Here is a 72,089-nt window from a genome sequence, read left to right as displayed (position 1 = left end):
TAACTGGTTTTGAGGCTGACATGGCTCCAGCAATTCTAACCATGTGTGTTCTGCCCTTGAGCCACTGTGCAATATATGTAGTGACATAGGGGTTAATATGTACACCGGTGAGCTTCCCTAGAATGCACAAGTGGGGTATTGTATCAAAGGCTTATGCAAGGTCCAGGTAGGCTGTGTAGACCACCTTCCCCTTGACAGTGGCCTTGGTGACTGTTTCAAAGAAATCAAACAGGTTTGAGAGGCAGGATCTGCCATTAACAAAGCCAAACTGTGTATGATGCAGTGTCTGTAGGTCCCCAATATATATATTTATGAGGTTCATGATGATCCTTGCCATAGCTTTGCAGACCAAGCTATTCAGACTTATGGGGCGATAGTGTCCAGGATCCGTTAAGGCTCCACCTAAATGTAGAGGGACCACTGTTGCTGTACGCCACTCTTTGGCCACATATCGTGTAGTAAGGTTGGGATTGAACAGTAGTGTTATGTCTGGGTGTAGCTCTTCTTGGAGTTCATGTAGGACATAGCCTGGGACACTGTCTGGTCCCATTGATGCAGTGTTTATTGCTTTGGAGAGGGCAGCTCTTACCTGAGCATCTGAGATGTCAGTGGGGGCAGCACTCTGCTGGGAGAAATATTTGTCCTTTTGGTGTGGAGGGGGGGAGAAGTTAGCAGTGAACCTGTCCACTAGGATGTTGGCAATGTCTGTGTGTTTGGTATTTCTTTTGACATTTTGGACTACCTCTGAGCATATCTGGGAATTACCACCCAGGTTCCTAACATAACTAAAGAAAGCCTTGTGATTATCCTCAGTGTCTTGTGGAATTTTCTCTCAAAGATGGCCTTAGACAATCTTATGAGTGCCTGTAGTTTTCGTCTAATACTCATCAGTGATGCCTTCACATTTTGGGAGTTTGTTGTATCATTTAGTAGCTTCATCCTTCTATTGTATAGTTTGTTTATGGCTGGTGTCCACCACACAGGACGTCTGCCTTTGGATGATTGGGTCTTGCTTTTATTTGGGATTGCATGATCCATGCATTCCTGAAGGTGTCCATAGAATGCCTTTATACAGGTATCTGCAGTCTGGTCCATATTTTCAAAAGGCCTGGGGGCTTTGAAGGTTTCCACATCATTTATGAGGAGTGTGAACTTGCTTTACATGAGTTGTTGACTGTATTCTTCTGTGCAGGGGGTGGCCTTGGGATGTGAATATCCAGTGAAATTAGTTTATGGTCTGATCTTACCAGTGAGGGATACACTTCTGGTCTAGAGCATAGAGTCCCCATGTTGGTGATGATCAGGTTCAGTATGTTTTCCCCTCTTGTGTGAGTGGTAACAAGTTGTTCCACAGCATTTTGGTATATAAATTCTAGTAATCTTTGGGCTAGGGTGTTGGAGCTACAGTCATGCTCCCAGTCTATATTTGGGTAGTTTAACTCAACCAATATAATGGTGTATGGACAGACCTACAAATTTCCAACTGTTTTCAGGAAGGCCAAGTGCGGTTCTTGTGTTTGTGAGGGTGGTTTGTAGCAGGCTATAACCTGGAAAGCAGTTTTACCCATTGTTACCTGCATATGGATAGTCTCTGATGTTTGGTGCTTTGCCACCATCCTGGAGGTGTGGGTATCTTGGATGAATATCAATACACCCCCTCCTTTTGTGGTTTTGTGCAAGTTTTGGGCCTGAAAAGCATGGTATGAGGTATAACTTGGTAGTGCTGGGGTGCTGTTGGTAGCCCTGAATCCGGTATCTGTTACTGCACAGATAGCAATGTTCTCCATGCTGAGGAATGTTTCGAGTGTGTGCATCATCAGGTTTAGAGTCCTGCAGTGGCATATATGACTGCTCACGTGGACAGATGCCAGGTAAGTCATATGCAAAGTGTCACAGGCAACGTACATGTGAACAGGAGAAACAGTGACATTCTGTCAAGTGAGACATGAACATACATATAGTAAGCTATGCAGATGTCACTAGGAGTCCACAGAAGCTGTGTAACTCTGCATGGCAGGTCTGATCAGTATTCCAGGGTAACTCAAGGAAACATGCATGCAAACATAGCTACTGTAAGCAGGGCTGCATGTAGTCCATTATACAACAAACAAGCTGTACCACTTTCAGTAGGTAACACTGCAAATGCTCACCAGCTGACATATGAATACCTATGTCACCAAAGGTGATACTTACCAGACCACAGACAGAAATGACATGGCCAGACACACTGCATCCCACATGAACACATATCACAAGCAACACAGACCTCACAAAGTCAGTGTTCTTAACAGGCACAGCCCATAAGGCCAAACACAATGTGTGACACACCTATAATAGGTGATGCCATAGTCAGACACACTGACGTCCCACTCTCCAGACTGAACAAGGTGAGGGTCACATTTAGCTACCTGTCGGGTGATAGAATGTGCCACATAACACAAGCACTTAGGTCACTCCACAGCAAGTACAAGTATGAGGCAGTCATTGTCCATGCTGGTGTGAACAACCTGAGACGTACCTCCCTGGACCACATGAAAAGAGACACAGAGGAGCTCTTACATCACCCTCTCAAACTCAGGAATCCCACACAGCCTTCATGAAGACACAGGAGAGTATAGATTTCTCTGCAAACACCATCATACTGGGTGACTTCAACTACCCAAACATAGACTGTGAACATTACTCAAGCCACAATACCCAAGCTCTAGGGTTCCCATAGTTCAGAAACTCTTTAGCTATGGAACAAGTAGTCAACATTCCCACAAGAGGGGAAAATATACTAGACCTGATCATCACAAACATGAGTACAAAATGCTCACCACTTGAAGTATATCCCTCATTGTTGCAATCAAACCATATACTAATCACACTGGAGTACTGGATCCCCCACATATGCAAACCTCAAACACATATATGTGTGTGCGGGAAATGCCCCTATTAGCAACTGTGAAAGTACACTACAGGATGCAGATTCCCCTTTTGAAACCCTGATGATGTCAGCACTCTATAACTATATTACCTGAATTAAAGCTCCCCAGTAATTTGTATAGTGTGCTCTGCTAATGCGTCTGTCTCTAGTGTCATAACATAGGTAGGTAGGAGTATGAATCCTGCAAAGAGAATGTATGTGAGTTAGTGTGAGTGGGGTTTGTGTGTGTGCGTAATGCTGTGAGGGAAAAGTGCCTTTTGCCAACTGGGAGAACACACTACAGGGTGCACATCCCTCTTCCTAAACACATATGATGTCAGCACCCTCTAAGTACAGCATTAGAAAGGCTTTTTCCCACTAATGTAAATAGCGCACTCTGCTAATGTGTCTGTCTCTAGTGTCATAACACAGTTAGGTAGGAGCTTGAATCTTGCAAATGGAAAGTATGTGTTTTAGTGTGAGTGGGGTTAGTGTGTGCACAATGCTGGGGGTGGGATGTGGCTTTTGCCAAATGGGGCTAAGCACTGCAGGGTGCACATTTCCCTTAACAAACAGTGATGTTGACAGCACCCTATACAAACAACATGACAACAGACAACTGCCAGTACTCAGTATAATGCTACATGCTACTGTAACACGCACATGTACCAGAACATACCTAGATAGTGTTTTGAAACCTGAATGTGGCAAGTGTGTGGATGTGGGATGTTTTTGTGTGTGCATTTCCGTATGGAAAACATGTTGGATGTGGCAATCAGGGAACCACAGTACCTGATGCACATTACACTTTTAAACTGATGAGGTTGCCTGCACCCTGTGAGTACAGGTAGAGAAGAGGAAATCAGTAGTAATCCAAATAGTGCACTTTTCAAATGTGTACCTGTCATGTCGACAGCTACTCATGTAGGGTAATAAATAATGGAAATGGCAGGTGAGCATGTGCATGTGTGGGGGTAGCAGGGTGTGTGTAAATGCATGTGTGACAGAACAGATACATATAGCTGAATCTACAATACAGCACATGATGCACATTCCCATAGTCAATGGTAGCATGTGATGGTGTGCAGCTGGTACACTTTGGTAAGTAGTATGGGTGCAGATAACAATTCAGGACATTCATACAGTTACTGCAGCAGGAATGCTGGGATATACACACAATCATAGTGGAACAGTGAACAGTTACCAACATGTTACTACTTATACACATCTATGTAGTCAGTGCATCAGCAATGTGTTTACCTTTTCCTGCACTGATGTTGTAGTATGCAGGAGGTGGCACAGTGTCATCATATGCACAGGGTGTGGGTTAGGTATGCCCAAGCCAGCCACTGGTACCACCAATTGACATGTGTGTGTATGTGTGTTTGTGAGGGGCAGCAGTACAGGGTGGACCAGTGTTGGTGCAGTGTGTGTGTGTATGTGTTTGCCCTAGGTGTTAAATTTCTGCATGTGTGTAAGCACGCACACAGTCCCACATAATGGCTGCCATGTACAGGGTTTTGTGGACAGCCACAGACTGCACCTGTCAGGTCATCCCGATCAGTGTCTGTGGGCACGGACATGGTACCTGTTCCTGGCAGGGGTGCTACGGACCGTATCCAGTACTAACCCAGACTGGGTACTGTCATCGGAAGTGGGTGTGTGTTGACTGGACACAGTTCCCTGTTGGGACTGTCCAGAGCCACGTGCACGTGGTCTCCTGGGGCGTCCTGATGACAGCACTAACCCAGCATTGCTGGGGCTGCTGCTGGCACTTGAGGTGCGTGAGTGGGCCTGTTGTCGTCCACGGCGACTGCCAGCTGGTGCTGTTGCTGGCATACGGCCATGTCGATGCCACAAACGCACACCATCGCCCTGGCCCATGGACATCTGGTTGTGGAGCAGCTGTTGTATGTCCCCACAATGTCTGTCAACGACATCTGTGAAATTACGAATAGCATTCGCAATGTCACGCATGCCATCTGTCATGGCTGTGCGACATGCTGTCAGCTCCCTCAGACCCTGTCTGGTGTACCTTTCCATACGCGCCTGTGCCTGCATAACAGTCCGAATCATAGTGGAGGTTGACATACCTCCTTGGGCACATCGGCCAGAGGCAGTACGGCCACGGATGCCCCCACGAGAACCCATGGGCGACTGTCTGCATGGTACCATTGGAGGACCCTGCTCATGGCTGCTTTGTGGGGATGCATGTACCACAGGTACCACATTACCCTGATCTATGCCCAATGCATACTGTCCATCACCTAGGGACAATGGTGATTTCACGGCAGGATGACTGTGCGCATTGAATTGGTTGACAGCTGTGTACTGTCAATTGGCTGACCAATGGCGGAACCAGACACACCTTCCTGCACCATTATAGACATTTTCTCATCATCAGTACCTGGGGCACAAGATTCAGGTTCCCTGCTGCAGGTCACCAGAGCAGCACCAGAACCTACGGGAGGAAAACAGGGAACACAGATTACAGTCTCAAGACATATTTTACGGTGATGCACTTCAATACAAATGCACACATTCAGAAATGGACACATGCACTCATGGACACACACACACATGAACACATGGGCACAGGCACATTTGCACACATGCACACCCCACAGTACACACACACATCAGTACTGAGTTACACTACTCTTACTAGTATTAACTTGAGTATTGCAGGTATTATTAAACACACTCACCAGCATGTATACTACTGAGTTACACTACTCTTAATAGTATTATAAATAGTTTTTCAGGTAAAGATAAACACACTCACCAGCATGTATGGCCTGACTCGTTGCTAGATGGGAGGGACCTGGAAATATGAAGAAAGTAATATCACTGGGCACAAGTGTGCCATTGTTTTTGCATATGATACAGTACAGTAGTACATCAGTTCCCTTATACACATCAGCTGCTCATAATGCCAGTATCACACATGCACAATTACATATCATGATGACAGATGCATACCACGTGCACACCTTATGCATGCATGAAGTAACAGTGTACAGAACAGTCATATGTACATATGGCATCTTACCTGCACGCTCAGTGTCTTGCTGCTGTGTGGATCCAACCTCCATCATGATACAAGTCTGATTCTGTTGTTGTTCTGGGGCTGGATCCATGACACTTAGCAGTAGCCCCTCCTGTCTGGTGAGGGGGGGATGTGTGGCCACCCCCCCCACCTGTGGCAACCTGTTGCCTGCGGATATCTGCAGCACGCTGGCGGACATTTCTAATCAAATCACTGCAGTGATGTCTCACCTGCTCATATGTCCTATCATGCATGCCAACATCATTTATCCTGCTGACAAGGTTTTGCCACAGTGCAGACCTCTCCTGCTGATTCTGGGTGGTGCGTGAAAACAGGATGTCATAGTCACGCACCAGGCTCTGGTGGATCACTTCGTCCTCTGCAGCAGAGTATGCAGGGTTCCTTTTTGGAGCCATATCTCCCTGGAAAAGTACACAAACAGGATATCAGCAGAGTATGTCAGCAATATATGGTACACATTCTATACATAAAGTATTAAATTGTAGTTATTACTGCTTGGTTGTAACTTGATTAAAGTGTAGCTATCATTCTAATTCTTTTGGATTAAGCACTTGGCCTTCAGACCAGTTGTTTTACATTAGGAGGGTTTGTGGCAAGCACTGTGGTGGCAGGACAGGTAGCTTTCATCCTTCTAAGTTGGGAACTGCTGATTGAGAGCCCAGTGTCCAAGTGTATTAGTTCTGGTATAAGCAGTTGGGCTTCAGACCAGTTATTTAACATTAACAAGGTTTGTGGTCTGCACTCTTGTGTGAGAATAGGCTGTACTCTGCCATTCATAGCTGGGAACTTCTGGTTTAAGGTTTATAGTGCCTGCATATTTGAACTGTATCTTACTGACATTGGTACACCTTGTTTGCTGTAGCATACACTACATCCAAGCCTCCTGGATCTAGCTTTGTTTATATGCTTGTTATTTGTTAGCTTATTATTTCACTGGTACGCTAATTCCACATAATACACAGCTTCTCAGCACTTCTGTGAATCACTACTGATAACTGGCCTTGTGTTCTAAGCTATGGAAGTTTTAAGTATGGAAGACATGTACAGCAATATTACATATGTATATATATCAGGACTATGTACACACAACCTATCTCATGGACATACCTATAGATAGTGAACTATGATACCTTTGGAGGTTTCACAGTAAACACAGTATTAACCTTCTACTTTGCATTACCTGTGTTTGTGTCAGCTGTTGCTGTGTCACTGGTGCTAATTGCTGTTTGCTGCTGCTGCTGCTGCTGGTTTTGTTGCTGTGATGATGCAGTTTTTTTTTTTATCACTGCCTTTAATTCTTTCTTTCTTTCTTTCTTTCTTTTTCTCTCTCTCTCTTTCTCTCTCGCTCTCTCTCTCTCTCTCTGTCTCTCTCTTTCTCCATCGGTTTGGTGCAATGAATGTATTGCATGTGTGGAGTGTTAGTACTGGATGCTTTTGTAGGTATCTGCATAGGTCCATGTGATGGCCTCTGCACCAATTGTAAGGCAGCATTTGCTAATTGCATGCAGCCAGTTGTGTACTGATTGCATGTCTCACTGTGATTTCAGGACAGTGTTATAAAAGGGTATGTGAGATAGGCGTTGCCCTTTCAGATTGTAAGGGCATGGACCATGCTGGTATGCTATCGACAGTGTTCTGTGAGTGTGAAGGTTAGTAAGTCTCTCATGATTCATGCTGTGTTGTAAATTCAGGTTGCTGCATTTCTCTCACCTGTTCCCTGTAGTGAGTGTGTATGCATACTGACACCTACAACTATATTTCCATATGTATTAATATATATATATATATATATATATATATATATATATATATATATATATGTGTGTGTGTGTGTGTGTACATATACATACTTTCATGTATGTACATTAGCTTACATTATTAAGTACAAGCTAACAATTAGCAGGGCTGTTTCTGTTAACACTAAACTAGTATGGGAATCCAGTAATTAGGACAGTAAAAGTCTGCCTGACATGCTTTGGGTAGTACACATCCTATATTGCCTTTATCTTCATTCCTACTATTACATGTTATACTTATTTTAGCACTATATTCCTGTATGAGAGTCATGGCTTAGTGGTAGGTCATACAGACTAGTGTTACAATGGTCTTGTGGTAGGGCCTAATAGTATGCTTTTATTTTGCTTTCAAATTGAGTACAGGGCCTGTCAATCAAAGTGCTGAAGGCACCTTTAAGCAGTTAAAATGGTTAGTAAGTCTCACAGGAGTCAGGCTGTGTTGTAGATTCTGGTTGCTGCATTTATCTTCACTGTTTCCTGTAGTGAGTATGTATGAATACTGACACCTACAACTATATTTCATATGTATTAATATATATATATATATATATATATATATATATATATATATATATATATATATGTGTGTATATATGTGTACATATACATACTTTCATATATGTACATTACCTTACATTATTATGTACAAGCTAACAATTAGCAGGGCTGTTTCTGTTAACACTAAACTAGTATGGGAATCCAGTAATTCGGACATTAAAAATCTACCTGACATGCTTTGGGTAGTACACATCCTATATTGCCTTTATATTCATTCCTACTATTACATGTTATATTTATTTTAGCACTATGTTATTGTATGAGAGTCATGGCTTAGTGGTAGGTCATACAGACTAGTGTTATCAAGGTCCTAGGTTCAAGACTGACAGTGGGAATTCATTTTTCTTTCGAAATGAGTACAGGACCTGTCAATCAAACGTGCCAAAGGCACTTTTAAGCACTTAAAACCAGGTCTGCACTCGTTTGCGCGGAGCTGATGCATGCGCACTGGCCTTGAGCTCCGCTAACACACGCGCCACAATGCTAACCCCTACACAATTGCTTTCTACAGACATCTCCGAGAATGCATGGATCATGCAATCCCATATATGACCAAGACACTCTCCACAAAGGGACAGCATCCTGTCTGGTGGACCCCAGCCATAGACAGATTGTATTACAGAAGATGGAAGCTACTGCAAGACAGAGCATAATTCCATAAAGGGAGGGCATGTCTGAGCAGCACTAGTAAGGATCTATTTTCCATCATACAAAATCCATGGGCAACTTTGAGAGGGAAATCAAGAGGGACACTACAGATAACCAGAAGGCCTTCTTCAGTTATGTTAGCAACCTGGTCAGGATCCATCCTCTATGCCCATAGTTAGTACACAACAACAAATATTTCACTGACACCACAGATATCGACAACATTGTGGCAGACAGGTTCAGTGCAGGTGTCACCCGCCCTCTCCCCCAAAATAAGACATAGTTATCCCAGCTGACTGTAACCTCCCTGTCATCACAGATGTCCAGGTGAGAGCCACCCTCAGGACAGCAGAATATACAACATGAATGGGACCTGATGGTATCCCCAGTTGCATGCTACATAAACTCTGACAGGAGCTAAACACACATATAGAAGTGCTATGTAACACTAGCCTGACTACAGGATATGTACCTGTACACTGGCGCACAGCAGCAGTGGTTCCACTCCATGAAAGAGGCACCTCAACATACCAATACAATACAACACAATACATTACATTACAATACAATACTATACAACATGCTATTGCCCCTGGGACTACAGCAGCGTACTGTTCTGCTACCCTGACCATTGTGACACATGTGGTGTGATGGTACCTGCTGCTGTCTCACAGTTACACAGGGTGACTCATATGGCATATTACCTATCTGACTAACATTCAGCAGGGGTATGTGTGACATGTACTCATGGGGAGTCTTGCTTCTTAACACTGTGTGGTTTATTGCAGGGTATGTCTTATCTGTGGGTAGGAACTGTTACCTCCACATGTGCACCCTATTGCAGTGACATGGATGACACAGCAGACATGTAGGTTGTGGATGGTGTGAGGTGTTACTATGGTTGTTGGACATCTGTCATGGGTGTGACTTACATATGTAAATCCGGGAGTGGTAACCTCTATGTGGGTAGCATATGTGTACTCTGTGGTGTTGTCAGTCACTGTGCATTGGTAATGTGTTTGAGTGCATTGTGACAGTGTTGTACATGTCACTGTGTCCTTCTCCATATCTGTAGCTGTCATGTGAGGTCCATACCATGGCATCCATTATGTGGTGTGGAGGGGTACACCGACCTACATGTCCATAGCTGACACACCATGTCCGCTGACACATACCATGTGCAGGTATTCCAGGGTTATTGTGCCACTGTGAATATCATTGGGGCCACTATTGTACACATTTATGACCCTGTTCACCCCTGACACATGCAGTGGTGGGCAGCCAATCACATATATGGTGGTTACTGGTGTAGGTGATCTGGAATGTGGTATGGTACTCCGGTTTTGACACTGGTGTTCACTCCATGCCTTTGTCACCAGGCACCTGTTGCAATACATCTGTACACATGTGCCTCACTCAGAATTTATATACATCTCTCTCTCTCTCTTTATATATATATATATATATATATATATATATATATATATATATATATATATGTATATAGATATATCTATATGTATATATATGTCCGTATACATATACACATATATATATTGATGTACATATATTGCTATAGATGTGGAGGGGGGGCACAGAGGGGGTGTGAGTGACAGAGGGGGTGGGACAGGCTGTGTTGCAGGTCGTCATATACAGTGATACCTGTAGATAGTCAGATCAGTCTGTCTATGTATATGTATCTACATATATCTATATCTGTATGTGGACATTACATTGATATGTTTGTACAATATTCTATCTACATCTGTCTATGTATTCCTACATCTCTCTCTCTATGTATGTATACATATATGCATATCATATATATATATATATATATATATATATATATATATATATATATACGCATACATATGTTCACATACGTATCCATATGTTAGACAGGTATATCAACATATTTGTCTACCATACTGTATACACACTAACATACTGCTAAACATACATAACTGTGAAACCTACTTTGTACATGGCACTACAACCTACAATCAGCCAACATTGATATGTGCACATAGATGCTTTCACATACAAATGTATGTACAGCCTTCACTGATAGTTGCTGTATGTCCCCTGCCCTTTACACATCTTCATATACATATGGATACAGACCAATGACACATATGGAGGGTTCACAGTATGTAGACCTTTATAGTATTACTTTACATTACCTGTGTTTGTTACAGCTGCTTGTGTTGCTGTCTGGTTCTCTGTCCTGCTGCTCCACTTCCCAGTTGTCAGCTTTCAGGTAGCTGTTGCTGAACAATTTGTTTGTGTCTGCTTAATTGCAGTTTTCTCTGTCTCTGTCTCTCTCTGTCTCTCTCTCTCTCTGTCTGTCTGTCTCTCACGTCCTTCTCAGGGTGCAATGAAAGTATTGCATGTGTGGACTGGGAGTACAGCATACTTTTGTAGGTATCTGCATATGCCCATGTGATGGCCGCTGCACCAATTGTTAGCCAGCATTTGCTAATTGCATGTAGCCAGTTGTGTACTGATTGCAGTTCTCACTGTGATTTCAGAACAGTGCTATAAAAAGGTATGTGAGATAGGCATAGCCCTTTCAGATTTTAAGGGCAGGGACCATGCTGTTATGCTGTGGACGATGTTCTGTGAGTGTAAAGGTTGGTATCTCTCTCATATTTCCAGGTGTGTTGTAGATTAACATTCCTCCATTCATTTCTCCAGTTTCCTGTACTAACTGTGTATGTACACTGACACCTACAACTACTACTACTGTTAATGTGTGTGTGTGTGTGTGTGTGTGTGTGTGTGTGTGTGTGTGTGTGTGTGTGTGTGTGTGTGTGTGTGTGTGCTTTCCTTTCACTTTTGCTTGCACTTTGTTGCTAAGGCTTCAATAGTTGCCCTTTACAGTCACTACTTGTATGCCTGCTAGGTGTCTTGACTGTAGTGTGCTGCTGTTGATTTCCTATTTTCCATGTACATTCACACCTTGGAATGCTTGCTATATCTGCTAGAGTGTTACAGCATGCAGTGTGGTCTGGCCATGGTGTGGGCCTTGACATCTATTAGGGTATTTGAGTATGCTGCTGAGCAGGCCCCAGAGAGTTTCAGGTTCATCTGTTATGTGCCTCATGGAATGGTACATATCAGTGGGGTACACCCATTAAAATGTCTGGTATGCTGCAGTTGTGACTGTGGGTTAGCATGAGCATATGTATTACTACACTTTTTCTGCCATGCAAGTGAAGAATACTTTCAGGACTCCATAGTAACCATTGCATGTGTTACACCTTTCTGCCTACTGTTTGTACATTTCACATGGGGTCTGTGGGGCATCCCTGTAAGTCATTCACTGTTGCTATGTCTAGGCTCTTAACTATTCAAATATGGTGGTGTCAGACCCGTCATGTGTACAGATATTTGCAGGTTGTCCACATTTCTGCCTCATATTTTGGTCAATATCTCATGCACACCTTTTTCTGGAAAGTCACTCTGGGCTCAGGTCAGAATATGGTGACAAACATTCAAGTTTCAGACTGCATACCCTTCCAAACATCCCACAAAGTGCAGACCCTGTTACTCTCTGAGCTGTCTGCGTTTGTTGTAACATTATTTGTAATGTGTCCCTGGTTTTGGGCCTTTGCTCCACATATTTTATTACTTGGTCCAGCTGTGTTCCTGTAAGAGGTTGTGGGGTATGGGCAGTGCTTATCCTGCTGGGAGTATGTGTGTGGCTTGCAAGGTGCTATAGTGACATCATTACCTACTAGCTTCCAACTAGCATGGCTGTTTCTGTTCACACACTACTATTATGGAAATCAACTAGTTTTGATAGTAATTCTAAATGGCATGCTTTGTGTACTACACATCTATATTCCCTTTACATTCATTCCTACTATTACATGATATATTTATTTTAGCACAATGTTCTTGTACAAGAGTCATGGCTTAGTGGTAAGTCATGCAGATTACTGTTTCCAAAGTCCTGGGTTCAGGGCTCCCCGTGGGATTTTATTTTCATTTTGAATGGAGTACAGGACCTGTCAATCAAAGTGACTAAGGCACTTTTAAGCAGTTGTAACCGGGTTAGCGCTGGTTTGCGCGGAGCTCACGCATGCGCACTGGCAGTCAGCTCCGCACACAAAAGCGCACACCCGCTTACAACCGCTTAAGCGTGCTTACTCTTCTTGACACCAGCTATTTTCTTTGAAAGAAAAGAAAATGGGGAGACAGGAAAGTGGTGAAAAAGGGGTCACAAAGAGGGCAAGACAGTAGGGAAACAAGCTTGGGATTTGCAGGAGGGATGTAGGTGAGGCCCATAGCTGCCCATGTCTTTCTCAGCAACAGCTGTGCATTTGTATGTAATTTGGTGTGCCATTTGAAACCTTCCACCCCTGAGAGAGGTGTCAGGACAACATTAATACCTGTTGTACAGCCAATTGTAATTATTAACAGTTTCAATGTCCAGCGGACATGTGTGCAACATGGACAGCTATGTATGGGGCGTAATTTTTTTGTGGGTACAGAGTGCCCTTTTTTTTTTTTTCAGGTGAGAGTGGTATGTCAGGTGAAGGTAGTCGGTATAGCTAGGGAGGTAGGTTGGGTAGGTTAACAGACAAGACAGACAAGACGCATACAGGGGCGGTGTATGACACATGTGGGGGGGTTACACAATTGACGGGGACGGAGGTTGGGATATCCAGGGCACATGAGCCCACAGATGGCAACAGCGGAACTGATATCCCCACCCATAGGCAGTTGCCACTGTTCCTTCACAGCCCAGTATGGGGCTGTGCTGGGGGCTGTGCAGGCGGGACAACGGGCATGCCCGTAAGCTGTGCCACCCAGGCCTCAAGCTGGCGTAGGGGCCCAAGAACAGAGTCTTGAATCTCCCTTCGCACCACAGACTGGACACCTTGGAGGGTGAGTGGATGGGCTCCTCCGGCCACGCTTGCAGAGGGGGGACAGGCCCCATCCCCTGCAGCGCATCCACCTGAAGGTGGCACAGGGCCACCGGAGGAGGGTCCGGCCTGGGCACTAATGCCAGGTGCAATCGCCAGATGAGGTGGGAGAGGTGGGTCCGCTGGGACCCGCCTTCCCAAGCGTTCTAGGTTTGTGAGTATGTTATGTTAGTTTGGGTTAGTAGCATATTATTCCATTCAAATTAGTTGTAACACCATGCATTGGTATTCCCATTAAACAAACACCCAGATATTAACACCATTGAACAACAGGCATTTCAATATCACATGCATTATTTGAACAGACATACACAATCAAACAACATGCAGGGTTGATTAATGGCAACAGGCCATCAGGTTTGCAGGTATGAACAGGGCACATGCAACAACGGACATGCATATATTTTTGAAACAACAGGACAAATGTCCATGGTTAATGAAATTTTCACATACCAATATTTAGTGAGTTTTTTAATTTGCAAATATAGGGTGGGGTGGAGAATGAAAATGTTGACACATTCATAAATTATACATTGATATACATTTGTAATAGAAACACAATTAACTTGTGGGTGATAGTTTTCAAATGATTTTTAATTGACTGTCATGCTAGACCTGTTACAGATACATCACTATCCTAGTTATTTTGAATTTGATCAGATACATCATCCTGCTACATTTTGATGACAGGGCAGGGGACAACTATGGATGTTTAGTATGTCAGACAATCATTCATTCTATCTGAAAATTGTTGACTGTGATCACCATATACAGATTTTGGCTTAAACATTCAAGATTCAGACACACTGAAATCAGTTTGGGATGTTAATTTTTAATTCCCACATGCATTTAGTTCTGTAGAACCACACTGAGGCTTATATATTCAGGAGTTATTACTACTTTATTTATTGATACATGACCCTTTCTGTCACTCTCATACATCCTGCTATTTCACAGTTCCGGTTGGTACTTCTAGGCTTTGTTCACATATTAGACCTGTGGTGATTCAAACACTTTCCAGCTACCTCACTTCTGTCATGATTCAGCATTTCAACAGGGGATATATCTCACATGTAATTAACTCAGCTTCTGAAGCTGTACTCTTGAGACTACTGCAGGTTATACTACATTTAATTAATGGTGGGACATCGGTTTTACAGAACTATTTATTTCTATCAATTATATTTCCAGTTTCACTTACATACTGATGAACTTGATGCAGCCATACCTGCACACTTTCACTTGTTGCTTGCACATTCAATTACTTTTAATGAATACACTGCAGTGTTCTGCTAAGTGCTACACTATAATATTTATTTACAAGTACTAGGTGGGGTTACTAACCTGCATGGTGGCGCAGCCGCACCAGCCTGCTGTCATGTGCCCTGCCATTCGCAGAGCGGACACCTGCAGCTATAATACAAGACAAGTAATATTGGAATACACATCTCCATGGTATCAGCTAGTTGAATTCCTTACATACATAAGTAAAATGTAACTTACTCAGTAGTGGGGCGTTGGGCATATCCCGGGCCTCCTGGATCCATTGGGTCAACTGGCCTTGTTTGTGTCGCTTCGGGTCCGCATGGTGGTGACGGACCTGCTCACCGGTACGTAGAATCCCAGTAGCACTGGTGAGATCATGAGCCAACTGGTCCCGTGCCTCCGCCCTGTATGCTCCCCATGAGACCTGGCCCTGCATGAATTGGGCCTCATGATGATGAACTAGGAGCCAGACCATGTATCTGGACTCCTCAATGCCCCACCACTGTGCTCGAAAGCAATGTCCCTCCCCTACTCCACTCATTCTGCCTGCAGGTCTATTCTACAATCGTTTATGCTGTGTATTCCCACCTATGGGGCTTATATATGCCGATTTTCCTGCACATTTCTATGATTGGCCATTTTGGAATTGTATCAACTTCACAGAAATTGCTTTATCATGCTCCATTTTGGATTACATCCTATATATATGCTATTTCTGCATTTCTAAGTACTGCTGTCCTGGGTTAGTGGTTTAGTACCTTGACTCTAGTGCATGGTATCCTGGGTTTGAATCTGACCACTGATTTTTAATTTTTATGACTGTCTAGACAGGCTGAGGGGTGTGTCTGTGTAAAGGCACTTTTGATACAGCTTGCTTAATGTTGCCCAGCGGTTAGCTTGTGGGCACGGGGCGCACCTCCGCGCAAATGGTGTGCGCTGGGTTAAACCTTAATTGGCTATTAACACGCATGTTAAGCTAAGCACAGCTAGTTGCACACAGTTTGAGCCTGTTAAACCAGTGCTTAGCTACGGGCAAGCAATTTGCAGCCTTTAAAACACTACTCAGCTACGGGCACTCTGTCTCACCTTGTTTGACAGCAGCTTAGCTATCAGTACATTTCTAAATATTTTTATTATTGTATTACTTGAAAATATATGATCCATTTCATTCCATTTTACAAAAGGAAATACTTTTACATTTGTACAATGCTGTCAGGGGCCTTTTTAGTGCTTATTTACAAAAATAAAAAGGATGTTGTGTGGGCTCGAACCTTGCCTGCTCTTAAGCCGAAAACTCTACCGCTATGCTATTACTTCTTGGCTTACTTTGCATATTTAGTTCTTATATCCTTTTCCACTGATTGCTAACTGCAGTTGCGCTAGTAGCACACCTGCGCACACGAGCGCACGCATTAGCAAACATTTACGGGGTTTAAAAAATAAATAAAAAAGTTTTCATTTTACATTTTATAACATCTGTTCACTTTTTACATTTTACATTGCTGGTCTGTGGGGGCATGTGTTGTGTAGTGTGTTTATTCACATTTCCATGGCCTCTCTCATGGGTGTTTACTTTCTGCCATTCTAGACTTCCGGGGGCGTGTCAGCTTGCAGGGCTTAGCCTACGGACACGCCCCCTACTGTCTTACACGGACCGTGTAAGACTTACAGTGTGATTCAGCATGCCTCATGCACCTCATGCATATGCATGACATGCTGACATTACACCGTTTAACTGCAGCCTCCGTGTAAGAGTTATAACTCTTACACGGAGGCTTCCTGAATCCTGCCCTTAATGTTGATAAATTCATTAAAACATGGATATTTTTTGGCTTTTAACTTGTCTGCTACATGGCATTCAAGTAGTACATTATAGTTATCAAGGACATGAAACACAAAATTTTTGAAGTTGCAACAACTTAAGAAGTGTTTGGCCAAAGCATTGTTCTGGTCTTTTTTCTTTCTAGCTAATGAATCTTCATTGATTCTCCATGAGAATATTCTAACAGTCTTGCCCAAGTAAAAACAGGGACGTAATACATGGGTTACTAAGTATACCACCCCTTGTGAGTTGCAGTTATATCTGTCTGAAGACCAGAGTACTAAATTAAGGGACTTGGCATGTGCAATGGAACTGTTACTGATGAAACAGCATTACTTACACTTTCTACATGTATACATCCCAGGTGTGCCATGTTTAATGTTTTCTATGGAACAGCAACTTTCTAATAAAGATTAAATATCGTGCATTCTTTTGTAAGTGAAGAGTGGATGATTACCTAAAACCTTCATTAAATCACAGTTACCCAAAATGATTTTCCAATTGTCTTTCAGTATGTTTATAATGAGGGACATAACAACTGAGATAGGAAGACCCCCCCCCGAAATGAATCATAGTGGGTCATTGGAGAGTAGGTGTGTTTCCACCTACGAATGAACTTTCAGCCATGATCTTACACAGGATTGGTTTAGTCTTGTTGGTTCTGAGCAATAAAAGTTCTACTTCGATGTTGGTCAAGCAATCAAAGTCACATCCTTGGAACAGAAAAGATTTCAAGGTGACATGTTCATATTTCAAAATGGTGTCATCACTAGTCAACCTGCTAAGTCTGATAAACTGTTCTCTGACAATGCCCTTTTTCATGTGGTGAGGGTGTTGCCTTTTTCTGTGTAAGTGATGACTGATGAAGGTGTCCTTCCTGAAACTTTTACTCCCAACAGTCTGGTAAATGTCATCAAAGGTTAGAATAATGTCCAAAAAGTTGATCACCTTACCAATGGTGCTGAGTGTGAACTTGAGAAAAGAGGTGCTATCATTAATGGAAGAGCGAAGCTGGTCAAACTCTTCTGAGGTGCCCTTCCATAAAATGATCAAATCATTAATGTATCTTCGATAAAAATCAATCTTGATGAACAAATGGTGGGATTTTAGATACTTCTGCTCCCAACGCTACATCACAAGGTTAGCAAAGACAGGGTTTACTCTCACTCTCATGGTGACCCCTGTCTTTTGTCTAAAGTATTTCCCTGAAAAAGTAAAAAAAAATGTTGTTTAGAACAATTTCAAGCAGGCTACAAATGGTGTTTACGAGGCCATTGCTGAAATCTAAAAATGTTGCAAGATATTTCTTTACACATTATATACTATCTTGTTCTATACAAGTATATAATGACACTGCATCCAATGATGCAAACACACACACAACTTCTAAGCCTTTAATGTCTCTCAAAAGTTCCAACAAATGCCAGGAGTCCCTTAAATAAAATGTTGATGCTTGTACAACAGGGTTTAAAATGTGATCCAGGAAAATTGAGATAGGGTCTGTTTTATAATGATCTGCTGCCATGACATGCTTAAAGGCTTGGTTGAATTTGTTCTTGTATACTTTTAGAATGCCAACAAATCTGGCCATTTTAGGTAGTTCAACCCATAAAAAGTAGTAGGTATCATGGTCCATCTCACCTTGAATTTGGTAGAAGAACATTTTTTGATCTTCTCCATTGTGGTTTCTTCATAGCAGATGCAATCTGTAAGAAGGTTATTAATAGCCAGATTATAATCTTTGGTGTTCATGACCACAATCGCTCCACCTTTATCTGCCTTCATCACCTGTGTATCCTTATTCTCGCAGTCTTTCAAAGCTCTTCTCTCACCTAATGAGAGGTTGTAAGTCTTAGGTTTTTACCTAACATTTTTCTCTTTGCATAAGTCATGATACACCTGTAAGGTGTTATGAAGCATAGGATTGTATGTGCCTCTTCAACTAGGCATATTATGAATTACCAAGGTTAAGGATATGCACATTTTCATTTATTTTTACTTTTTCATTTTGTTGTTTTTCTCCCTTCTGTTGTCTTGTTTCTTTCCTCCTATTTGCCATTTGAGAGTTCTTATGTTGCCCAACGGGTGTAATAAAAAAGCTGGGGAAAGAATGGGGGGGGGTGATTCTGATGTGTATTGGTGACCATTTTAATGTTTAGTGGTTCTGTGTGAGGGGGAGTGGAACTGATAACTATCTCATTACCTGTAGAACGTTCAACATTACCCATTTGTTGAGGCATAGAAAAAACAGCATATGTCTTTTGTTTTTTCAACAGATATGCTGCACCAGTTTCATAAGCTGCCAAATTTCTATGCAATTTATTTCTCTTTTCTATTCACAATAGTTGCAGTGAGCTATTTGCTTTCATTACTATGCCACTGTACAAATTGTTGAACTATGTAAAACAATTGTATTTCTTAACACTGTCGTCTAATAAACAAATTTCATCACTCAAAACATTGACCTTGTCTTTATAGTCAGCCACCAGTAGTTTCATCAGAGAAATGTCAGTATCAAAGATCTTAACCAAATCATTAGAAAGTTTGTATCTAGTGGAAACACCATTCAGGAATTTAAAAACTCTCTGTCAGAAGGGAACACATTCTAGGAGAATCCATTCCTCCAAATAGAATATTTCATATTTTCAAGTTTTGCATTTGGAAACTAGGCTTTCTAAATGATAAACTTCACTTTTATACTGCTACTCTTGGTTAGAAGACTTAATGGTTAAATTAGCATCAGTACTATGATTGTCCCTTGTGGTTGTGTTAGTGAACGGATTAACCAGATGTCTATAAATAGTACCCTGTATGTAAGGTAAACACCTTAACCATTATGCCAACCTCCCACACCCTCATCCAACAGATTTTCAGTACCTTGGTGGATGCTGCTACCATTTTTCAAGCTGTCTCCAAAATCAGGCAAAAAATTCTCTGCTATACTTTCTGTCTGCAAAGGTGGTAGTGGGAACAATGAAGGAAAAATAGCTGTCTGACTCTTGGATTTTAAACCTCCAAATAAACCACAAATGTTAAACACAGCTGCTGTCAATTTTTGTGTTCAAGTCCACAAACTCTTCAAGGAACAGATAAATAGACAAATCCAGGTTTCTGCCCTGTGAGGAAGACTCCCCAACCATGCCTGTATCTGCAAAAACAGCAAAATGTCCCAAAAAGTAGCACAGAATAAAGACACAACAAACCGAAGGAAAGGTTCTACTGAAAACCAGCAAGAAGGATCCTCAAATGCAGTTTTAGATAAATTGAGCACTTTCATTCTTTTAATAAATAAAAAAAGAACTTCTTCAGAATCTAAAACGTGAAACAAACAGTAAGTTTTAAAATGATGCATCAAACTACATCTTGTTTGAGAACCAAGCTTAATCCATAATTTTGCAAATTATTGGGATATGAACTTGTCACTTATTTCTCATCCTGATATTTATGACATTAGGTTGTCTGATGTGTTGTTAACTTTCCCAGTTGTCTGCTCCAGATATATTCGTTCAAGTGAAGTAGGACAAGATATTGCTTTATAGACTGTGATCATATCTAAGTAATAATTAAAAAAGCAGAATATAGTGACAGTTCCTTAAGGCTTTTCTACACAGTTTGTGCTTTCCAAATCTGTGATTTTTATGGTAAGAATTGTACCTTTACAAGTTGATTTAGATGGTATGTTTTACTTGTTAGAAGGCTATTAAACTAAGACTTAAAGAAAGTCAAATTTAGAAAGTAAGATGTAGTGCATCAATTTCTGATGACTTTAATTTAGAAATAAATCATACTCCAATATTTAGTAAATTGGATTAAAGATCAGCGTGTAACTAACTTGAATTTTGTATATGCCAGTTCTTAATTCAGGTTTCAGGAAAAAAAAAATATTTTTTTTGCATCAGGCCAGCAGATGAAATAATTCAAAATGCAGTACAGGAAGCACTTGAATGTATACGTGACATAACAAATTATGGTGATATCACATCACTAACAGTAATGAATTATGAGTCTCATTGCCCTGGCACTGAAAACTATAAGGGGCCTATTTATTTGAAATTAATTAACACAGGATTTCCTGTTAAGCTGAGAGAAGCAGCAGCAGAGACTATTTCTTAGATATATATGGTCTGATAATTGGTCCTGGTGCTGCTGCATTATGATCCCCCGTGTTAATCTGATCCTGAGTAATATATGCAAAAACATAAAAAGAGCATATGTCCAGGTTAAGACTGCTCTCAGCTTTACTGAATATGCCTATAAGAACATAAATAATATTGATGCTGTGTATTCTATCTTCCTATACCAATCTAAAGCTTTTGGCACAGTTACTAACTGCATACTACATTCCCATCCACATTAATTTTTTTTCTCCATGCACCCTGTTATGAGACTCTCAAGGTACCCTGCAGAACATGTGCAAGCACTCAGAAGCTTATCACATTTACTTCAAAATCAGATGGAATAGTTGCTTCTCTAGGAACTGTCCCAATCTGTCTCCTTTTCTCTCACTATCTCTGTAAATGGCATGGCTACCCAATGTGACATCAGATGTGTGAAACAGTATTTTAGTAGTTTGATGCTACTACACTCTGCTAAGTACATTTGTAAGATGATCACCCAGCTATAGCTTGGCTTTAGCAAAATGTAGAATTTATGTGAATCCTCTGATCTCCTCTGAACCATCAACAAAAACAATGTTACTTATACTTGACAATCCTCGTCTATCTCATCCTGGCATTCCAAGTTTGGTCTAAAAATAATATCCCTTTTGAAGTTGAAGGCATCCTGTTGTGATTCTGAACTGACGTTAGTCACTCTCTGTTTCCCAATTACCATTTAATAAACAGCTGTTTTATATGTTATTTTACACAGGAAGAATCAGTTGTAACTCCATTTTAATTAATATCACAGCCTTATGACTTATCTGTGTTTTTGTTTGAAGTTTAACATGCAGTTGTGTAGCAGTACATTCAGTACTACTGTTTTAGTGTACCTCTACACTAAATGTGGCCGAATGTCCATGTAAAATCCTGTCTTGGCAGTAGGAGCTAGACAGGAACTTCCAAAAGGGTTTCCTCCAGGATGCATCTGTTGAGTTTATCTATCTCAGTATGTTTGAAATATGGAGCCTTATACTTTACATTACACTACATTTGTTTGAAGTCAGAAACAGATGTCTGCCTAGTTTTCTTTAGGTACCTTGATATTTTACCTAATCTCCATTCCTATCTTACCCCTTTAACCTCCTGTTATTTGTTGAATGCCTCTGTGGATTTCTTTTTCCATCACAATTTCTGGTAATTTACTCCATGCATCCACACACAGTCTACTCCTTCAAAAAGTACTTTTGATGGTCCAGGAAGCAGCTAGTTCTTATAATCTGCTACTTCTGCCTCAGTACTTCTTGTTAAGAATAACAAATTGACATCTCCTTGACATGATGTTATACATCAAGTATCATGTTCCCTCTTTTTTTGGTTTCAGGTAAAAAGAGATGTAAATCCTCTTGCTTCCGAACATATTCCTTTCCATCTATCTCACTGTCCATTCTCTTAGCTTTCCTGTAAATTCCTTAAATCACATCAATGCCTTTTTCTTTACATGGTCCTTGAAAGTGTATGCAGTACCCAAAATGTGGCCTGATCAGAGCTTTGAAAAGTGGAAAGACTACCCCATTGCTTCTGTAATCTATCACCATGCGGATACATCCAACATTCTGTCTGCTGCTGTCACTACCCCATCAGTTTGTTCCTGGTTACCCATGACAAATGTTATCAACACTGTCAGGTCCCTTTCCTGCTCTGCATGCTCACTTCCACTCCTCAACAGGTATCACTTCCACTACTCAGCAGTTGTCACTTCCAAAGTTGCACTCCTCTACAGTCATCACTTCTACTCCTCTACTGCCATCACTTCCACTCTTCAACAGTCATGTCTTCCACTCCTCAACAATCATCACTTCCACTCCTCTACAGCCATATCCACTCCTCTACAGCCATCACTTCCACCCCTCTACAGCCATCACTTCCACTCATCTACAGCTGTCACCTTCACTCTTCTACAGCCATCACTTCCACTCCTCCATAGCTGTCACTTCCATTCCTCTACAGCCATCACTTCCATTCCTTTATAATCATCACTTCCACTTCTCTATAGTCATCACTTCCACTCCTCTACAGCCATCCTTTCCACTCCTCAACAGTTATCACTTCCACTCCTCAGCAGCTGTCACTTCCACTCATCTACAGTCACCACTTCCACTCCACTATAGCCATCACTTCCACTCAACACTTCCACTCCTCTGCAGCTGTCACTTCTACTTCTCTACAGACATAACTTCCAATCCTCTACAGCCATCACTTCCACTCCTCTACAGTCATCACTTCCACTCCTCTACAGCCATCATTTCCACTAGTCTATAGTTGCCATGTCCACTCCTGTACAGCTGCCCTTCCACTCCTCTTCAGTCATCACTTGAACTCATCTAGAGCCATCACTTCCACTCCTCTTGACACTTCTATTCATCTACAGCTGTCATTTCCACTCCTCTACAGTCATCATGTCCACTTCTCTACAGGTGTCACTTCCAGTACTCAACAGTCATCACTTCCACTCCTCTGCAGTCACCACTTCCACTCAACAAGTCATCACTTCCATTGTTCTACAGCAATCACTTCCACTACTCTACACTCATCACTTCCACTCCTCAACAGTCATCACTTCCACTCAACAGTCATGACTTCCACTCCTCCACAGCCATCATGTCCACATCCCTACAGCTAGCACTTCCACTCCTCTACACCCCATCAGTTCTACTCCTCCACAGCTATTTCCATTCCTCTACAGTCACCACTTTCACTTCTCTACAGTCCGCACTTCCACTCCTCAAGAGTTGTCACTTCCACTTCTCAACAGTCATTACTTCGACTTCTCCACAGCTGTCATTTCCATTCCTTTACAGCTGTCACTTCCATTCCTTTACAGTCATCACTTCCAATCAACAGTCATCATTTCCACTCCTCTAAAGTCATCACTTCCACTCCTCTGGAGCTGTCATTTCCACTCCCCAACAGTCATCACTTCTACTCCTCTGCAATCACTCCCACTCCTCTACAGCTGACACTTCCACTGCTCCGCAGCCATTACTTCCACTCCTCTACAGCTGTCACTTCTACTCCTCTACAGCCATCACTTCTTCTCCTCTGCAGCTGTCACTTCCACTCCTCTACAGCCATCACCTCTACTCCCCTATAGTCATCACTTATAATCCTCTAGGGCCATCGCTTCTACTCTTCTACAGTCATCACTTCCACTCCTCTACAGTCATCACTTCCACTCCTCTACAGCCATAACTTCCACTCTTCTACAGTCATCACTTCCACTCCTCTACAGCCATTACTTTCACTCCTCTACAGTTATCACATCAATAAAGTGGAAAGACTACCCCTTTGCGTCAGTAATCTATCACCATCAGGATACATCCAATATTCTGTCTGCAGCTGCCACTACCCCATCAGTTTGTTCCTGGTTGCCCATAACAAATGTTATCAATGCTGTCAGTTCGTTTTCCTGGTCTGCATCCTCACTTCCACTCCTCTACAGTCATCACTTCCTCTCCTCTGCAGCCATCATTTCTATTCCACGACTGTCATCACTTCCACTCCTCAGCAGCTGTCACTTCCATTCCTCTACAGTCATCACTTCTACTTTTGTACAGCCATCACTTCCACTGCTCTATAGCCATTACTTCCACTCAACAGTCATCACTTCCACTCCTCAGCAGCTGTCACTTCCACTCCTCTAGAGTCATTAATTCCACACCTCTACAGCTATTTCCACTCCTCTACAGCTGTCACTTCCACTCCTCAACAATCATTTACACTCCTCAGCAGGCTTCACTTCCACTCCTTTACAGCCATCACTTCCACTCCTCAACAGCGACAATATTCACTTCCCTACAGTCATTTCCACTCCTCCACTGTCATCACTTCCACTCATCTACAGTCATCACTTCCACTCCTCTAAAGCCATTTCCACTAGTCTATAGTCACCATGTCCACTCCTCTACTGTCACTTCCACTCTTCTACAGTTATCATTTCCACTCCGCCACAGATGTCACTTCCACTCCACAACAGTCATCACTTCCACTCCTCAACAGTCATCCCTTCCACTCCTCCACAGCCATCATGTCCACTCCTTAACAGCCATCACTTTCACTCCTCTATAGCCACTACTTCCACTCCTCTGCAGCTGTCTCTTTCATTTCTCCATAGCCATAATTTCCACTGCTCCACAGCTATTTCCATTCCTCTACAGCCATCACTTCCACTCTTCCATAGCCATCATGTCCACTCCTTAACAGCCATCACTTCCACTCCTCTATAGCCATCACTTCCACTCCTCTGCAGCTGTCACTTTCACTTCTCTATAGCCATCACTCCCACTCCTCCATAGCTATTTCCATTCCTCTACAGCCATCACTTCCACTCCTCTACAGCCATCACTTCTACTCCTCAAGAATTCCCACTTCCCACTCCTCAACAGTCATCACTTCTACTCCTCTGTAGTCCTCACTTCCACTCCTCTACAGCTGTCAGTTCCATTGTTCCACAGCAATTACTTCCACTCCTCTACAGCTGTCACTTCCATTCCTCTACAGCCATCACTTCCACTCCTCTACAGCCATTCATCTATAGCCAGCACTTCTACTCCTCTACAGCCATCACTTCCACTCCTCTACATCCATCACTTCCACTCCTTTATAGCCAGCACTTCTACTCCTCAACAGCCATCACTTCTACTCCTCTACAGTAATTCCTTCTACTCCTCTACAGCTGCCACTTCCACTCTTCTACAGTCATCACTTCCATTCCTCTACAGCCATCACATCCACTCCTCTACAGTTAGCACATCCATTCCTCTACAGCCGTCACTTCCACTCCTCTACAGCTTCCACTCCTGTATAGCCAAAACTTCCACTGCTCTATAGTTATCACTTCCACTCCTCTACAGGTGTCACTTGCACTTCCACTCCTGTGCAGACATCACTTCCACTTCCACACCTTTGCAGTCATCAGCTTTGCTCCCCTCCCTTTGTCACTTCCACTCTTCTTGTCTTATGTTTCACTCCTGGTTTGTTGTGGACCAAATACAATACTGTGTTATTATTATTATTTTTTTTTTTTGCATTTCCACCCATTTTTTTCCTTCCAAACCCTTCATTACAGTCCTATCCCTATGTTGCATTTTATACTTATCTTTCTGACACCAAAAGGGAAGACAATCCTGTTCTCCTTTCTTTCAGATGTAATTGAAGCAGGCACACATATTTATTTATTTAACATGTGCTTACCCTGAAAGAGCAACTTGGAAAGAAGCCAATTTTCAGTGGAGGCATGAGGAGAAACACTCCCAAATGCATGTCATTGAAACTTGGGAGGAAACCTACACAAACACAGGGAGGACATGCAGACTCCGCACAGAAGGCATTCCAGCTGAGAATTGAAGAGGAGCACCTCTTGCTGTGAGGGGACAATGCTACCGCTGCACCACTATTACTGGATCATGCACAGACCCCTGTGGTGCTCCACCAGTCTTTTCTCTAATTATCAATGTAGTTCCTCTCTTCATTACCCAGTTTATCCCACTTTTCCATCATGCATCCATTCAGTATCTCAGTCTTGGTTCTACCCGACAACTCCAGTTTTCTTATCAGGAAAAGAGTTCAAGGCCTTGACAAAATCCAGGTAGCCTACATCTGCTAGTTGTCCCTTGTCAGATCATCTTGTAATCAAGTTATAAAACTAAATCAGGTTTTCACTGGCAGATCTTCTGTCTATAAACTCTCCTTAGCTGATGCCCTGAAGAATATTGTCCACTAGAAAAGCTATGAGCCTTCTCCTCAGAATTCTGTCCATGACTTTGCATACCACTGTTACTAATCTTACAAGGCCTGTACATCCTCATTTTTTTCTGTCCCCTTCCTTATATAAAGTGAGCATGATTACTGTCTTCCAGTCCTCTGCCAGTTCTTCACTGACCACTGATCTTTGACCCAGCCACTAACACTGAATGTAATCTGTGCAAGTGCAATTGTATTACAGCTTTTGTTATAATTTACAAAACTGCTCAGATGGAAAATAAAAAAATATATTGCTTATTACCACTACATATAACTTTGATCTGATCTGATAAAGCTCTGGCAAGTGCAAAAGCACTCTTCTCTTGCTTTAACTTAATAAACCACACATTATACAAGCAATACCAGCCTGAATCCTGTTTTCTCATTTTCAATAGGAAAGCCAAGTGATCTATGACACAGCTATTTTACACAGGTCTTTTACACACACACACACACACACACACACACACACACACACACACACACACACACACACACACGCACACACGCACACGCGCACACACGTACTCACGCACTCACGCTCACACACACACAAAAGCACAGACACACAAACGCACACGCACACACACACACGCACACACACACACACACACACACACACACACACACACACACACACACACCATCCAAATGCACTGCAGCACTTACCCTAACCTGGTCAGCAACATCTTCAGCAATTAGTGGTACCATTTTTCAAAAAGATCGCACAGTGTTGTCCACAACTGGTCTGTTTTGACTGAGACAAGCTCTAGAGGTCTCTCTGTCTCTCTGTCTCTCTCTCTCTCTGTCTCTCTCTCTCTCTCTCTGTCTCTCTCTCTCATTTGCTCCTAAAGCGAGCCAATGACAAAGAAGAATTCAGTGCTGTTTTGAAAGTGGAACATAGGGGCATATGCAGATACATGAAGTGAAACAGGAATGCTCTACCAAATGCAGAGCTCTTGGAGGGTATGGCTCAGCAGATTTCTTTAATAGCAAAGTTAATTTATTTTTGAGGAATTGATCACTCTGTATATGGTTAGTCTGATTGACTGCTGCTAGTAAAGCCACTATCTGCTTCACTACCTTACCATCTTACCATTTTAATTACCCAGCCACCGCCCAGTCCAGGCTAACATATTCAAACATTCTGTGTCACCCTAATTGTCCTCCACAAAAGGATTACCCCCTTAAAGGTGCAAACATAAATTTCATCAACATCAAGCTTATAACTTCCTCATGGTCTCTTCACCACTGAAACACCACAGGCAGCATAACTACCCTAGGTAAAAAAATACAACTGCAAATAATTCTAACCCCTACAATTTCATCCATTTAATGCAACAATCCATATTACCACCATCATCTTAAAATACTTCCACTCCATCAGTAAATGCTTCCTACAAAAATATTTCTCTCAGTCTACCGCCCTCCCTCCCTCCCCCCTTCCATGCCTTTAACATCTTACTTCACTGATTAATTTCAACATTTCATGTCATTCTATCCATAATTATAATATCTCCTCCGATAATGACCCTCTCTCAAACTTACACAGGACCTCACCCATACCCTTCTAACATTAAATCTCTCTCGTCTCTCCTGTGTTCTAGTCAATGCTAAAAGTATATGTAAAAAGCAGGATCATATCCACCCATTTCCATACTCCCTGATGCATTGGATATCACAGAAGCATGGTTCAAAAGTCATGCTGGCTTGATGATAATTGCAGAAAAGCATGCATGCAATGTATAAAGTTTGCAACTTTGAACATGTTAACATTGTGTGTTTTCTTTTATATAAATGCATGTTTGCCTGTGTCTTAAGTGATAATTCAATAAATGTGTTAGAAAAAATCATCACAGCATATTCACCATTTTCTCAGGTTCATAGGTTCAGGTGATCATTTGTAGCCTAGTCACATGATCTCACACTGAGTTTACCAAGACATGAAATTAATACCGATCATTAACAAGATAAATTACCTTGGATCTCATTATGTCCCCTTTCTGTGAGGGCATTAGGGCCTAACCATGGCTGCACATAAATATCTGCTGACCTCTAGTGATCAAAACTGATAAAGCACAAACTGCAAAAATCTGCTCTGCTTGAAAAAATATATAAAGTTGGTTCAAAAGAAATACAACATTTTGCATTAAAAGTATATTTGAAGTGCTAACAAGAATCATATTTATTAATTAGGTAGGCCCACTGAACACATAGTCCCTTTTCAGGAGTGACCAGAAAACAATGTCTGGTTAAGTGACTTGCTCAAGGGTATGTTGTATCTTTCGGCTTTTCCCGGTTAGGGGTCGCCACAGCGGAACTCCGGTCCGCTAATGATTGGCAGTAGATTTTTACGTACTGACTTGCCAGCCCTAACGTACAACCTTCAACGAAGGTATACCCATTCAAGCATGTCTCCACACAGAAGATGATTTAGCTGAGAATCGAACAGGACAACATCTTACTGTGAGGCGACAACGCTACCGCAGCATCACCACTGCAGCAGGACTTGCTCAAGGGTATGATGTAGATAAATGAGGGCTGAGGGAATCAAACCTAGTAGCACAGGGACTGTAGTTTACAACATTAACATCTGCACCAACTGCCAGATCAGGGCTGCACATAAATATAAGAAATAAAACTTAAAAGTGGAATAACAAGTTGTAAATAACATAGCTGCTATTATGGTGAAACTTGATATAACGTAATTCATGAAAATTCCTTCAAACCTGGGAAAATAGTGCTTCTAAACTAACACTCTTCACATGTTCCATCTTGTTAACATGCCAGGCTCCACTGACTTGCATTCGTCAATTCTGCAGAAATAAATGCTACTATAAGATGTCTTCTTGAATAAGTGCACAGAGCATTACTTTTCCTCTTGCACTAAATATCACTCAAGTATTCCCTAGTTCAAAACCTGAGTCTCTACTATACAAAAAGCTCCAGAAATACACTAGGTTAAATAGGTCTCTGAACTTGTATTATACATAATTAGATGACAGACTGTATGTCCCTCTCTGTGTTCATCATTGACAGTAATTACCCATTGTGAATGCTGAAATTTATGGAATACATCACAGACAGCACTTGCCCACTGTATGCTGACATTCATGACCTACATCACAGGCAGTGTTTACCCATTCTGAATGTTGGGATTTATGCAGTATATCATAGACAGTGTGAACCAAATTTGAATGCTGAGACATATGGCATACACCAGAGACAGTGCTTACTCATTCTGAATTATGAGATTCGTGGCATACACCACAGGCAGTGCTTACCCATGCTGAATTATTAGATTCGTGGCATACACCAGAGACAGTGCTTACCCATTCTGAATTATGAGATTCGTGGTACACATCATACCAGGCATGCTAAGAATAGCAGAAGTGGCAGCACAGCTGCATGTGCTGAGAGCCACGGTCTGTGCTAGTGTTTGCAGTGTTGCACGTTATGGTCATCCATGCAAACAGAGGCGGTACAGACAGTACTTGAGGTACCACAACTATCTGACAGAAATACAGACGGTGGCTCATTTCCATGTTGCAAGGGAGACTTCAAGAGACCTAATCAAACTGTGTTACCATCATGGGGAATCAAGAGGCATGCATGGTATATCTATTCCTGTCAATCCAGTGGCATGTGTAAAATTAACCATCTTAGCTACAGGGACCTTCAAGTGACATATGGGGAAATTGTTAGCAATATCACAGGTGTCAGCCTCAAAATCAAAAATAATAAACCAGTCGCTCACTACTATGCTACAGCATGAGAAAAAGCCTATGTCATTCCACATTACAACAGAGAACAGAATCAACACTCTGCATGCCTTCTGTGAGATAGCCCATTTCCCTGAGTTCCTGAGAGCTGTAGATAGTACCCATGTTGCTAGTAAGGTTCCACCAGCTACAGGTGACATGTGGTACATAAACGAAAATAGCTTCTTCCCTGTAAACTGCCAGGTGATCTGTAATGTCCATGGCATTATTTATAATGTGTTTGTACCCCACCCCCAAACAGTTCTCACAGTTCACTCATTTGATAAATTTCTGATTTATGTTAATGGGTCATATGAGGAGGCTTCCCACACGGTCATTTGGATGGTCTGTGCACATGCATGCTAGACATAGACAAAAATACATTCAGAATGTAAAAATAGACTACCTTGTTAAAATTTTGGCATTAATACTCTGTACAGTAAAATAAAAAAAAACAATTAAAATGTGTAATAAATCAAAATCTACTGACATTAATGACTATCAAAGAGACCAGCAAATATCTGAATGTTACCATAAGGAAAATCAAAGTGAAACAGAAAGTAAAGTCAGCATTTGAAGCCTGTGTTAATTATAAATCCTTTACCTATATTAGAGGGCTAAGAAATAATATAGAGCAGTGCTCTGAATTAACTAATTATGGGATCGCCCACTTCAATCATAAAGATATCGGTAATATACTTATGGGTACATTTAGTGCCATCTTCCCACCAGAATCAGTCACTGAAATGCCATAAATTCCTAAGTCCCTTCTTCCCTACACATTTATTATGGATACTCCCTAACTCTGCTCTCTAAAGTTAAAAATGCTGACTCTATGGTCTCTGGTAGTATATCTGGTTGTTTAAGCAACATTGCCAAATACATCGTCTCTGAATCCCTCCTAAAACTGTTTAAGTGTTCTCAAAGGGTACTCTTCTAAAGTATGGAAAGGGGTGCAGTTGTACCACTCATTAAAGGCTATCCCATCTCCGATCCTGGATGCTATAGTCCCATCAGCCTGGAAAGCTTAATATCCAAAGACATGGAATGTGCTACCTCTGATGTCACAAGAGCTTATATAAAAAAATCTTAGTACACTACTCATGCAGAAATGTTTTTTTTTTTTCAAAAGAAGATGTCTAGTTAATTTTATAAGGTTCTTTGAGAACATCACTAATGCTGTTGATAACAGTCATGCTTTATATGTAAAGCATCACTCTGGCCTTTGATAGAATCTCTCACGCTGAAATTGTAAATAACCTTAAATGCCTAAATGTAAGCATTCTTGTTGAAAGCTGGAGAGCAAATTGGCTGACAAGTAAGACTCACATCATTAAAATAGCAAGTACCACCACATAAAGCAAAAGGTGACTAATGACAATCCTCAAGTCTCGATACAAAAACCCCTTCTGCTCAGCATCTACTTCTCAGATCTCTGAAACACTAGCACAAACTTATGCCTACCTAAACTTGGCAATGACTGCAAACAGAATGTTGTCATCTGCTCAGCACGTAATATCATTTTACTACAGCAAGGGCTAAACCATACAAACTGATGCTGTATTAGAAATGGTCTTAAAAATGAAATGCACAGAAGTGTGGTACTATCACATTTGGTAAACAAGCCTTTACTTCAGCTTACAGTATAGACAGCACCCCACTCTTAACTGATATTGTCATCAGAGATCTTGGCACAGTCTTTGGAAACTCTTTATGTTTTGACCATCATGTAGTAAAAGTAGTCAGGAATTCCTTCTATGTAGTCCAATTACTAACTAAAAGTATCTCATTTAAGTCAAAAGAAGTCAGCATTCTTCTAAATGGGTCTATATCACATTATCGAAATTCCAAAATACCGAACACGATAAGCTTGACCTTGGAATCTCTAATGTGATATACTCGAACGCTCAGAACAGCAAATTTTTGCCAAGGGAAAAAATTCACTGTTCCAAGAAAACATACACACAGCACAAGCACACCAAAATAAATAATCCACACATACACACTTAACAAAACCCTACACTAAACTGTACATACACTATTAGCTATCCACTTACCTTAACCCAACCCTAACCCTAAGGTCCCTAGCTAACATACCCTCACCTTACTTGCCCCTAACCCTAAGGTCCCTAACTATCGCACACTCACATTACCTGCTGCCTAACCCTAAGGTCCCTAACTAATGCACACTCACCTTACCCGCTCCATAACCCTAAGGTCCCTAACTATCGCACACTCACCTTACCCCTCCCTAACCCTAAAGTCCCTAACTATTGCACACTCAACTTACCCGCTCCCTATCCCAAAGGTCCCTAACTATTGCACACTCACCTTACCTGCTCCCTATCCCTAAGGTCCCTAACTATCACACACTCACCTTACCTCTGTCCGTTCGCACACTTACCTTAACCTGGTCCATCACCTTCGCACCACAGTCGTGGAAATAGCAAAGCTGCAGAAACGGCCCACAGAATACTTCCCCTAGGAAAATATTCGGTGTTCTGCAGCTTTGCTATTTCAAGCATTCGCTGAATAGGGGTCGATATTAGAACATTGAATGTTTTAACACTTCGATGTTCTAATATATACCCCTTCTAAAGTATCCCCTAATCAAACTAGTTGTATACTTAAATTGCCTTTTTAGAATGCTACCTCTCCAAACACATCATGCACTTAGAGAGACCCTACAGGCTTCTAACTAAAAAGACCACCTCACTAAAGATCTTCAACTTTCAAGACAGGCTTGAAGCCTTACCCTATCTTATAGATTATTGCACAGTTACCCCCATACATTCTATTTTATAGATTACTGCACAGTTACCCCCATACGTTCTATCTTATAGATTACTGCAGAGTTACCACCATACATTTATTTTATTTATTTTTTTATTTAACATTTGTTAACTGGGAAAGTCCGACTTGGAACAAAGCCAATTTCAGCAGAGGCATGGGGAGAAATGCTCCAGATGCATGTCTTTGTAAAGTGGGAGGAAACCAGAGTACCCAGAGGAAACATACACGAATGCAGGGAGGACATGCAGACTCCACACAGAAGGCACCCCAGCCGAGAACTGAACCAGAGAACCTCTTGTTGTGAGGTGACAACGCTATATATATGTGTGTGCATTTGTGTGTGCATTTGTGTGTGTGTGTGTGTGTGTGTGTGTGTGTGTGTGTGTATATGTCTGTGCGTGTGTGTGTGTGTGTGTGTGTGTGTGTGTGTGTGTGTGTGTGTGTGTGTGTGTGTGTGTGTGCGTGTGTGCGTGTGTGTGTGTGTGTAAAATTCTCAGGTCACAGTCCATGCAAAAACAAAAAACATAGTGGGTGTTTGGACTACTGAAGTGGTGCTTCACATGTGTGTGTCAAGCACAACATGGTCTTGTGCAGACAAACGGAGAAGCATGTGAACGCAATGGTAGGACCTGCAATAAAAGTCTTGATAGCACTAAGAGGGAATAGTAAGGCCACTATGGTGGCATACAGAGACAAAGTCTTGACTGCAGCCCAGCTGACCAGGATTCAAATAGTGGCTTGGGTTGCATACAGAGCAGCAGGGAGGGATGGACATCACCATTCCGCATGGAAGGGTGTCCACTTAGAGTAGACAGTTAAGGAACTAAGCAGTTAATGAGTTGCTTCATGTAGCCCAGGTGCAGGGTTTGATTCCTTACATCACTATTTGCTACTGTATGATTTTGACCAAGTCACTTAACCAGACAGTGCTCCCAGGCTGTCCCTAAAAAAGGGTTATTTGTGTCCACTGAGTTTATCCCAGTTAACAAATGTTTAAAAGTTATAAAAAAAAAAAAATATATCAGGTGGGCATTAGTTGATACCTCCTTTCAGTCATGCAGTAGTATGTGTTTTAGTGTACTGTAATGGACATTTTTAACCTGGTGCTTCCCCTTTTCGCACATGGGTAGTTGTTGTCAGGCACTCTTCCACATTATAGCCACTCACAGGTATGAGGGGCCAAACTACCAGGCCAGTGAGTAACACCATTGATCTCTGGTAGCCACTTCTGTATCGTAGGTCTACTTCCTGTAGTGCACCTCCCTGTTAGAATTTCCCATGCCTTTTCCTTTGTACAGAATGCCACATTGGTAACTCTCTAGCACATATGTTACAGGGATCTATTATGGCCTCCCACTGCAATCACATTCTGCACCGGCCCCTTTATTTAGCAGATACAAAAATTATTCTGACCATAAGTATGAAACTAACAACTTGGATTCTAACCTCAAATTAGACATAGAATTTCAGGGTGTGCGTAAATCCTAACTACTTATTGACTTTAGACGTATTCATTGTGTTGGGTTGCTGCCTATTTGTATCCTTCATCAGCGTGAAACAAAAGTCCTTAATTTATGAAGCAACTTTAATCAGATTCCCCTTATATTGCATTATATTTGCTTGGTAGCAGATAGAGACCTTTACATTAGTCTGTTAAGTTTATTTAGCATTCTGTGTTCTCTGCATGCATCCTTGTATCTTCTACTCTCTAGTGAAAAGAGTTTCAGTTCCTTTTGCTCCTATTCATACCTTTCCTCATTCATCCCATGTTCTCTTTGGGTGGCTTTACCTTCAACACCTTTTGTCAGCCTAATGTCATCCATTTGTAAATAGCTACTGAAGTGCAAACAGTAACCAATATGTGGTCCGATTCGGGTATGACAGAGATGAGACATTGTTTCCTTGCTTTGAAGTCTTTGGCACTTTTCTTGCAGAGTCCTCGCATTCTTTGGTTGGTGGCCTATTCAAATTAATTAATGCTGCAAATCCTCATTTATTGTTTGCTCTGCTCCTATCAGTATTTCAGGCTGATATGACACACCAGATAATACGCTTGCACATGCCCCGTTCATGAAGTGTAGGATTATTACTTCTCAAGGAGTATGATCCTACCACCAAACAAAACTAGTCTTCTGATTTATGTCTTCCAGATGAATATTCTGTTATTTAAACATCCTTCCAAAATACAGAAATCAGCCTGAGACTGAGTATTGATTTCAGTTACATTTGAGTCTGAAAACAGCAACATGCACTGTTCTTTTACTGCAAAAACTCTGAGCTGTTCTCCCTCCACTAAGCAATCAAAAATGCAAAGATCCGAAAGGGCCCAGCCTTGAGGTACTGCAGCTTCCAAGCAACTCCCTGTAATTGTCAAAATATTTATACTAGCCAGTCTAGTGCCACGGTGCAAAGAGAACGTAACAAAAGCCATAGAGAAGCACAGCAATAAACAGCTGTAGGATCTCTTTTGCACAAACAGGTCAGAATGTAGGGCCAGATTCAGGAAGCCTCCGTGTAAGAGTTATAACTCTTACACGGAGGCTGCAGTTAAACGGTGTGATGTCAGCATGTCATGCATATGCATGAGGTGCATGAGGCATGCTGAATCACACTGTAACTCTTACACGGTCCGTGTAAGAGAGTAGGGGGCGTGTCTGTAGGCTAAGCCCTGCATGCGGACACGCCCCCGTAAGTGTATAATGGCTGAAAGTAAACAGCCACGAGAGAGGCCATGGAAATGTAAACAAACACACTACACAACACATTACCCCACAGACCATCAGTGTACAAAGTGAATAGAGGCTATAAAATGAAAATAAAAACTTCTTTATTTTTTTTAACCCCCGTAAATGTGTGCTACTGTGTGCGCTCGTGTGTGCGGGTGTGCTACTAGCGCAACTGCAGCTAGCAATCAGTGGAAAAGGATATGAGAACTACATATGCAAAGTAAGTCAAGAAAAAATAGCTTAGTGGTAGAGTTGCCGGCTTAAGAATAGGCAGGCAGGGTTCGAGCCCACACAACACCCTTCTTTTTTTTTTGCAAATAAGCACTAAAAAAGCCCCTGACAGTATTGTCCAAATGTAAAAGTATACCCTTTTGTAAAATGGAATGAAATGGAGCATACATATTGAAGTAACACAATAATAAAAATAATTAGAAATGTACCGATAGCTAAGCTGCTGTGAGACACAGTGTCCGTAGCTGCGTAGTGTTTAAAAAGCTGCAATCGGTATGCCCATTGCTAAGCACCGGTTTAACAGGCTGAAACTGTTTGCAACTAGCTGTGCTTAGCTTAACATGTGTGTCACTAGCCAATTAAGGTTTATCCCAGCGCACACCGTTTGCACGCAGCTCCAACAAGCTAACTGCCAGTGCGCATGCGTTAGCTCCGCGCAAACGAGCGCAGACCTGCTTTTAACTGCTTAAAAGTGCTTATGGCATGTTTGATTGACAGGTCCTCAACTCATTTCTGTCTGGAAAATTAAAAGTCAGTGGTTAGATTCGAACCCAGGATACCATGCACCAGAGTCAAGGTACTAAACCACTAAGCCATGACAGCAATACCTAGAAATGCAGAAATAGCATATATATGGGATAAAATACAGAATGGAGCATGATAAAGCATTTTCAGTGAAGTAGATACAATTCCAAAATGGCCAATCAGAGAAATGTGCGGGAAAAGCAGGATATATAAGCCCCATAGGCGGGAATACACACCATAACCGATTGTAGAACAGACCTGCAATCAGAATGAATGGAGTAGGTGAGGGACGTTGCTTTCGAGCACAGCGTTGGGGCGTTGAGGAGTCCAGATACATGGTCTGGCTCCTTGTCCATCATCACGAGGCCCAACTCATGCAGGGCCAGGTCTCATGGGGAGCGTACAGGGCGGAGGCATGGGACCAGTTGGCTCGTGATCTGACCAGTGCTACTGGCATTCCATGCATTGGTGAGCAGGTCCGTCACCACCATGCGGACCTGAAGCGGCGTAAGCAAGACCAGTTGACCCAATGGATCCAGGAGGCCCGGGATATGCCCAACACCCCACTACTGAGTAAGTTACATTTTACTCATGTATGTAAGGATTTCAACTAGCTTATACCATGGAGATGTGTAGTCCAATATTACTTCCTTTGTATTACAGCTGCAGGTGTCCGCTCTGCGAACCATGAGACGCATGACCGTAGGCTGGCGCGGCTGCACCACCATGCAGGTTAGTAACCCCATCTAGTACTTGTAAATAAATATTATAGTGTAGCATGTATCAGAACACTGCAGTGTATTGATTAAAAGTAATCTAATGTGCAAGCAAGAATTGAAAGTTTGCAGGTATGGCTGCAACAAGTTCATCAGTATGCAAGTGTGATTGGAAAAATAATTTATAGAAATAAATAGTGCTGTAATACAGATGTCCCACCATTAATTAAATGTAGTATAACCTGCAGTAGTCTCCAGAGTACAGCTTCAGAATCTGAGGTAGTCACATGTGTGATTTATCCCCTGTTGAAATGCTTAATCATGACAGAAGTGAGGCTGTTGGAAAGTGTTTGAATCACCACAGGTCTAATATGTGAACAAAGCCTAGAAGTACCAACCTGAACTGTGAAGTTGCAGGATGTGTGAGAGTGACAGAAAGGGTCATGCATGAATAAATTAAGTAGTAATAACCCCTGAATATATTAGCCTCAGTGTGTTTCCACAGAACTAAATGCATGTGTGAAGTACAAATTAACATCCCAAACTGATTTCAGTGTGTCTGAATCTGGAATGTCAAGGCCAAAATCTGTATATGGTGATAACAGTAAACAATTTGCAGATAGAATGAATGATTATCTGACAGACTAAACAGCCATAGTTGTCCCCTGTCCTGTCATCAAAGTGTAGCAGGATGATGTATCTGATCAAATTAAAAATAAGTAGGATAGTGATGTATTTGTAACAGGTGTAGCATGACAGTCAAATAAAAATCATTTTGAAACATCAGCCTCAACTTAATTGTGTACCTATTACAAATGTATATCAATGTGTAACTTATGAATGTGTCATCACTTTCTATCTCCACCCAACCCTATAATTCCATATAACAACACCCAATAAATATTGGTATGTGAACATTTCATTAACCATGGACATTTGTCCGTTTCAAAAATATATGCATGTCTGTTCGTGCATGTGCCCTGTTCATACCTGCAAATCTGATGGCCTGTTGCCATTAATCAACCCTGCATGTTGTTTGATTGTATATTTCCATTCAAATAATGCATGGGATATTGATATGCCCCTTGTTCAATGGTGTTAATATCTGGGTGTTTGTTTAATGGGAATACCAATGCATGCTGTTACAACTAATCTGACTGGAATAATATGCCACTAACCCAAACTAACATAACTACTCACAAACCTAGAACGCTTGGGAAGGCAGGTCCCAGCGGACCCACCTCTCCCACCTCAGCTGGCGACTGCACCTGGCACTAGTGCCCAGGCCGGCCCTGTGCCACCTTCGGGTGGAAGCACTGCAGGGGATGGGTCCCGTCCCCCCTCTACAAGCGTGGCCGGAGGAGTTCGTCCACTCACCCTCCAAGGTGTCCAGTCTGTGGTGTGAAGGGAGATCCAAGACTCCGTTCTTGGGCCCCTACGCCAGCTCGAGGCTCGTGTAGCACAGCTAACGGCCCCGGCCGTTGCCCTGCCTACACAGCCCCCAGCACAGCCCCGTCCTGGGCTGTGAAGGAACAGTGGCAACTGCCTATGGGTGGGGATATCAGTTCCACTGTTGCCATCTGTGGGCTCATGCATCTTGGATATCCCAACCTCCGTCCCCGTCAATTGTGTAACCCCCCCACGTGTGTCATACACCGCCCCTGTATGCGTCTTGTCTGTCTTGTCTGTTAACCTACCCAACCTACCTCCCCAGCTATACTGACTTCCTTCACCTGACATACCACTCTCGCCTGAAAAAAAAAAAGGGCACTCTGTACCCACAAAAAATTACGCCCCATACATAGCTGTCCATGTCGCACACATGTCCGCTTGACATTGAAACTGTTAATTACAATTGGCTCTACAACAAACATTAATGTTGTCCTGACACCTCTCTCAGGGGTGGAAGGTTTCAAATGTCTCACCAAAATACATGGAAATGCACAGCTGTTGCTGCTAAAGACATGGGCATCTATGGGCCTTACCTACATCCCTCCTGCAAATCCCACGCTTGTTTCCCTACTGTCTTACCCTCTTTGTGACCCCTTTTTCACCACTTTCCTGTCTCCCCTTTTTCTTTTCTTTCAAAGAAATTAGCGCGGATGTGCGCTTGTGTTAGCGGAGCTCACCATCAGTGCGCAAGCGTGAGCTCCGCGCAAACGAGCGCAGACCTGGTTTTAAATGCTTAAAAGTGCCTTTATGGCACTTTGATTGACAGGTCCTGTACTCATTTTGAAAGTCTGGAAAGAAAAATAAATTCCTACTGCCAGTCTGGAACCCAGGACCTTGGTAACATTAGTCTGCATGACTTACCACTAAGCCATGATTGCCATACAAGAACATAGTGCTAAAATAAATATAACATGTAATAGTAGGAATCAATATAAAGGCAATATAGGAGGTGTACTACCCAATACATCTCAGGTAGAGTTTTAATGTCCGAATTATTGGATTCCCACACTAGTTCAGTGTTAACAGAAACAGCCCTACTAATTGTTCGCTTGTACATAATAATGTAAGGTAATGTACACATAAGAAGATATGTAAATGTACACATACATATATATAAATATATAGTAATACATAGAAATATAGTCGTAGGTGTCAGTATCCATACACACTCACTACAGGAGACAGTGAAGATAAATGCAGCAGCCAGAATCTGCAACACAGCCTGACCCCTCTGAGACCCACTAACCCTTTTAACTGCTTAAAGGTGGCTTTAGCACTTTGATTGACAGGTCCTGTACTCATTTGGAAGGAAAAATAAATTCATACTGCCAGTCTCAAACCCAGGACCTTGGTAACATTAGTCTGTATGACCTACCACAAAGCTATGACTACCACATGAGATCATCGTGCTAAAATAAATATAACATGTAATAGTAGGAATCAATATAAAGGCAATATAGGAGGTGTACTACCCAATGCATTTCAGGTAGAGTTTTAATGGCCAAATTACTGGATTCCCACACTAGTTCAGTGTTAACAGAAACAGCCCTACTAATTGTTCGCTTGTACATAATAATGTAAGGTAATGTACACATAAGAAGGTATGTAAATGTACACATACATATATATAAATATATAGTAATACATATGAAATATAGTCGTATGTGTCAGTATCCATACACACTCACTACAGGAGACAGTGAAGATAAATGCAGCAGCCAGAATCTGCAACACAGCCTGACTGCTGTGAGACCTACTAACCCCTTAACTGCTGGAAGGTGCCTCCAGCACTTTGATTGATAGACCCTGTACTCAATTTGAAAGCAAAATACAAGCATACTAGTAGGCCCTACCACAACACCATTGTAACACTAGTCTGTACGACCTACCAGCAAGACATGACTCTCATACAGGAATATAGTGCTAAATAAGTGGAACATGTAATAGTAGGAATGAAGATAAAGGCAATATAGTATGTGTACTACCCTAAGCATGTCAGACAGACCTTCACTGTCCCAATTACTGGATTCCCATACTAGTGTATGTTAACAGAAACAGCCCAGGAAATTGTTAGCTTGTACCCAATATTGTCAGCTAATGTACATATATGACAGTACGTATATGTACACATATGTATATATAGCAATACATAATAAATATAGTTGTGGGTGTCAGTATGCATACACACTCACTACAGGGAACAGGTGGGAGAAATGCAGCAACCTGAATTCACAACACAGCATGAAGCATGAGAGATGTACTAACCTTCACACTCACAGAACATTTTCCAACAGCATACCAGCATGGTCCACGCCCTTACAATCTGAAAGGGCAACGCCTATCTCACATACCTTTTTATAGCACTGTCCTGAAATCACAGTGAGACATGCAATCAGTACACAACTGGCTGTATGCAATTAGCCAATGCTGCCTTACAATTGGTGCAGAGGCCATCACATGGGCCTATGCAGATACCTACAAAAGCATTCAGTACCCACACTCCACACATGCAATACAATCATTGCACAAACCTGAGAAAGAGAGAGAGAGAGAGAAACAGAAATACGAAAATAAACAGACTGACAGCAGCAAAACCAGCAGCAGCAGCAGCAGAAAACTGCAAGCAGCAAGCAGCATCATTGATACAGCAACAGCTGCCACAAACACAGGTAATGCAAAGTAGCAGGTTAATACTGTGTTTACTGTGACACCTCAAATGTATCATAGTTCACTATCTATAGGTATGTCCATGAGATAGGTTGTGTGTACATAGTCCTGAAATATATACATATGTAATATTGCTGTACATGTTGCCCATACTTAAAACTTCCATAGCTGAGAACACAAGGCCAGTTGTGCATATGATGCAGTAGTTACCAGGGTCAGTAGAGGTTCCTCCTCATTGGTGTGGGACCACTGTGTATGTATGGCACTGTTCAGGTACATATCCCGTAGTATGGCCAGGGATTAATATCAGTCTGTCATGTGGTGCTATGTCCTCCGGGGTGAATGTAGCACACATCCAGGGATACCATTTCGTAACAGTGATGCTATGTGTTCTGCAATGATGAGGGTGGCTGTCACCGGACATGTGAGAGGATAGGGAGGCTACAGTCATCTGGGATAACTAATACCACATGTGTAGGAGAATGGGGTGGGTACCTGCACCTAAACTGTCTGCAACAATGTTGCCAATATCTGTGCATTTGGTGAATGTGAAGCATCTTAACACTGCTGACCACAGATGCCTTGCCATCATGTGAATCTGCCTGTGCTGCAGTAGCCTCCTACTATTGTTATACAATATGCCTGTATCTGTAGTCCACTGGACAGGATTAATAAGTGGTGTGCAGTTGTTCTGGGTTAGATATGTGTGTGCACAGTACATGCAGTATGTGGGATGTCTGTGGTAAGCATATGCAAAGGTGCCGGCGGTGTGTGTTGTGGCTTCCACTCGCCCAATGGGCTGCATGGATAGCATCACTGTCATAACTAGTGAATAACTGTGTAATTACATGCATACATAGCAAGGTAGTGTACTGTGCTTGTGGTGTTGTTCGGATATGTATATCCAGGCTGAGTAATGTGTGTCCACATCACAGGGTTGGATGGCAACACACATCCAGTATGTAGGGATGAACACCCAAAGTGTGTCAGACGTGTTGCCTGTGCAGAAATATCCAGCCATTACCTGTGCATCCCCCACAACACACACACATGCAACATATGGCAGAAGTACTATAGCAGTACACACATGTTCATAGGTTCATACTAGGCTATTTGCCCTAGGGCATTGGTAAGCCTAGTAGAATGTGTTTGTCTTTCGCCACCCAATTACAAGTTATGCTGCTATGCCCTTGTCCGATGTTAGTATACTGTGCCTCTGTCTAACAGTGACATAGAAGTGATACCTGGGGTACAACTATGATCTCCATCCACTCATCCAGATTCCTATAGAAGAGAGTCAATGAGGGACTCTGCCTAACCTGTAGTGTGAGCTCATTACAGAGTGAATGGAGCCTCTCGGTTAGAAATTTGCCCCTCCAGCATGTCCATGTATGTCAGTGCTGAGGTCCAGCTCTCCTGAGCATGTGGCTGTATGGGACTCTGATTGCCTGAGGTGCAGCATGTTCATTACTGCTGGGTAGGACATGGCTGTATATGGCACGCACAGATTGCCTCTGAACAGGCAGTATGCCACTGAGTCCAGCTGGATTTACTTTACCTGGGCAGCATATGACATCTGTATGAGACATTGCATCCCCTTGATGAGGTACTGTTGTCCTGTACCAGTTGCTGTAGGTGTCTGGTTAGGTACATCCCAAAAGGTGCATTGTACGCAATTATAGGCCTGATGATGGATGAGTAAAGAGGCACAATGACCTCCCCTGCCATACATGTGAATCCCTCATGATTAGCTGGGCTATATAACATGTCTTTCAATCCACGTTGGCCATGTGATTGACAAATGACAGACCGCTACCATGTTTCTTCCCCAGGTCCCCAACTACGTCTTCTGTACTCAATGGCCTAACACCTATGTTGTACTTTGCCACCAATGTGGAGGCGGGAATCTGCATTGAATACTGATACTCCCCCTCCCTTGTTCAAGTGTTGGGGCCGACAAGAATGGTAACAGCTATAACTTGGTAGTACTGGTGTGCTCCTGTGAAACCTGAAACAGGTTCATGTTACTGCACAGATATCGATGTCCAGAATGCTAAGTAGGGTTTTGAGTGCATGCATCCTGAGGTCTAGACTTCCAGTGTTGAGTAGCATCACTCTTACTTCCTCATCCTTTGTGATACAAATGGATGTGGGTTTGCCTTATGAGCCTTGCCCAATACAGGCACTATGGGTGTAGCAAGAGGCTCCGCCAAATTCCAATAGGACAGGGGTGACAGGTGCAAGCTGTCCCTAGCAAAGCATACCACCCCAAGATGGCAGGCATTGGCACACCTGTGAATGACACCAGTATGTCAGTCAATTGATGGAAGGGATCATCGTGCTTGATATTGTGGCATTGTTCTTGGTGAGGGTAGGGTGCTACTCAAGGTCAGGGTCAAACTGTCTTGGGCTATGTGCTCAGAGAGCTCTGTACTGTCTCATGTCATGTAGTCCAGGGAGGTATGTGTCAGGTCATTCACACCAGCATGGACACTGACTGAGTCATACCTGTACTTGCCTTGGGGTTACCTGAGTGTTTGTGTTATGTGGCAGGTCATAGTGCCCGACAGGCTGCACACCATTACCCTCACCTCATTAAGCCTGGTGAACGTGATGTTAGTGTGCCTGATGATAGAGGCACCTAGTACAGGTTTATGAGGTGTGTTGTGTACTGTTAATGGCTGTGAGTGTTCAGCACATTGGCTTTGTGTGATATGTGTTGCACGTGTACGTTTTCGTGGTAGTGGTTGCCTGAGTGTCTACTTAGGAGGTCTCTGCTGCGTAGGCAGACCTGTAGTCCGAGCCTACAAGTATGTTCATGTGTGATCATGTGTTAGTTCTGCTGTCGTGGTAGGTCTATGTGAGACTGGAAGTGTAGTGAGTGTGGTTTCCCTTGCCACCTGACTGGTTATGGCGGTATTGAGTAGACAGAGCCTAGCCTCCATTTCGGTATATGGTTGCATCACTCACATGAGTTTGAATTTGTTGTTAGGAGGAGGGGGTTGTCTGTGTACATGCAGCTGTTCTAACATTGTCTCTGGAGTACCACACTCACCAGCTGGACTGGGGAGAGAAATGACAACTGACCTCTGGACATGCTAGAATACTATTGTGAATTCCATAATAATTGAAAACAAGGTCCAGTGGGCAGTGAGGGTGTACTGATTTTACCTACAACTGCTGACTGATATAAAAGCGTCAGTGAGCAAGTGCCAGGTAACCTAAGTGCAATGTGTCACAATTAAGTAAATGCAACAATGATAAGCAGTCACTTGCTGTCATGTGTAACATGGAAGTACGTACAGTAAGCAATGCAGATATCAGTAGTGAGTCACAAACGTGTTGAGATGCTGTGTATTATGTGGAAGTAGCATACCAGTGAAATAACAAGCTAACAAATAACAAGCATATAAACAAAGGTAGATCCAGGAGGCCTGGATGTAGTGTTTGCTACAGCAAACAAGGTGTAGCAATGTCAGTAAGTTACAGCTCAGATATGCAGGCACTATAAACCTGAAACCAGATGTCCCCAGCTATGAATGGCAGAGTACAGCCTATTGTCACACACGAGTGCAGACCACAAACCTTGTTAATGTTAAATAACTGGCCTGAAGGCCGACTGCCTATACCAGAACTAATACACTTGTACACTGGGCCCTCAATCAGCAGTTCCCAACTTCAATGGATGAAAGATATGTGTCCTGCCACCAAAGTGCTTGCCACAAACCTCCCTAATGTAAAACAACTGGCCTGAAGGCCAAGTGCTTAGTCAAAATGACTTAGAATTATAGCTACACTGTAATCAAGTTACAACCAAGCACTAATAAGTACAATTTAATACTCCCTGTATAGAATGTGTACCATGTATTGCTGAGATACTATGCTGATAACCTGTTTGTGTACCTTTCCAGATCAACATGGCTCCAAAAAGGAACCCAACATATTCTGCTGCAGAGGATGACGTGATTCACCAGAGCCTCGTGCGTGTCTATGCCATCCTGTTCTCACGCACCCCACAGAATCAGCAGGAGAGGTCTGCACTGTGGCAAAACCTACTTAGCAGGATAAATGATGTTGGCATGCATAATAGGACATATGAGCAGGTGAGACATCACTGCAGTGATTTGATTAGAAATGTCAGCCAGCGTGCTGCAGATATCCGCAGGCAACAGGTTGCCACAGGTGGGGGGGTGGCCACACATCCCCCCCTCACCAGACAGGAGGGGCTACTGCTAAGTGTTGTGGATCCAGCCCCAGAACAACAACAGCAACAGTCATGCATCATGATGGTGGTTGGATCCACACAGCAGCAAGACACCGAGCGTGCAGGTAAGATGCCATATTTATTTATTGTTATTACTTTTACATTTGTTGACCAAGATAGTCTAGCTGGATATATGTCCACTTTCAGTAGAGGCCTGGGGAGAAAAGCTCCACACATAACATAATAAAGGCAGACAGACAAGTTGTTAATACAGACAGCCAACAGAATAGAAATATACACCAGCCTGTTAATTAAATAAACATACATTTAAGGAACTCAAACAGTTTAGAGTCATACACAATGTACTGTCGGTTTCAAAGCAATTCTACCTAAAGCATAACGGTTATGCAACAAGGCAAAAGCCATATAGATAATACTTAGGGCTCAGAAGGGTAGAGAAGTAGAAGGAGTATGAAAGATAAAATAATAGGGAAGAGGCAGGGGTCAAGAAGGGAAGTGAGGAAAAGAAGGAAGACAGTCAAGAGGAGGTGGGAGGGATGGGAGAAGTAGGTCAGAGCAACGAAGGACATCAAGGTGAAAGAAACAGGGTAGAAGCTAGTTTTTATGCACAATGAGGGGTTAAAGGTAAAGAGAGGGTGGGGAGAGGGACGTTAGCCTGGAGTCCAACAAGAACAAAGCCAGTGGTTCTGGAAGTACAGTTTGAGTTGTCGTTTGAAGAGAGGTAAGGGTGAGATTAGAGTTAACTCCTGGTATGTACATATGACTGTTCTGTACACTGTTACTTCATGCATGCATAAGGTGTGCATGTGGTATGTATATGTCATCATGATATGTAATTGTGCATGTGTGATACAGACATTATGAGCAGCTGATGTGTATAAGGGAACTAGTGTACTACTGTACTGTATCATGTGCAAAACAAATGGCACACTTGTGCCCACTGACATTACTCTCTTCACACTTCCAGGTCCCTCCCATCTTGCAACGAGGCAGGCAATACATGCTGGTGAGTGTTTTTAACATTACCTGAAAAACAATTTATAATACTAGTAAGAGTAGTGTAACGCTGTAGTAGACATGCTGGTGAGTGTGTTAATAATAACTGTAATAACCAGTTGTACTAAATTAAGAGTAGTGTAACACGGTACTGATGTGTGTGTTTACTGTGGGGTGTGCATGTGTGCGAGTGTGCCTGTGCCCATGTGTGCATGTGTGTTAGTGTCCATGAGTGCATGTGTCCATTTCTGAATGTGTGCGTTAGTATTGAAGTGCATCTCTGTCAAATATGTGTTGGGACTGTAATCTGTGTTCCCTATTTTCCTCCCGTAGGTTCTGGTGCTGCTCTGGTGACCTGCAGCAGGGAACCTGAATCTTGTGCCCCAGGTACTGATGATGATGAAATGTCTGTAACGGTGCAGGAAGGTGTGTCTGGGTCCACCATTGGTCAGCCAATTGACAGTACACAGCTGTCAACCCCGTCAATGCACACAGTCATCCTGCCGTTACATCCTTTGTCACCATTGTCCCTAGGTGATGGACAGTCTGCAGTGGGAATAGATCAGGGTAATGTGGTACCTGTGGTACATGCATCCCCACAAGGCAGCCATGAGCAGGGTCCTCCAATGGTACCACGCAGACAGTCGCCCATGAGTTCTCGTGGGGGCATCCGTGGCCGTACTGTCTCTGGCCGACGTGCCCAAGGAGGTATGTCAACCTCCACTATGTTCAGAACTGTCATGCAGGCACAGGCACGTATGGAAAGGTACACCAGACAGGGTCTGAGGGAGCTGAGAGCATGTCGCACAGCCATGACAGACGGCATGCGTGACGTTGCGAATGCTATCCGTAACCTCACAGATGTCGTTGACAGACGTTGTGGGGGCATAGAACAGCTGCTCCACAACCAGATGTCCATGGGCCAGGACGATGGTGTGCGTTTGCGACGTCGACATGGCCGTATGCCAGCAACAGCACCAGCTGGCAGTGGCCGCAGACGACAACAGGCCCACTCACGCACCTCAAGTGCCAACACCAGCCCCAGCAATGCTGGGTCTGTGCTGTCATCAGGACGCCCCAGGAGACCACGTGCACGTGGCTCTGGACAGTCCCAACAGGGAACTGTGTCCAGTCAGCACACCCCTGCTTCTGACGACAGTACCCAGTCTGGGTTAGTACCGGATACAGCCCGTAGCACCCCTGCCAGGCACAGGTACCGTGTCCGTGCCCACAGACACTGATCTGGATGACCTGACAGGTGCAGTCTGTGGCTGTCCACAAAACCCTGTACATGGCAGCCATTATGTGTGACTGTGTGCGTGCTTACACACATGCAGAAACCTAACACCTAGGGCAAACACATACACACACACACTGCACCAACACTGGTCCACCCTGTACTGCTGCTCCTCACAAACACACATACACACACATGTCAATTGGTGTCACCAGTGGCTGGATTGGCAATACCTAACCCACACCCTGTGCATATGATGACACTGTGCCACCTCCTGCATACTACAACATTGGTGCAGGAAAAGGTATACACGTTGCTGATGCACAGGGTGACTACATAAATGTGTATAAGTAGCAACATGTTTGTAACTGTTCAGTGTTCCAGTATGATTGTGTGTATATCCCAGCAGTCCTGCTGCAGTAACTGTATGAATGTCCTCAATTGTTATCTGCACCCATACTACTTACCAAAGTGTACCAGCTGCACACCATCACATGCTAACATTGACCATGGGAATGCGCATCATGTGCTGTTATGTAGATTCAGCTATATGTATCTGTTCTGTCACACATGCATTTATACATACCCTGCTACCCACACACATGCACACGCTCACCTGCCATTCCCATTATCTATTACCCTACATGAGTAGCTGTCGATACATGACGGGTACACATTTGAGAAGTGCACTATGTTGTTTACTACTCACTTCCTCTTCTCTACCTGTACTCACAGGGTGCAGGCAACCTCATCAGTTCAAAGATGTAATGTGCATCAGGTACTGTGGTGCCCTGATTGCCACATCAAACATGTTTCCCATACGGAAATGCACACACAGACACATCCCACATCCACACACTTGCCACATACAGGCTTCAAAAACTATCTAGGTATATTCTGATACATGTGTGTGTTACAGTAGCATGTAACACTATACTGAGTACTGGCAGTTGTCTGTTGTCATGTTGTTTGTATAGAATAAAAGAATTGTTTGATTATCCTACTTTGTTTTGTGGACATTACTTGAAGAAGTGTTACCTTACATGTATTATTGGTACCACCACCTTCTCTTTTGTAGTTTTGTTTGTATAGGGTGCTGTCAACATCACTGCTTGTTAAGGGTAATGAGCACCCTGCAGTGCATAGCCCCATGTGGCAAAAGCCACATCCCACCCCCATCATTGTGCACACATACTAACCCCACCCACAGTAAAACACATACTTTCCATTTGCAAGATTCAAACCCATACCTAATTGTGTTATGTCAGTCGAAACAGACACATTAGCAGAGTGTGCTATATGCCGCAGTTGTGGAAATCCTTTCTAATGCTGTACTTAGAGGGTGCTGACATCATCTGTGTGTAGGAGGAGGGATGTGCACCCTGTAGTGTGTTTTCCCAGTTGGCAAAAGGCACTTATCTCTCCCAGCATAGTGCACACACATAAACCCCACTCATACTAACACACATACATTCCCTTTGCAGGATTCAAACCCCTACCTAACTATGTTATGACACTGGACAAAGACACATTAGCAGAGCGTGCTATGCGAATTATTGGAGGACTTTAATACAGGTAATATAGTTATAGAGTCCTGACATCATCAGTGTTTCAAAAGGGGAATCTGCATCCTGTACTGTACTGTCACAGCTGCTAATAGGAGCATTTCCCACACACACATCGATGTGTTCGAGGTTTGCATATGTGGGGGATCCAGTACTCCAGTGTGATTTGTATATGGTTTGATTGCAACAATGAGGGATATACTCCCAGTGGTGAGCATTTGGTACTCATGTTTGTGATGATCAGGTCTAGTATATCTGCCCCTCTTGTGGGAAGGTTGGTCACCTGTTCCATAGCTAAAGAATGTCTGATCTATGTGAACCCTAGAGCTTGGGTATTGTGGCTTGTGTAATGTTCCCAGTCTATGTTTGGGTATCTGATGTCACCCAGTATGATGGTGTTTGCAGAGAAATCTATACTCTCCTGTGTCAGCATGAAGGCGGTGTGGGAGTCCTGAGTTTGAGAGGGTGCTGTAAGAGCTCCTCTGTGTCTCTTTCCATGTGGTCCAGGGAGGTACATCTCAGGTTGTTTGCACCAGCATGGACAATGACTGCCTCATAGTTGTACTTGCTGTGGAGTGACCTGTGTGCCTGTGTTATGTGGCACATTCTATCACCCGACAGGTAGCTAAATGTGACCCTCACCTTGCTCTGTCTGGGGGGGCGGCACGTCTGTCAACAGCTCATGTCAAGCAAGTTCACACCCCTCATAAATGATGTGGAAACCTTCAAAGGCCCCAGGCCTGTTGAAAATATGGACCAGACTGCAGATACCTGTATAAAGGCATTCTATGGACACATTCAGGAATGCATGGATCATGACACCACATATGAAAGCATGACCCAATTCTCCAAAGGCAGATGTCCTGGGTGCCGGACACCAGCCATAAACACACTATACAATAGAAGGATGACGCCACCACATGATACAACAACCTCCCAAAATGTGAAGGCACCACTGATGGTTATTGGAAGACAACTACAGGCACCCATACAATTGTCTAAGGCCAACTTTGAGAGAAGATTCCACAAGCCACTGCGGATAATCACAAGGCTGTCTGTAGTTATGTTAGGAACCTGGGTGGTACTACCCAGATATGCTCAGAGGTAATCCAAGATGTCACACAAATACAAAACACACAGACATTGCCATCATCCTAGTGGACAGGTTCACTGCTGCCTTCTCCCCCCCACCACACCGAAAGGGCAAATATGTCTCGCGGCAGAGTGCTGCCCCCCCTGACATCACAGATGCTCAGGTAAGAGATGCCCTTCCCAAAGCAATAAACACTGCATCAGTGGGACCAGACAGTGTTCCAGGCTGTGTCCTACATGAACCACAAGAAGAGCTACACCCAGACATAACACCACTGTTCAATCCCAGACTTACTACACGATATGTGGCCAGAGAGTGGCGTACAGCAACAGTGGTCCCTCTACATTCAGGTGGTGCCTTCACGGATCCTGGACACTATTTACCCCATATGTCTGACTAGCTTTGTCTGCAAAGCTATGGCAAGGATCAACATGAACCTCACATATCTAGATATTGTGTACCTACAGACATGTCACCATACACAGTTTGGCTTTGTTAATGGCAGATCCTGCCTCTCAAACCTGTTTGATTTCTTTGAAACAGTCACCAAGGCCACTGTCAAGGGGAAGGAGGTCTACACAGCCTACCTGGACCTTGCATAAGCCTTTGATACAATACCCCACTTGTGCATTATAGGGAAGCTCACCAGTGTACATATTAACCCCTATGTCACTATGGTTATTGCACACTGGCTCAAGGGCAGAACACACATGGCTAGACTTGCTGGAGCCATTTCAGCCTCCAACCTGGTACAAGTGGTGTCCCACAAGGCTCAGCCCTGGGAGCTGTCATGTTCATTATATATTTACCATAGGTACAGGCCAACATGGAAGTACTGTGGCTGAGCAAGTCGCAGGTGACTCCAAACTCTACTCAGTGGCATACTGCCTCTTCATAGGCAATCTGTGCCTGACATATAAAGCCATGTCAAACCCTCACTTAATGGCCATGCTGCACCTCAGAATATCCATATCCCATCAGGATACATGCTGGAAAGACTTGAACCTCAGGAGTGATATACATAGGACATGCTGGAGGGGCACATTCACAACTCTGGAGGCTCCCTTCATTCTTGAATATTATCCCAATAGAAGTTAGGCAGACTGACTCAGTGACTGTCTTCAAGAGTGATATTAATGACTGGATGTGACATTGTAGGGTTACCCTGGGTATCACTTATGTGCCACTGTGAGACAGAGGCACAGTATACTAACCTTGGAAAAGGGCATAGCAAGACAGATTTACAATGCATGTTGAAAGCCACACACATTCTGGCTAGGGGGATACATGCCCTGGGCAGACATCCCTGTATGAACCTATGGACCTATGTATCTTGTTCACCATTGGCCCTATGTGCTGTTAATCACCAATGCAATCTCAATACTATGGTAGCATGTGCAAAGGTCAGTTGTCAGTCACCTCTATGGTACAGTTGTGGGATATGTGTGTTATGTAGTAATGTCACAGCTGCCACATGTACACAGTCAACCCTATCCCCTGCCCATGGATGTACAACACATGTATGAGATGGAAACACATGGCCGAACTGTGGACTAAGCACTCTGAACCCAGTACTGGCATAACCTGTCTGGTGGCATGAAATACTACAGTGACAGCAATACCAATCTGATGTGGACCTACACGGACAGCAATACAAGCATGGAAACACACCGGGTCAGTTGTGGAGCCTAAAGATAGCATCCTGCATGACTGGCAGACATCTCTGCAGCTGGCACACAGGCATACATTAGGCCTGCACACAGCACGCATATCACATAGCACACAAATCCTGTGTGTCAAACAAGCACAGTCTGTACAGCTATACAACACTACTGCTGCACTTGTGTTAGGTACCTTTATTGTCCAGTACAGTGAGAACATGCTCACCAGGCTGGACAATGTGTAGGTCACAGTGATATGCTCATGGAGCACTGTGGTCCACCACATAACACAAACATACAGGTCAGTCAGATGCATGGACACATATGACTCAGTCATTGTCCATGCCACCACAGCTGATGTGGGATGTCCCTCACTGGGATACATGATAGGGAACATGGAAGGGATCACTGAGCAAGTGACACAGGCTGGTAGACCCCTGACCTTGGTTGGCATCAGACCCTCACCAGGGATTCTGACATATTACTGAATGCTAATGAATTAGTGTAGCTACAACACCCTGGCTGAATGGTTCTTAGCATGCTGTCACTGCATTGCTGTGGAATAATGTCTTACCACTCCCACAACAGGTGAAAACATGCAGCACCTGTACATCAGCAACATGTAGACTATATGCCCCAGACCAGGTGTGTATCCCTCACTACTAGGCTGAGAGCATCTACATCTCACACTGTATATACACATCCCACATGCAGCACCTGCACAGAAGACCACAGTCATAATGTTACCCTGTGCAAATACCATGTATTCACGTGTCAGGCATCATACATGGTAACTATTGAAGGTCACAGGTACATATGTGTATTTGGCACACACATACATCATGTGTGCATTGCCATAACTGGTTTAATCAATGTCATGCATTATTGTGAGGGACAACCCGCACACATGGGCATTCTGTGTGGGCAAAACACACGTGGCATGTCTGTACTCAAAAGCCATACATAATTGTGATATCATTTAGAAAGGGGTATGTGCATCCTGTAGTGTGTTTTCCCAGTTGCCAAAAGGGGGATTTCAGTCATACTTACTTACCCCCCCCTGCACACACACTTGCTACTTGCTGGATCCAACCCCCTATCTAACTATGTTATGACACTAGAGATGGACGCATTAGCACAGCGCACTATTCACATTACTGGGAGATTTCCTTTCACATGATATACTTATAGGGTGCTGACATCATCAGAGTTTAGAAAGTGGAATGAGCATCCTGTGGTGTGTTTTCCCAGTTGCCAAAAGGGATGTTCTTTTCATACACACTGACACACACACTTACCCCCTTGCACACACACTTGCCACATTCAAACCCCTCCCTAACTATGTTATGACACTAGAGACAGACACATTAGCACAGCGCGCTATTCGCATTACTGGGAGATTCCCTTTCACATGATATACTTATAGGGTGCTGACATCATCAGAGTTTAGAAAGAGGAATGAGCATCCTGTGGTGTGTTTTCCCAGTTGCCAAAAGGTATGCTCTTTTCATACACACTGACACACGCACTTACCCTCCTGAGCACACACTTGCCGGATTCAAACTCCTACCTAACTATGTTATGACACTAGAGACGCATGCATTAGCACAGTACGCTATTCGCATTACTGAGTGATTCTCTTTCACATGATATACTTATAGGGTGCTGATCATCAGAGTTTAGAAAGTGGAATGAGCATCCTGTGGTGTGTTTTCATAGTTGCCAAAAGGGATGTTCTTTTCATACACACTGACCCCCCCCTTTACACACACTTGCTGGATTCAAACCCCTACCTAAATATGTTATGACACTAGAGATGGACGCATTAGTGCAGCTCGCTAATCACATTATTGGGAGATTTTCTTTCACATGATATACTTATAGGGTGCTGACATCATCAGAGTTTAGAGAGTGTAATGAGCGTCCTGTGGTGTGTTTTCCCAGTTGCCAAAAGGGATGTTTTTTTCATGCACACTTACACACCTTCACTGGATTCAAACCCCTACCTAACTATGTTATAACACTAGAGACAGATGCATTAGCGGAGTGCACTGTTCAGATTACTGAGAGATTCCTTTTCTCCTGATATACTTATAGGGTGCTTACATGATCAGTGTCTAGAAAGGGGAATGAGCATCCTCCGGTGTGTTTTCACAGTTGCTAGGAGTAACATTTAGACCAAGTGTGTGAGCATGCCCAGTTCAGCCTTCCCATGGCATGTTGTGTGAAAGATGTCTCATTTATCTAAGTGTGTGAGCATGCCCAGTGTGGGCTTTCCATATGTTGAACTCTGCAGCACATCCCATTTGTGGATGAGTGTGACCTTCAACAAATACCTCCAGTTTATGGTTGTGTGTTCTGTGCCATGTTGTGTAGTTACTGTCCAGATGCTTTTGTGTGAACACAACAGGGAGTATACTGTGCCTGCAGGTTTTGCATGGGATACTTTGCACACAATTGTCAACATCCGTTCATACTGACCTAACACTGTAGTACTGTATAGTGTAGTGGTTCAGTACTTTCACTGTGGTGGTCAGTATCCTGGGCTTTAGTCCTATCACTGCTTTACATTTCCATAGTGTGCACAACAGCCTGGTTAGGGTCCAGTTGTGCACATCTGCACAAAGGCGGTGCCTCTACAGACCATGGTAATTACTGCCCCATAAGCTTAACAAGTCTAGTCTGCAAAGCTATGGAGAGGATCATAATTGAGCTCATAAACAAAGATATGGGGACATGCAGACATTGTACCCATCCCATTTTGGCTTGGTCAAGGGCAGATCATGCCTTTTGTACTGGGTTGACATCTTCAAAACGGTCACTTAGGCCATTGTTGGGGAAAGGCAGTCCATACAGCCTACCTTGGCCTTGCAAACACTTTCAACACAATACCCCACTCAGGTATTGTGGAAAACCCTAACAACTAAAATGTAAACCCATATGTCACAAGATGGGTTGCAAACTGGCTTAAGGACGGGACCCACAGGGTTAGAGTTGCTGGCACTATGTTAGACTCCAGGCTGGTCACAGGTGGTGTCACGCAGGGCTCAGTCCTTGGACCCCATTGTTTGTCATGTACTTCCCAGAAGTACAGGCCAACATGGGAGGACTTTGGCTGACAATGTTTGCAGATGACTGCACACTGGGCACCATAGTGGACAGTGCATCAGACATGGATATCCTTCACAAGGGACTCACGGTAACTGATAGCTGGTGCCAGAGCCATGGCCTGAAGTCAAAGTGCACAACATGTGTAGACATACCCTTCAGGAAAGGCAAGGTAACCCCAAGCTACCATATAGGTGGCAATCCTCTGAGCACAGAGGAGGTTATCATGGACCTGGGGACCCAGGTTGACAGTCGCCGTTCTTCTGACACTCACGTTGCTAAAGTGGCTAGAAAGACCTTCTACATTGCCCACCTGATCAGGATGGAATTCACATCCAGATCTAGTGGGTGATTGTTCCCCTGTACTCTTCACTTATCAGAACGGTGATCAAGTAGAATGCCCTATTCTGGATGTATCTCACCCAACATCTGCAGCAATTGGAGACATCCTGAATGTCCCCCACCTAAAGGATCAAGGAACCCCAACAGCTGTCATATGCTGCCAGATTGAAGACACTCCCACTCTATTCACTCACATACTGTCTGCTTAGAGGTGACGTGCCTGACATGCAAGGCCATGTCCAAACAGGGATTAATGGACATGCTCCACCTCAGAATTGGCAGATCCACCTGAACCACTAGTGCAGGTGAATTACACCTTAGCAGGGATGTACGTTGGACATGTTGGAGGGATGGAGTTATCACCCGGAGACTCCCTATGCTGTGGAATACAATCCCGGTCCATGTGAGGCAGAGCACCTTGCTGGCTGTGTTCAAGAGGTATCTTGACCTGTGGATGGAAGGTCATACGTTTAACCCGGGGATTGTCACTGTGTCACTGCTGGAGAGAGGCATGACAAAATAATGGGCACAGTACTGTTTCCATATAAGGGGTGGTGTACGCCAACAAACTCTGTGCTAGGCTTATACCTGCCTTAGGGAAGATAGCCTAGTATAAACCTATGTACCTATGAACCTATCTGACCATGTTGCATTATGTTCAGATGTGAACTACTTACAACAGCCTCATCCAACATCAGTAGTGTATTCCACAACATGGGTGTACATTGGCAAACACTACCGATGTGCCCTAGGCCATTTCTAATGCTAGTCAGAGAGTGTGTTTGTCCATCAACACATTGTGAGTGTAGTTTGCCATGACATATGTCTTGTTTAGTATACTGTGCCTCTGTCTACCTGTGACATAACATTGATACCCAGGGTAAACCTCCCATCTCCCATCCACTCATTAGGATTCCTGTTGAGGGGACTCAACGAGTGTCTCTACGGACAACCTGTACTGGTAGTTTACTCATGCATGGGGGTGGCTTCTGTGTTATGGATAATGCAGTACAGCCTGTCCTATGTATGTCAGTGCTGGGGTTCAGGTCCCTCATGTGCATAGCTCCCTGCCATTCAGATTGTACAAGGTGCAGCATGTGCATTGATTCCAGCTTGGACATGGCTTTCTACATCAGGCACAGCTTGCATCTGGGTGGACAGCATGGCAGTGTGTGGAGCTGCACTCTGTTTAATCAGGCAACACATTACATGTGTTTCAGCTCTTTCATACTCCTGGTGAGGTACTGTTGTGGACTTTACAGGTGCTGGATGTGTCTGCATGAGGTACACCCCACAGGGGCTGTTGTGGTAATTTCTAATGCTGATGAAAGATAACTGCAGAACCACAATGACCTCCCCTTAGCTAGATATCAGACAGCATGGACCATGCAATCACAAATAAAAACAGGACCCTCTCCACAAAGGGAAAGTGTCCTGTCTGGTGGACCCCAGCCATAAACAAACTGTATGACAGATGAGGGTTACTAATGCAAGACAGAGCTACATCTCCAAAAGGGAAGGCAGCTGTGATCAGCACTAGTAGAAAGCTACATTATCTCATAAAGACATGCAAGGTCAACTTGGGGACATAAATCACCAAAGACAATGAAGGTAACCACACTGCTTTCTTCAGTTATGTCAGACACCTGGTTGTGAACCCTCAGATATGCTCAGAGTTGGTACACAACAACATATATTCCAGTGACCTGACAGATATTGGCAACATTCCGCGGACAGCTTCAGTGCGATTTACCCCTCCTCACCCCCAAAAGAAGAAAGCTATCACTGCTGTATGTAACCTCACTGTCATCTTGGATGTCCATGTGAGAGCCGCACTCAGCAAAGACAAGTACACAGCATCCATGGGACCTGCTGGTATCCCCAGTTGCATGCTATGTGAACTCCAGAAGGGGCTGGACCCGTATATACAACTGCTATTTAACCTTAGTCTTGCTACAGGATGTGTACCTGAACACTGGCATACGGCAACAGTGGTCGCACTCCACAAAGGAGATGCCTCCACAGACCATGGCAACTACCACCACACAAGCTTAACCAGCCTTGTCTGCAAAGCTATGGGAAGAGTCATTATGGAGCTCTTACACAGACACATTGCTGACCTACGGACCCTTGTTCCCACCCAGTTCAGCTTTGTACAGGGCAGATCCTGCCTTTTGCACCTAGTTGACTACTATGAAACTGTCAGTAGGGCCATCGATGAGGGCTACGCAGTCCACACAGCCTACCTGCACTTGGCTAAGGCCTGTGACACAATACCCCACTCAGGCATCATAGCCAAGTTCAACAGCTGACATATAACAGCATATGTCACAGGATAGGTTGCAAAATGGCTAAGAAACAGAACCCATAAAGTCAACATTGCAGGTGCCTTGTCAGATTCGAAGCCAGTCACAGGTGGTGTCCCACAAGGATGTGTCCTGGGACCCGTGTTAAATGGTATTTACTTTTCAGATGTGAAAGCAAACATAGGGGGGTTGTGGCTGACAAAGTTTGCAGATGACTGCAACCTAGGCACCATAGTGAATACATCAGCCGGCACACACATACTACAGAATGCCGTCACAAAGGTGGATAGCTGGTGCCAGACGATGGCCTGAAACTGAATGCAACTGATGTGTATTCATCCCTTTGGGAGGAACAAAGTACCCACAGATCAATACATAGACAGCAACCCACTGAGCACAGACAACAAATCAGACACCTGGAGACACATGTAGATAGTGACATCTCTTTTGACACCCCTGTTGCCAAAGTGGTTAGGAAGACTTTCTATCTTGCCCACCTTATCATGGAGGGTTTTCCATCCAGATCATAGGAGGTCATTGTTCCACTATCCTTCTCCTTATCAGGCCCATGATTGAATACAAAGCCCCATATAGTATGTACCTCGCCCAGCACTTGCAACAGCTGGAGACACCCCAAAAGTACCTACCATGAAGATCAGGGTTCTTCAACACATGTCATATGCTTCCAGAATAGAAATCCAGCTTTGTTCAGTGTCATACCGCATACTTACAGGTGACCTATGCCTGACATACAAGACCATGTCCAATCAGGATTTGGTGGACATGCTCCACTGCAAGCAATCCAAATCCACCAGAGCCATGAGAGATGAGGATTTGAACCTCAGCACATACATGTATAGGACATGCTGGAGGGACAGAGTCATAACTCAGAGGCATCTCACACTCTAGCAGAGTATCCCAGTTCATGTTTGACAGAGTCCCTCACTGACTCTCTTCAGGAGACATCTGGACAACTGTATATGAGACAGAGGCACAGACTAGACAGAGGCACAGTCATGTTATTCAATTACGTAAGGGGTCATAATGTGTCACTACTAAGTCAGAAGAACAATATTCAGAATCTATTCTGTACACTTATTACCACTATAAGGGGTGGCAATAGCCACATCACTATGGCTAGGCTTATACATGCACTAGGGCAGATAGCCTAGTAGTAGACTATGACACTATGAAACACTGGTGTATGTGTAGGTATTGTCAGTCAAGCACTATGATGTGGTTTGGGGGGCTTGATATCTCCCTGTATTCCAACATTGTTTTGTCTATTCCTTCTAGCATGTCTATGGATCAGTTGCTAGTGTCCTCTCCTGCTCAGCTGGTGAACCTGGGAATATTGAGGCAATGTTACACTTGCCTCATGTACACTGACAACCCTCTCCTTCTCCCATTAAACACACATACATGTGAGAGATGCAACTATATAGCCAAGGTGGAGGCTGAGCTCTCTCAACAAAGGACTTGCAAGACCAGAGAGAAGGTGAAGGTAACCACACACATCACGAACCCAGTCTCACATGGCACTATCACAACTTAAAATCATACACATAGACACACAAAGACATACTCGGAGGCTCTGATCAGAATTCTACCAAAATGGCAGTGGCCACCACAGCAGACACTCACACAACTGCCTCCACAGGGCACAGCACATGCAACACATTGACCACATAGTCGGTGTGCCAAACAGTCACAGCCCTTAAGGCCAAACACAATGCCAGACACACTTGTCATAGGTGACTCCATAGTCAGACACACTGACGTCCTGCTCACCAGATCGAGTACGGAGGAGGTCACAGTAAGCTGCCTATCAGGCACTGGAATCCACCACATAATGCAAGCACTCAGGTCACTCAACTGCAAGTACAAGTCTGACCCAGTCATTATCCATGCTGGTGTGAACGACCTGAGCTGTACCTCCCTGGACTACATGGAAAGAGACATAGAGGATCCCTCTGATTATGTAGGCCAGGCAGGTATGACCCTGACCTTGAGCAGTATCCTACCTTCACCAAGTATGATGCCACATAAACAGAGACAAGATGATCAGCTGTAATAATTTGCTTAAACTATGGTGTCATTCAAAGGGGGTCCAATGTCTGTCTGCCTGGGATGACATGCTGGACAGGCCACGCTGATTTGCAAGGGACGGCTTGCACCTGTCACCCCTGGGCTTCCGGATTTCGGCTGATGCACTTGCCACCCCCATTGTCCTTTTTTATGCAAGATTCAGATTCTACACCTACCACCCTAGAACACAGAAAAGGAAAGACACTAAGGGTAATGCTGCTCACTGCCAGAGGTCTCAACCTCAAGCTGCACACACTCGATGCCCTTCTCAGTATGTAGCACATTGATGTCTGTGCTGTGCCTGAAATCTGGTACACAGCTTCTGACAGCACCCCGGCACTATCGGGTGTTACCTCATATCATGCGTTCCGGCACCGGAATCTGGACAACACCAAGAAAGGAGGGTGGGTGTCCATATTCATCAAGGACACCCTCACCTCGAGGTTGGTGGCAACACACGATGCATCGGAGACCATCCAGGTGCCAGTAACCATAGGCAAGACTGCTCTGCAGTTTGTATCATGTTACATGCCACCCTCTCAAACTCAGGTACCTCACACAGCTGTCCTGAAAACACTGGAGGGGATATATGTATCTCCAAACACCATCCTACTGGGTGATTCCAACTATCCAAATATAGACTGGGATCACTAATCAAGCCACAACACTCTAACACAAAGGTTCCAAGAGTTCATACACTCAAATGCCATGGAACAACTGGTCACCATCCCCACAAGTGGAGACAACATACTAGAACTCATCATCACGAACATGGGGTCACACTGTTCAACACCAGAAGTATACCCATCATTGGTGAGATCAGATCATGGACTAATCTCAGTGGGGGTCCACATCCCACCCACACCCCAGATATAAAAACAAAGAGTGAAGACCTTCTCAGATGCCGACTTCACATTTCTACGGACTGGTGTGGTCTCTTTCAAGGCCCCCAGGCCAACGGACACCATTACCCAAGCCGCTGTATCACATACAAATGCCTTCTACCAGCACCTCCAGGACTGCATGGATCAGGCAATCCCAAACAAGACAAAGACTCTTTGTACCACAGGCAAGCCTCCAGTCTGGTGGACCCTAGCCATAAACAAGCTCTACAACAGAAGGAAGGAGCTACTACAAGATAGAGCGAAATCCGTAAGGGAAGACACCCTGCTCATTGTGAGTAAAACACTGGGTTCCCCATACAATCATCCAAGGCGAGTTTTGAGAGTAAACCCACTCAGGACTCAAGGGACAATCATGAGGCCTTTTTACCTATGTTTGAAACCTGGGAGGGAACTCCCAGATATGCTCAGAATTAGTTGGGAATGATGTAAATATCACTGAACCTACAGACATTGCCAACATACTGGCTGATAGGTTCAGTGCAGATTTCTCCCCCCCCTCCCCACAACTGGAGGTATCTACACCAGAGGATTGTAGCCCCCCAAACATCTCCAATGCTGGGGTGAGAACTGCTCTATCCAAGGCGGAAAACACTTTATCCATGGGACCAGATGGTGTCCCCAGTTGTGTGCTCCATGAACTCAATGAGTAATTACACCTGCAGTTAGGGCAGCTGTTTAATCTTAGCTTCACCTCAGGATATGTGCCCAAGGTGTGGCATACGGCAATGGTGGACCCACTTCACAAAGGAGGTGCCTCCACCAACCGAAACTACCATCCCATCAGCTTGACAAGCCTGTTCTGCTAAGCTATGGAGAGGATCATAATGGGAATTATAAATGAAGAAATAGGGGACTTGCAGACATTGGATCCAATCCAGTTTGGCTTTGTCAAGGGCAGATTATGCCTTTTAAACTTGGTTGTCTTTTCAAGACAGTCACCCAGGCCATTGACATGGGCAAGGCAGTCCACACAGCCTACCTTGACCTGGCAAAGGCTTTCGACACAATACCCCACTCAGGTATCATTGAAAACATCACCAGCTTAATTGTGGACCCATACATCACAGCATGGGTTGCAAACTGGCTAAGTGACAGAACACACAGGGTCAAAGTTGCTGGTGCCATGTCACACTCCAGAGCTGTCACAAGTGGTGTCCCACAGGGCTCAGTCCTGGGCCCACATTTGTTCAGCATCTACTTTTCAGAAGTACGAGCAAACACAGGAGGATTATGGCTGACAAGGTTTGAAGATGACTGCAAACTGGGAAGCATAGTTGAAAACCCATCTGACACAGACATCCTTCAGAAGGGTCTCATAGACACAGATAACTGGTGCCAGAGCCATGGCCTTACGTTAAACGCTAAACAATGCATAGTCATACCCTTCGGGAACAACCGGGTTACCCCTAGTTCCCATCTAGGTGGCAATCCTCTAAGCACAGAAGAGGTTATCAGGGTCCTGGGAACCCAGGTTGACAGTAATATTTCGTTTGACGCTCACATTGCCAGAGTAGGCCTGGGTCAGTTCCTGCTATTAGGACAGAGGTGTGACCTGGTAGTGTCAGGGTGCTGATGTGGGCTTTGACCCTGTTTTCTATTACAGCACTGATATCTACATTCTCAGCGCTTACACTGCACGCATTTATACTTCTGGCATTGGGTAGCATTACATCTAGGTTACTATCGCTGTGGTACCTATGAGGTAGGTTTGTGTTTTTGTGGTTTATGATTAGTGTGGGTGGATGTTAGTCGGGTCCTCAGGTGTGCATATGGTACATGGTATTACATTACTTAACACATGGCATTCATGCCTCAGGTGGTGCTGCAGGGCTGCCTCTGTCGGATGCACATACTACACTCCCTGTACATGTTTGGAAGCAGGTTGTGTCATGTTAGCCATCCCTGTTACTATATGAGTGAGTCGGAGCGGTATCAGTCCCAGTGTTCCTACTGACCAAGTGTATGTACTGCCAAGGCCAGGGCATACTGGGCACGCCTCCTTCTGCCTACTGGGACAAGGTCAGGTTGTTCCTCCTCCGAGTCACCCTCTGCCTGTGGTGGCCTTGGCAATGGTGGGGATGTTAGGCCCAGCCCTGTGCTGGTCCTGCTGCAGCTGTTTCCACAGGATCATGTTATGTAGCATAGCACATATCATGACCATTTCGGTACATGTAGTTGGTGTGTACTGCAAGGCTCCACCAGATGTGTCCAGACACCGGAACCGTGACTTGAGCAGCCCAAACACACGCCTATGACATTAAGTGTTTGTGCGTGTGCCTCATTATGGCGTTCCTGTTCAGGTGTGTGTGCATTTCTAATGGGTGTCATCAGCCCACGGCTCAAGTGCATAACCTGCATCCTCCACTAGGTGTCCGTGTGGGAAGTCCCCACTGGCAAATGATTGGTACAGCTGCGTCAGATGCCAGATGTGGGAATCGTGGTAGCTCCCAGGGCAGCCAGCACACACATTCATTATTATGCCCTGGGCATCACACACGACCTGGCAGTTGATGGAGGGGTATCCCTTGTGGTTAATGTAGACTCTACCCTGCTCACCAGCTGGTGCTTTGATGCGCATGCGTGCAGTCTATTGCACCCAGCACCTCAGGGTATCCCGCTATTTGCTGGAAGAGACGCATATTGCTGGCCACAACCTCACGGTCATTAGGGACATATATATGATCACCGACATGTGCTGACATGGCATCCAGGAACTGGTGCAGTACCCTGGAGGCTGATGCCTGTCATATCACCAGTTGGTCTCTGGAAGGTACCTGTTGCTAGTATTCTTAGGCCAACACATACCTTGGTTTCCACTGGGATGGGTTCCCCTCTGTTGGTTCTGTGTGAGATGTGGCCTGCACAGCTCAACAATCTGCTGCAGAAGGTCTCTGTCCACTCTGTAGCGCTCTACTATCTCCAGCTCATGTAACCCATGGTAGGTGACCCTGGGCCTGTATACTCTTCTCCTTCTCCTCACTCTGGGTTGTCTGTCAGCATCTGCATTGACACCACCCTCAGCAATTCGCCATTGCCTGATTATAACAGCTATGGCAGCCCCTAGCATTTCTGCTCTGAGTTCAGCTTTTTCAGTTTTCAATTCTGATAGCTTACTTTCTTGCAGTATCTCTTGTGAGAAACACCCTGCACTGCTCTTTGCAGTGTTTTAAGTGCTGGGTTGGGCTTCTAGTCTGCCTGCATAATTGCCTTCTTCCAATTGTTTCAACAATTAACTGCAGCAGTATCCTCTGGCAGTTTCAGTGTAATTTAGTTGTTTCCTGTTTCCTCTCTGTTTCCTGAGGGGGAGCAATGTGCACACCAGCTTAAACATGCTCACAGTCACTTAAACGCGCGCACACATCCCTACACGGTGTTACATGCGCGCACACATCCTTACACGGTGTGTACTAGGCTGATTCATGTTAAAACGCGCGCACACTGCCTTAAACACGTGCACGCCCGCACAAACCGTTGTACACGGTTTGCAATATGCTCCCACATGTTGAACCTGCCTTACACGCGCACACACGCGCACGTATATCAAGAAACTTTGAGTGTAGGGATAGCGTAAACCTTCAGTTTCTTGACTTTCCTAGTGTTCTGTTGGGACACACCTCCCTCCCTGAAGTCTGTCTGTCATCTTTCACCTTACATTGCCCTCCAATCTGGTACATTTGTATCTATCCTTCCCCCCCGTGATGTCACCTACCTCTTACTCTGTTCCTCCCCTTCTCTAACTCTTACACTACTCAGAAAGTGCTCATTACCTATGTGGCAGTGTGATTCAGTATTGTAACCCTCATTTACATAGGATTGCCTAGTAATGACTAGTTACATGTCTTACACGGAGCTTCCCCTTGACAACCACTGAGCGGAGGCCATATTGTTTTTGGGCTGCAAGTCCCTCCATTGACATTACATGTAATACATAAATCCCACAATTGTGGGCTTATAAGCTTTGGTTTTAGTTTTAGGTAGCGCACCCATTTGCGCTGGTGTGCGCTGCAGTTAAACCTCAAAATCCCGTGGAAAAAAAAAAGTTATATTACATATTTTTGCAACACTTTTTCATGCCAATGGCCACATATTTGGCCATTGGCATGCTTCATGACACAAATGCACCCTTTATTTGGAGCTGACATAACTCCGTTTTAATTTTGCAGAAATGTACTCAGTTGTCAGCTGAGTACATTTCTCAGCTAACACGTCCATTACACGGACTGGTTTCTGCTTCGTGGATCGCTCAGATACCTCATTTGCATATCTTTCAGCGGCAAATGAGGTATTGAGCATTTCCACGCCGGTCAGTGTAAGAGACGTGTTAGTTGTCTCTTACACGGAGATTTGGGCTGTTCCTGAATCGGCAGGCTTACACGGAGGCTGACACGACTTTTGAACTCCGTGTAAGCCTTCGTGCATCGCTTTCGTAGTCTGTAAACTTAGCAGAAGCAGTTTGTGTGGTACCCATTTGTAGTACATCACTGTTTAATTAACAATATTTGATAATTACATTGATAAGGGCAGTGGCGGCTGGTGACTTCAAATCAAAGGGGGGCTGCAGGAGATAGCCGAATGGGTGGGGTCAGTGGGAAGGGGTGCAGACAACTAGAAAGGGGAGGAGCTATGCTCAAAACCACAAAAACTAAACTTTAATTAAATATGCTGCCCTGGGTGAAAAACCCTCATTATGAGAGTCCAATCAAGACAAATGAAGTGTAGAAGAATAAAAATATTTCAATGCATTGGCTGCTGGACAGCTTACTTAATATCTAGATGGAAACAAAAAGGTTGTGAGGCATGAAAAAATAAATTACTTTTTAAATACATTACTGGAATGCCAGTCAAAATCAAGTATAAGAAAAACATGCAGCACTCAACTCAAACCACTTCTCCTTGCACTGCATTATAACTTATATTCAGCTTTATTAAAGTACCAAGTAACATGCTGAAAGTAGTAATCTCTGTGATGCCCCCACTTGTAAAAATGTTTCTTATCCAAAAAAGACCTGCTGCCTGACATCTATTTGTTTCATGGGAAAACATGATCAAAGTAAAAAATGAAAAGCAAACAAGGTCAAGATACATTGCTTAAAGGATTACTATACAGGTTATGGACCACACATGAATGGCATTCTGTTTAGTTTACCGGTAAAATCCTCAGAGATCACTGGAAGTCTCCAACAAGTGTAATGAGCTTCTTAAAATAATGTAATCCTGTCCTTTATTACAAATACTGTCATATGCATTTCAATACCCAACGCTTATACATTATCTAGTTAAGTATTCTCTGCATGGCAACAACAGAAAGGCTTCAATGTTGGCAATTCTTTAACAGTATGCTTATTAAAGCTTACTTGCATGTTATGATCTCAGACAAGCTTACGTGATGGTCATTAAAGCATTGCTACTTAAAACACAGAGCAACAGGCACTTTGAGTAATAAGCATAAATCAACAGTGCAAAAATATGACAGAAACCAGACCATTCTGCAAAATCAAGAACAGATGAAAAGCCACTGTAGTACTTGTGTCTACCTTGGATGGGGGGATACCATGCACATTTACACTGCATGGGGGGTTACCCTGCACATTTACACTGCACAACTGCTCCTTGCCTTGCTTGGACACATCCAGAGTCACTACACGGGGGAGTGGGGTGCAACAAGTATGTCACAATTTGAAATGTCTCTGGCTGACTGATGGCCCTGACACATTTGTCATACCTCACCCTCAGAGCAAAGCCATACATAGAAGTGGGGCAAAGGCCCAAAAATAAAGACATTTTTTAAATATTGCTCTTATAAACTTTGAAAGATAATAGAATAGTAGATCTTGCATTAGTATGAATTTTCTGAAGGATATGAAATCTGAAACTCAAATGTCTGTCATTATTTTCTAACTTCAGTCTTTAGTGATTTACCACTAATTTGCCAAAAAAACAATTTTATGAAAAATGGACCAAAAATGTGATGCAAAAATATAAAATAGCCACACAATACAGCTGGGAACCTGTCAAAGAAGGGACACTTTTTTAATAATAGTACTGCTAACTTGAGCAGCTGACAAAATAAAAGAATCTGCATGCATTTCTGAAATAAAAGTAATCTATAACTCTGATTATTACAGTTATTTCTAAATTGTAAACCCTCCATGTTTTCTTCCAAAATTGCTATTTTGCGGAGGGATTTTTAGGGGAAGAGCAACATTTTGAGCCAAATTCGGGGACAGTTAAGAGGTTTGGCTATGCTTAATTCTATAAAGCAATTTATTTGCATGTACCTCTCAACCTGTTAATGCAATAAATCTGGACAAGGCCAAATATATTGGGGGAACATAAACAGTACTAAAAATTGCTCTTGTATAAACTGAGACAGTTGATAGAACAGGTCTTACTTCAGCATGCATTTTTCTGAAGGTTATGAAGTCTGAACCCAGTGTCATTATTTAGTGACTTAATTTCTAAATGATTTTCCAGAAAACCACAAATATTATGAGGAACAAACCAAAAATAAGAAGCAAAAATCTATTAATTCTGTGAAAATCTGGACATTTGGGAGGTATAGTTCAGCTGGGGCTGTCTTTGAGTTTGCCGCCCTTCCCCCTCACAAAATCATGGTCGAATGGAGCCCTCCCCCCTGCAGCCATTCCAATGATCCATTACTTGGCTATTTCACTCCATTTACCATAAACACTAATGTGCATACTGCTTTACTTCTATGAGTCAACATTGCAGGTGCCTTGTCAGATTCGAAGCCAGTCACAGGTGGTGTCCCACAAGGATGTGTCCTGGGACCCCTCTTAATTGGTATTTACTTTTCAGATGTGAAAGCAAACATAGGGGGGTTGTGGCTGACAAAGTTTGCAGATGACTGCAACCTAGGCACCATAGTGAATACATCAGCCGGCACACATACTACAGAATGCCGTCACAAAGGTGGATAGCTGGTGCCAGACGCATGGCCTGAAACTGAATGCAACTGATGTGTATTCATCCCCTTTGGGAGGAACAAAGTACCCACAGATCAATACATAGACAGCAACCCACTGAGCACAGACAACAAATCAGACACCTGGAGACACATGTAGATAGTGACATCTCTTTTGACACCCCTGTTGCCAAAGTGGTTAGGAAGACTTTCTATCTTGCCCACCTTATCATGGAGGGTTTTCCATCCAGATCATAGGAGGTCATTGTTCCACTATCCTTCTCCCTTATCAGGCCCATGATTGAATACAAAGCCCCATATAGTATGTACCTCGCCCAGCACTTGCAACAGCTGGAGACACCCCAAAAGTACCTACCATGAAGATCAGGGTTCTTCAACACATGTCATATGCTTCCAGAATAGAGGAAATCCAGCTTTGTTCAGTGTCATACCGCATACTTACAGGTGACCTATGCCTGACATACAAGACCATGTCCAATCAGGATTTGGTGGACATGCTCCACTGCAAGCAATCCAAATCCACCAGAGCCATGAGAGATGAGGATTTGAACCTCAGCACATACATGTATAGGACATGCTGGAGGGACAGAGTCATAACTCAGAGGCATCTCACACTCTAGCAGAGTATCCCAGTTCATGTTTGACAGAGTCCCTCACTGACTCTCTTCAGGAGACATCTGGACAACTGTATATGAGACAGAGGCACAGACTAGACAGAGGCACAGTCATGTTATTCAATTACGTAAGGGGGTCATAATGTGTCACTACTAAGTCAGAAGAACAATATTCAGAATCTATTCTGTACACTTATTACCACTATAAGGGGTGGCAATAGCCACATCACTATGGCTAGGCTTATACATGCACTAGGGCAGATAGCCTAGTAGTAGACTATGACACTATGAAACACTGGTGTATGTGTAGGTATTGTCAGTCAAGCACTATGATGTGGTTTGGGGGGCTTGATATCTCCCTGTATTCCAACATTGTTTTGTCTATTCCTTCTAGCATGTCTATGGATCAGTTGCTAGTGTCCTCTCCTGCTCAGCTGGTGAACCTGGGAATATTGAGGCAATGTTACACTTGCCTCATGTACACTGACAACCCTCTCCTTCTCCCATTAAACACACATACATGTGAGAGATGCAACTATATAGCCAAGGTGGAGGCTGAGCTCTCTCAACAAAGGACTTGCAAGACCAGAGAGAAGGTGAAGGTAACCACACACATCACGAACCCAGTCTCACATGGCACTATCACAACTTAAAATCATACACATAGACACACAAAGACATACTCGGAGGCTCTGATCAGAATTCTACCAAAATGGCAGTGGCCACCACAGCAGACACTCACACAACTGCCTCCACAGGGCACAGCACATGCAACACATTGACCACATAGTCGGTGTGCCAAACAGTCACAGCCCTTAAGGCCAAACACAATGCCAGACACACTTGTCATAGGTGACTCCATAGTCAGACACACTGACGTCCCGCTCACCAGATCGAGTACGGAGGAGGTCACAGTAAGCTGCCTATCAGGCACTGGAATCCACCACATAATGCAAGCACTCAGGTCACTCAACTGCAAGTACAAGTCTGACCCAGTCATTATCCATGCTGGTGTGAACGACCTGAGCTGTACCTCCCTGGACTACATGGAAAGAGACATAGAGGATCCCTCTGATTATGTAGGCCAGGCAGGTATGACCCTGACCTTGAGCAGTATCCTACCTTCACCAAGTATGATGCCACATAAACAGAGACAAGATGATCAGCTGTAATAATTTGCTTAAACTATGGTGTCATTCAAAGGTGGTCCAATGTCTGTCTGCCTGGGATGACATGCTGGGCAGGCCACGCTGATTTGCAGGGGACGGCTTGCACCTGTCACCCTGGGCTTCGGATTTCGGCTGATGCACTTGCCACCCCCATTGTCCTTTTTTATGCAAGATTCAGATTCTACACCTACCACCCTTGAACACAGAAAAGGAAAGACACTAAGGGTAATGCTGCTCACTGCCAGAGGTCTCAACCTCAAGCTGCACACACTCGATGCCCTTCTCAGTATGTAGCACATTGATGTCTGTGCTGTGCCTGAAATCTGGTACACAGCTTCTGACAGCACCCCGGCACTATCGGGTGTTACCTCATATCATGCGTTCCGGCACCGGAATCTGGACAACACCAAGAAAGGAGGGTGGGTGTCCATATTCATCAAGGACACCCTCACCTCGAGGTTGGTGGCAACACACGATGCATCGGAGACCATCCAGGTGCCAGTAACCATAGGCAAGACTGCTCTGCAGTTTGTATCATGTTACATGCCACCCTCTCAAACTCAGGTACCTCACACAGCTGTCCTGAAAACACTGGAGGGGATATATGTATCTCCAAACACCATCCTACTGGGTGATTCCAACTATCCAAATATAGACTGGGATCACTAATCAAGCCACAACACTCTAACACAAAGGTTCCAAGAGTTCATACACTCAAATGCCATGGAACAACTGGTCACCATCCCCACAAGTGGAGACAACATACTAGAACTCATCATCACGAACATGGGGTCACACTGTTCAACACCAGAAGTATACCCATCATTGGTGAGATCAGATCATGGACTAATCTCAGTGGGGGTCCACATCCCACCCACACCCCAGATATAAAAACAAAGAGTGAAGACCTTCTCAGATGCCGACTTCACATTTCTACGGACTGGTGTGGTCTCTTTCAAGGCCCCCAGGCCAGCGGACACCATTACCCAAGCCGCTGTATCACATACAAATGCCTTCTACCAGCACCTCCAGGACTGCATGGATCAGGCAATCCCAAACAAGACAAAGACTCTTTGTACCACAGGCAAGCATCCAGTCTGGTGGACCCTAGCCATAAACAAGCTCTACAACAGAAGGAAGGAGCTACTACAAGATAGAGCGAAATCCGTAGAAGGGAAGACACCCCTGCTCATTGTGAGTAAAACACTGGGTTCCCCCATACAATCATCCAAGGCGAGTTTTGAGAGTAAACCCACTCAGGACTCAAGGGACAATCATGAGGCCTTTTTTACCTATGTTTGAAACCTGGGAGGGAACTCCCAGATATGCTCAGAATTAGTTGGGAATGATGTAAATATCACTGAACCTACAGACATTGCCAACATACTGGCTGACAGGTTCAGTGCAGATTTCTCCCCCCCCTCCCCACAACTGGAGGGGTATCTACACCAGAGGATTGTAGCCCCCCAAACATCTCCAATGCTGGGGTGAGAACTGCTCTATCCAAGGCGGAAAACACTTTATCCATGGGACCAGATGGTGTCCCCAGTTGTGTGCTCCATGAACTCAATGAGTAATTACACCTGCAGTTAGGGCAGCTGTTTAATCTTAGCTTCACCTCAGGATATGTGCCCAAGGTGTGGCATACGGCAATGGTGGACCCACTTCACAAAGGAGGTGCCTCCACCAACCCCGGAAACTACCATCCCATCAGCTTGACAAGCCTGTTCTGCTAAGCTATGGAGAGGATCATAATGGGAATTATAAATGAAGAAATAGGGGACTTGCAGACATTGGATCCAATCCAGTTTGGCTTTGTCAAGGGCAGATTATGCCTTTTAAACTTGGTTGTCTTTTTCAAGACAGTCACCCAGGCCATTGACATGGGCAAGGCAGTCCACACAGCCTACCTTGACCTGGCAAAGGCTTTCGACACAATACCCCACTCAGGTATCATTGAAAACATCACCAGCTTAATTGTGGACCCATACATCACAGCATGGGTTGCAAACTGGCTAAGTGACAGAACACACAGGGTCAAAGTTGCTGGTGCCATGTC

The sequence above is a fragment of the Protopterus annectens genome, chromosome 8.part0, assembly GCF_019279795.1.
Source record: "Protopterus annectens isolate FY-2018-M chromosome 8.part0, PAN1.0, whole genome shotgun sequence".
Classification (NCBI taxonomy): domain Eukaryota; kingdom Metazoa; phylum Chordata; order Ceratodontiformes; family Protopteridae; genus Protopterus; species Protopterus annectens.
The sequence above is the reverse complement of the archived record's forward strand: the minus strand, read 5'-3'. Positions refer to the sequence as shown.